General features: G+C 37.4%; 2 protein-coding genes across 2 annotated transcripts; one reads left to right on the top strand and one right to left on the bottom strand.

Moving 5' to 3' along the window:
• Positions 1 to 22,203: 22,203 nt before the first annotated feature.
• On the bottom strand, positions 22,204 to 23,043 carry LOC149178657 (uncharacterized). The gene has a single exon (XM_089422188.1). The coding sequence runs from the start codon at positions 23,041 to 23,043 to the stop codon at positions 22,204 to 22,206; it is 840 nt and encodes a 279-aa protein (XP_089278314.1).
• Positions 23,044 to 47,330: 24,287 nt separating this feature from the next.
• Positions 47,331 to 52,184, top strand: LOC149178656 (uncharacterized). Its single transcript, XM_089422187.1, has 5 exons — positions 47,331 to 47,401; positions 48,297 to 49,605; positions 49,884 to 50,903; positions 51,068 to 51,553; positions 52,029 to 52,184. The coding sequence occupies exons 1-5, from the start codon at positions 47,331 to 47,333 to the stop codon at positions 52,182 to 52,184; spliced, it is 3,042 nt and encodes a 1,013-aa protein (XP_089278313.1).
• Positions 52,185 to 72,089: the final 19,905 nt, after the last annotated feature.

Here is a 72,089-nt window from a genome sequence, read left to right as displayed (position 1 = left end):
TACTTGTAGGTAACATATTGCATGTGTAATTTCCTAGTTGGTTTTGACATGTATGGCTTTGCATGTTGTTAAATGGTTCTCTTACTATTGATTGCATGGTTTTTTCGGGTTATGACAGTGGTTTTTGGCCTTTCCTTGCCTTTTCCAAATAGTCATGGTTTGATGGGATTGTTTTCTCGGTTTTGAGCTTTGGAATTTCCGGATGGTTTTGAGATTTGAGGCAGAGGTGGTCTCAGGAAAATTCCCAAAGGCCTAGGAATCCCTTGACTAGTTTTGGTGGGATACATGTAAAGTTTGAGGATGGAGTCTCGGTTTAGGACCTAGTGATCTGGTGTGGATTGCGGTAAAGCCTGAGAGACTGGTGTCTCGGTTTAGGGCCTAGTGATCCGATGTGGATCATATTAAAGCCTGAGATACAAGGAGATAGAAAATTCCGATGTGGATCATGTTAAAGCCTGAGATACAAGGAGATAGAAAATTCCTCAAGGATAGTGATAAAGTCCGGAGGCATTCCTAGCTCAATTTTTTTTGTGATCTCGGTGCCGGTTTAGGTGAGATCACAGTTTGGTGAGGGTGGATGTGGTTTAACCTCTGGATTTCCTTGGTTTTTTTTGGATTGGTTTATCCATGAGATCCTAAATTCTTTTGGGCATTGACCTAGATCATGGGCTTGAAAAGTGGCACAAATATCGGAGTCGCAAGTACAGGTCTGATGAGAAAAGTCCTCAGATGCATGCATATCCATGTTGTGTGTGTGTCTGGAGGTTTTTAGATGCACCCTTTTCCATATCAAGGGAGTGTCTGGGGGTTTAGTGGTCTAAAATATCAATGGGACCCAGGGGCTGATTAAGGGAATGACTAGAATGTATTCTGGGAGTCATGTAATAGGTGTAGAAGGTATGGTATGTTGTGTTTCCGTCGGTTCCACTTCCTTAAGGTCACTTAGGAGGTTGAATCATATCATTGTAACTTCTCATCACATGTTTCCCCCAGTTGGTCGGTTAATTGGGTAGATGTTGGAGGAGGGGTGTTACAGAGTGGTATCAAAGCATGGTTAACCCCTCAGTCTAGATGGGATGTGAGTTGGTCATGCATTCATGTCAGTTACATATGTGTTTATTGTGTTGTAAGACCATGTTCTTTTTGCATTTGCATAGTGTTGATCATGGTTGTAGTGAGGTCGCCATGGGAAGTTGATGGTGTTGTTGTGGAGTGTGTCATCATGAGTGTATGGTTAATTATGCATTGTTATGCATGTTAGTATTCACATGTGGTCAAGTGTACAATGATGTGGTGGTTGTTGTCATGCAAGAGGTCATGGTATGTGTAGTTGATATGGTAATGCATTAATGACTGGACTCTAGCTAGAATGACGATTTTATGGTTATATGATTATGTATTATATTTCTATATGTTGTCATGATTATGTTATACATGTATTACGTTGATTTCTTGACCTTGAAGATGAGGTATCCTCCCCAAATTATGCTAAGGTACATTGTTTTTTTGTGATTTGGTTTAGCTGACATGATACACCTTGCAGGGAGCATATCAAAGATGACTATCAATATCGTAGACTACAGTTCCTGAGACTTTCCCTATGGATCAGATGAGCAGAGTGGTGTTGGGAACTCTTCTGATTTGGAAGACACACTAAGAAGTTTAAACGAAGAAATAAGGAGTCATAAGGTAGACAATGAAAGAATCATACAGGCACAAGAGAAACAACCAGAGGTAAATGTAGTGATACTTCAGAGTTTGTCATAATTGCAGTGACAAGGACAACTTCAGATCAGCCATGAGCAGGAGGACATGACTAATGGGGCATATGGAAACAAGTCTCATGGTGAGTACAGTTCAGATAGAGAGGACACAATCATAGATGGAAGGTCCTATGATACTTTGGATAGGAGAGGTGATAGACACAGGTACTATTCTAGTTTTGGTTCAGACAGGCACTGTGATCAACATCGTTATCATCCTTACAGGATGAGTGATAGGGGATATTTTTTGGATGAGTTTAAGAAAGAAAAGATACCTACATTCGATGGAGATATGAAGAAATCACAGGATGCAGAGGCATGGTTGCATGGTATGAGGAAGTTCTTCAGATTACACAATTATTTAGAGAACATGAAAGCAAAGATAGCCACTGTCAGCCTTAAACAGAAAAAATATATCTAGTGGGGGGATTTGAAGAATGTTAAAGGTATTTGGGAGGACGACTTGACTTGGAATAAGTTTGAGAGGCTCTTCAAGAAGAAGTGTTTATCAGAAAGGTACTATGATAACAAAGCTAAGGAGTTTAATGAGTTACAGATGGGTTCCATGATAGATGATGAGTATACTAGTAGCTTCTTGGAGATGTTGAGTTATGTGCCTTACCTCAGGGAGGAGAAGGCCAAGGTTTATAGGTTCATCATTGAAATGCCAGTAGCATACAGAGACTGGATTGGGTTCAATGATCGTATATCGTTGGAGGAGGCCATGCGAAAGTTGAAACATTGTTATGTGTAGTCGAAGCGTAAAGTTGAGCCTAAGCGTGACTTGAAAGGAAATGAGAAATTTAAAGGAAAATGGCCACCAAAATGGGGAAGACCTCAAGATGCAGGTGAGAAAGAAAATTCAATCCCTTACAATAAGTTCAATATAGTTGAGACGGGACATGGAGAGCAGAATACTAGAGATGATGGTAGAGCACCATTACAGTGTTAGATATGTGGCAAGGATCATTGTAAGATGGATTGTTCGCAGTATCAGGGTGGTAGACCCCAGAGCTATAGTGCTCATGAGGTGCATACAGTTGGGGATATTGTTCACAGCATTCCTCGAATTTATGCAGTTGTGGACAACAAGCAAGCAGATCATTAGGAATCTATCATTGAGATGGACAGTAAGATTTGTGATCAAGTTGTTTCTATTTTGATTGATCCTGGATCTAATTATAGTTATATTAATCCTGACCTAGTGGATAAGTGTGGTTTGAGAAAAGAAGTGTATGCAGAATATTGGTTGGTATAGTCGGCTACAGGTACAAAGAAGAGAGTTTACCATTGTGTAAGAGCTTGTGCATTTGAGTTAAATGGTATGCCTACAGTAGCACATTTGAATGTATTTCCATTGGGATCATATAACATGCTTTTGGGTATGTATTGGTTGTACCTTCACAGGACCAAAGTGGATTGCTTCGATAAGGCCATTGAGTGCCTAGATGATAATGGAGAAAATTTAATTTTGTGGGGAAAGAAGAATCCTACATCGGTGAGGATGGTTACCGCTATGCAGGATATGCATAGTTGCAGAAAAGGTAGTGTGATGTTTGCAGTGCATATATCTAGTGATAAGGGTAAAGACGTTGAGGATACATAAATGTTCAAGAGGTACCCTGTATTGCAACAGTGCATGATGTGTTTCCATTAGAGATTCTAGAGTTACCTCCTCATAGGGAAGTATATTTCTCTATTGAGTTGGTTCCAGGGGCAGCACCAGCATCGAAAGCACCTTACAGGATGAGTACCCCAGAGCTAGTAGAGTTGAAATTTCAGTTAAATGATATGCTTGACAAGGGATACATTAGGCCAATTGTATCACCTTGAGGTGCACCTATGTTGTTTGTAAAGAATAAATATGGTACTCTCATATTATGCATTGATTACAGGCAGTTGAACAAGGTGACGATTAAGAAAACGTACCCATTTCCAAGGATTGATTATTTGTTTGATCAGTTGAAGGGAGAAGTAGTGTTCTCTAAGATCGACTTGAGATCAGGATACCGTCAGGTGCACATCAAGGAAGAGGATATCTACAAGATTTCCTTTAGGACCAGGAATGGGCATTATGAGTTTTTTATAGTTCCATTCAGTTTGACTAATGCCCCAACTACATTTATATGTTTTATGAATAGTGTGTTGCGTCCTTATTTGGATAAGTTTGTTATTGTGTTCATTGATGACATCTTGATATACTCCAAGAATGGAGAAGAGCATGTTGAGCATTTAGCAGTAGTGTTGAGATTGCTAAGATAGCATCAGTTGTATGTCAAGATTAGCAAGTGTAGCTTCTTTCAGATAGCGGTGCATTACTTGGGACATGTTGTTTCCAAGGAAGGAATAGTGGTATATCCATAAAAGATAAAGGTCATCATGGAGTGGGAAGTTCCTAAGAATGTGGATGAGGTGATATCATTCATGGGATTCACATGTTACTATAGTAGGTTCATCTGGAACTTCTCACGCATTGCATATCCTATGACATGCTTATAGAGGAAAGGTAAGAAGTTTGAATGCACGGAGGAACGTGCAGCTAGTTTTGAGAAGTTGAAGAAGTTGCTGAGAAATGCTCCAGTCCTTAAGATTTCAGATCCAGATAAAGAGTTTGTAGTGTGTACAGATGCATATAAAAGAGGACTTGGTGGAGTCCTTATGCGGGAGGGACAAGTGGTGTTTTATGAGTCCAGGAAGTTCAATGAGCACAAGCACAACTACATGACTCACAATCTTGAGTTGGAAGCTATTATTCACGCCTTGAAGATGTGGAGGCATTATCTTCTTGGCAGGAGATTAGTACTGATGAGAAGTCAAAGTGGGTTGAGATACTTGTTTGACCAGCCAAATCTAAATGCCAAGAAATCTATATGGTTGGCCACCCTTAGTGCATTTGACTTCGAGATCAGATATATTAAGGGCAAGGGAATTGGGTTATACATTCTCTTAGCAGGAAGGTACAAGTGAATCAAATAGCATCTATCAGCTCTTATGGGACAGATTTACATGATAGGATCTTGCAATCAGAACAGTGGGATCAAAAGTACATGTAGATTATGCATAGGTTACAAAATAGTACAGGTACAGGTACAAGTGTAAGTACATGTACAAGTACAAGTGTCATTATAGGTATAGGTATAGGTACAAGTACATGTATCGGTAAATTTACAGGTATAGGTGATTGCCTCACGACAGATTGTTTGGTGAGATTCAAGGACAGGATCTATGTGTCAGATTGTAGTGAGCTAAAGAAGCTTATCTTGAGGGAGTTTCATGTCAAGCCATACTCGAGTCAGCCAAGATATCAAAAGATGTTGAAGGCGATGAAGAAGTTCTACTATTGGTTGAATCTAAAGAATGAAGTGGCAGAGCTCGTGACTAGATGTTTGGATTTTCAGCAAGTAAAGGCAGAATGTAAGAATCTAGGTGGTCTACTACATCCTATTATGATTCTGGAATGGAAATGGGAGTTCATTTCGATGGATTTCATTAGGTGTTCCAAGGACAGTTAAAAAGAATGCTTCTATTATGGTCCTGGTCGACAGGTTGAGCAAGGAATCTCACTTCATTCCAATAAAGACTACATATTCAACTAGTGAAGTGGCATAGGTTTTCATCAAGGAGATCGTAATATTACATGGTGTTCTGAAGAATATCGTGTCGGACATGGATGAAAAGTTCACTTCCATGTTTTGGAAGCAACTATTTGCAGGTTTGGGTACATAGTTGGCCTTCAGTACAACCTATCATCCACAAACAGATGGATAGATAGAGACGGTCAATAGGATCTTGGAGGATATGTTGAGGATGTATGTGATGCACCAGCAAAGATTATGGGAGGAGTATATTCCATTGGTTGATTTTGCATACAACAATGTTTATCAGGAGTCGTTGAGGACGAGTCCTTTCGAGGTAGTGTATTGGCAGAGTTGTAATAGTCCCATCAGCTGGATTGATCCAGTGAACAAGGTACTTATTGGACCAGATATGTTGGCAAGCATGGAACTGGAAATGTAGGTTATAAAGAAGAATTTAAAGGTAGCACAGGATAGACAGAAGAGTTATGCGAACCAGCACAGGGAATTCAAGGAGTTTCAAGTTGGGGAGCATGTGTATTTGTGCATCAAGCCCAAGAATATCTCTTTGAAGATTGGATCATGTGCCAAGTTGGCACCACGGTATCGTGGGCCTTTTGAGATACTTAAGAGGATTGGACCTGTGGCCTATCGACTTGCACTTCCTGCAATAGTGAAATTCCATGATTTTTTCCATGTTTCATTGCTTAAAAGGTATATAAATGATGTTGATCATGTTATTGATTGGTCTATATTGCAAGTGGAGCAAGAAGGAGAATTCCAGTTGGAGCCTTAATGCATATTGTAGAGGAAGCATCTCATGCTCAAGAACAGAGCCATAGAGCAAGTTAAAGTGTAGTGGAAGCACTTTGGGCCCAAAGAAGCTAAATGGGAGATAGCAAATGAGATGCAAGCCATGTATCCTCCTTTGTTTGTCGGTGGAGGCAAAGAAGTTTTGGTATGATGTTTGGTATATGTTTGGTGATGTTTTGGTATATGTACATATGTATATGGATGTAAATATCACCACAAGTTGAGTTATAAGTCTCCAGTAAGTGGTATGATTGTTATCTTATGACGTTGTCATGATTTTTTTCTTTTGAGTGGGTCATTTATTGTAAGTACTGCAATGAGCTAAGTCATAAAGCTCCATGGGAAGTATGTTTGCTTTTCAGAGGTTTTACTGAGGTCTTGGTGTGGTTTAACATCGAGGGTGGTGTTCCCCAAGGGAGAGGGTTCTATAACAACCCCTAGTTAAAGGTTCATGTAATAAAAGTTAATAAAGGAAAAATAAGACCACCAATATGAATGTTGGGCAAAGATACTCTAATGGGCATATTGGTGTAACACTTTCCTCCCACATCTACCCAAGCAATCGGCCAGCCGGGGTAAACATGCACTGAGAGGCCACTATGATATGATTCAACCTCCTAAGTCACATTAAGGAAGTGGAACCAATGGAAACACACCATACAGACATCCAACATCATCAACAGAACCCTCAGAGGACAAGTCAGCCACTCAAATAGCATGTCCCTAGGTCCCACTACTATTTTAAGTCTCTTGGGCCATAGTCTCTCTCATGCTATGAGAAAGGGAGCAACTAAAAACCTAAAGTTTCTCTCACAGGCCTACCTACCAGCGACTGTGGACCAGAATTGCCAGTGTTGTGCAAGCAACCCTGGGATTTAAGCCACTTTTCTGGCTCAGATCCCAAGTCACTGCCAAGAATTGATCCATCTCTTTAAACCTGTAAAGTAACATGGAAATGATAGTACTAAATACAATACTTGTTCAAGACCTTGACTGGACCCCTACTATCCATGACAGGCATTTCGTCAAACATATTGCAAATGTGTAATTTAAAGGTGTAATTCACATTTCTGAGCATAGGGGTCTCATACTTAGCTGAGAATCACTAAGAACCATTAATGCCTCAATGCATCAACTTCCATTCCATCCATTAGGTCATAGATACATTGATAATTCAATTATAACTAAAAACATGGTGAGAACCACTCATGGTTGTTGTCATAAAACACATACATAACCAACATAATAGCAACAGAAAATACTCATGAAAGTAAAGTCATATAGACCACATATAATCCATCAAAATTCTCGTATAAATAAAAGGAGAAATAAACTTTCATTAATGATGCAAAATTCAAACCCGGGATGGGACTTCAATGTTCCACTCGACCGTAGAATGGATGAGCCAAATCTCTCTTCATCCATTCACCCACGTGCCATATTCCAAGCATGAATGTGGGATCTCATAGAACACATCAATCAAAACTCATCCAAGTCTTCCAAATGGCATCCACCTCAACCCATCAAACAATGATTCAACCTCACGTTGGACATCACCAAAACCATCACTAGATTAGTCTCCATCCTAGCCATCCAGGGCTCCAAAGTGTTTGCTCCAACCAAGGCTCCAGAACTAGTAACTCAACCCACAGCTACCGTCGGGCTCCAAAGAGTTTGTCCAACCAAGGCTCCAGGACTAGTAACTCAACCCACCAAGGGCTCCAAAGTGTTTTTCCAACCAAGGCTACGGGAGTAGTAACTCAACCCAAGTTTTTAAAGGGCTCCAGTGCGTTTATCCAACCAAGAGGCTATGGGAACTAGTAACTCAACCCAATCTAAGGGGACATGAGAACCAACCAAAAAAACAACAAGGAAATAAAACCACAAACTCCATGGCTATCTAGGAAATGGAAAGGCTAGGCAATCCACTGTCAATCCAGGAAATCCTCCATACCAATGACAGATCATGACCAAAAATCCACATGCATATGCCATGCATGCCAAAACTAGTGAAGAAATCATACATGCAATTTGGTACCTACAAGAAAATATAATGTAGTTGTTGATCTTGATGCCTCCTTGCACCTTCCTACTTTTCCTTTGCTTTCTTGCTTCAAGAATCCAAGTATGCCACACCCTCCAAGAGTGCTCCAAGAAACCTCTAAGTGTCCAAGAGTATGAGAGAGAAAATAATGAGAGAGAACTCCAGCACTAAACTGACAAAAAGGTTACCGACTAATCCTCAGAAGCCTTTTTATGGATGAAACCTCTATTTTCTTCATTTTCCATTATTTTCCTTTGTTTTTCCCCTCACATGTAACCTGTGAAATTTCACCTCCCTTTTCTCTTAATTTCCATTATTTTCATAAATAAATGTGACAAAAATTCCATTTTTCCTTCCCAAAGCCTTAGTCATTTCCTTTGCCAATTTCTTTATCCATAAACAAACAAATGAATGCCTCCTAGGATGTATTGCCCAACATTCAGCTTGGAATAAGTGTCCCATTCATCCATGGTTATTGTTTTTAAATTTTGTTGCATGGAATTTTCACCGGGGTTGTTACAACTAGATGTGTTTATGGCTAAAGGAAATTGTAAAAGGAAATGACTAAGGAATTAAAAAAGGAAAAAAGTATTTTTGGCACATGTATTTATGAAAATAAGGGAAAATAGGAGAAAATGAAGGTGAATGGTCATAGGTTGCATGTGAGGAGGAAATTGAAGGAAAATAATAGAAAATGAAGAAAATAAAGGCCTCATTGATAAAAAGGCTTCTGAGGATCAGTTTGTAACCTTTTGTCAGTTCAGTTTTGGAGCTCTCTCATTATTCTCTCTCTCACAATTTTGGACACTTAGGGTTTTATTAGAGCATTCTAGCTTTGGAGCAGGGAAAGGAAAATCAAACAAAGGAAGGACAAGGAAAAGGAAGGAAAGCAAAGATCATGCAAGGAATAGCAGGATCAAGCAGCTTCGGCAAGAATACTTACAGGTAAAATATTGCATGTGTAATTTCCTAGCTGGTTTTGACATGCATGGATTTGCATGTTGGTATATGGTTCTCGTGTTATCAGTGGCATGGTTTTTCCGGGTTATGATAGTGGTTTTCAACCTTTCCTTTTGTTTTCCGGATAGCCATGGTGTGATGGTATTGTTTTCTTGGTTTTGAGCTTTGGAATTGTGAATGGTTTCTTAATTCGGGGTGGAGGTGGTCTCACAAAAATTCCCAAAGGCATAGGAATCGCTTGACCGGTTTTGGCGGGATACACGATAAAGCCTAAGGGTGGATTCTCGGTTTAGGGCCTAGTGGTCGGTGTGGATTGCGGTAAAGCCTGAGAAACTAGTGTCTCCGTTTAGGACCTAGTGATCTGGTCTGGATTGCGTTAAAACCTAAGAGACAAGGAGGCAGAAAATTCCTTAAAGATAGTGATGGATTCTAGAGGCATTGCTAGCTTGGTTTGGTTTTGTGATCTCAGTGATGATTTAGGTGAGATCACGGTTTGGTGAAGGTGGAGGTGGTTTAACCTCTGGATTCCTTTGGTTGTTTTTGGATTGGTTTATCCATGAGATCCCACATTCATGCTTGGAATATGGCACGTGGGTGACTGGATGAAAGAAATATTTGGTTCAGCCATGTCTATGGTCAGGTGGCACATGGAAGTCTTGAAGCTGGTCGGCCTTGCCTATGTTTAATAAAAGCTAAGTTCTCTTTATTTTGTACTTGTTAATATGTGGTTTTAATGGTTGTTATCTCATTTTTATTTACTTGGTTTAATGTTGTTTATAAGCATGGTTATGTGATTGTTTATTGTCATGGCTATTTCATGAATTTACTTGTAATTAAAAGGATAATGGGTGAAAGACCTAATTGATGTCAAAACAGTTAAAGGAAGAGGGTGGTGATCTTTTGTCATGTCTCATATGAGTTATCAGTCATTTATTCTCTGTCTTGTATTCATTTCCTGTAGATTGCATTGATGAAAAGTGTTTGAAAGAATGTCAGTCCCTGTTGGGGATGGTCAGGCCTAGTCATGGAGTCAGTTTTTGATTTGTAAGTCTTTTCATCATGTAAATCATGGATTTTGAAAGCTACAGGGGTTTCTAGGCAGTGACCTGGATTCTCGACTTGAAAAGTGGCACAAATCCTGAAGTTTCAAGAACAGGTCTGAGGAGAAAATTCCCTAGACGCATGCATACCCATGTTGTGTGTGCAACTGGAGGTTTTCAAACGCACCCTTATCTATATCAAGGGAGCGTTCGGGGGTTTAGTGGTCTAAAATCTCAGTGGGACCCAAGGGCTAGTCAGGGGAATGGTTGGGATGAATTCTGGGAGTCTTGTAGCAGATGCAAAAGGTCTGGTATGGTGTGTTTCCACCAGTTCCACTTCCTTAATGTCACTTAGGAGGTCAAATCATATCACATTAACTTTTCTTCACATGTTTACCCTGGTTGGTCGGTTACTTTGGTAGATGTGGGAGGAGGGGCGTTACACTAACACAAAATGATAAGACAATGAAATAAAATTAATGAAAAGTAAACTAATAGCAATCAAAGAAAATAAAAGAAATCAAATACCAAAGAAATATTAAGGTTGAATCGATCCTGAATCAAGATCAGTAAAGTGTTTATTATGAGTACCATTTATAAGGTATGATAGTAACCTGGCATCATCATCTTTCAACAGGTAAGAATTAATTCCAACCTTAGCAATGATTTCACAAGGGCCAATCCAAAGTTTCTAAAGTTTCGTGTGCTTTCCGTTATCTATGTGTGTAGAATTTCATAGCAAGACTTTTTGGCCTACTTCAAGGGTATTGGCCTTAGCTTTTTTGTCATGATTTTCATTATGATTTTTTTCCTTTTCTCGATTTGATTTAGCATTGCAGTTCTCTATTCATCAAGAGCTAGTAGAGTATGATACATGTTAATTATATCGAATTATTTGAATTCGTTAGCCTGAAAGGCTAACTGAAATGAAGCTAATTATAATTCAACATGCATAACAACTTCTTGACCGTAAACTAATTGAAAAGGTTTCACACCAGTGCTAACCCTTAGTAGTGATCATGTCTGTCCTGACTAATTTGATTACACAATCATGAACATTATCAGCCATGTGCTCTTTGAACTGGGCCTTGAAGGATATTATTGTTTGGTCTATGTAGGCTTTCCCAAAGGAGCAAGGGGTTTTATATACTCTGGGACTAAGCAAGGGGTCGTATTTCTATTTGGAAGATCTAAAGAGTTATCTAAGGGTGTTACAGGTTTTAAAGGAGGTTTGAATATTCCTTTTCCATAGAATCTTGGCAATATGGTCTGTAACACCATGAATGTAAGGGAGGATGATTTTGTTTAAGGGGGGGAGAAGAAGGGTTGGATTTGGGTTTCAGAGGGAGGGCTAGGTGTAATGATTTTTTAATTTGGGAAGAAGAGTAGCCATTTTTTTGGAGGGCCTTGGTTAAGTGGAGACTCTCTTTGTCAAAGTAATGGGGATCATAAATGCAAATAGCACAATTATAAAGGTCTTGAGAATAATAATTTTGTGGGTAGGGTGGTAAGGTCTCACCTCTTCATCACACACTTTTCTCCAGATATCACTTATACACCAAAAATGTATTATACAAATACATTAAATATATCTTATAATATAATTAACCATATATAATATATTAAAAAATAAATTTTCATATATATTTTAATTTTTTTAATTATGTATAAAATATAAATAATATTTATTATACTTAATTAATTATTAGTTAATGAGTATAAAAATATGATTGCAATATAATTTTAATAAAGTAAATTTAAATAAAAATAAAATAAGATAAGGTGGAAAATATATAAATATTTAAAATTTATTAAACATATTAATAACATCAAATTTTTAAGATATAATTACGTTACAAGAGTGATCATATAGCATAGCTTGAAGAGATGCATTACGTATACTATCACAATCTCGATAGGAAAAGTTTTATAGTCATTTCATTTATTTTATCTCAAAAACAAATATTTTCCATTCAATATTTGCAAGTTTTAATTTATTTTACTCTAATTAAATTTAATATTTAAACTAAATTTTTTAAGTATTTAATTTTATAATATTTAATTTTATAAAATATTTAAATGTTATTTGTTTTCAGGTTAAAGTATTTACACTTTTCATATAAAATAAAATAATGTTATTAAAAAAATAAAATAAAAATCATAACCATAATCTTCACAAAAATCTTTGTAAAACAGAAATTTCATAGGATGTATGATTAAAAATATTTTTAAATGTTTTTATTTAATATTAATTAAAAAAAATCAAATTAATATTTTAAATTATAAGAAAATTTAAATTTCCTTTTTACGTTATTTATATTCAAATTTCAATTAACTAATCAAACATAGCTACATAAATACAAATGAAACAAGTGTAATATACCATATTGTTGTAATACTTATAATTAATAATTTTAAATAATAATAATAATTTTATTGATAATTTTAAATTTGTATATATGAAATATGTATTTAAATTAAACATGCTTTCATATAATTTTAAAATAATATAATATAAAAGTGTAGCATAATAAGAGATTAATAAACTTTATATTATGTATCTGTCTCCACACAATCATTTTGTAGCTAAATAGGAAATCTATTTAATGTTTTTGTTTAATCTCAAGATGTGGCGTAGTCCACACATCTGCCTCTGCTAACGACATTATCAACCGAGTCATGTATGCTTATATTATCCACTATCAGGAATATAATACAAATATATAGTTTTTTTTTGTGCTGAAAAAAATAAACTTTATATTACACTGGTTTATACCTTGTTCTTATTTATTTTTATGTAATTACTTCTTTAAATTATGGTGGGAAAGCATAACTACTTGCTTAAATTATGATGTACCATGTATCATGTATATTGTCTAGACTGGAATAACAATCATCATTATTACACTTTGATTAATATCATTTTTATATCTCAAATTTCAATTTAAAACAATCAACTTTTTTTTTTACATTTTAAACAATTAAAAACGAAATGAATGAGAGGGGAAAAATGTTGGCTACTCCATCGATCGGCGGAATATTCACAACGATCTCCCTGCGTTGAAATTAAACATCATTTGCTGATCATAAATTCGACGGTGGAAATAAACTCACAGAGAGAAAAGTATTTGAGAGTTGACAGATAAGCACTCTTCGCAAGATTGGACTGGCCGCAGAAACTGCATGCTTACGTCAAGCGCAGTGTCTGCGAACAGTCGGAGAGAGGTCATTAGTTTAAGTCAAGTGTTTTTGCCCAATGGAAAGAGGACAGGACAGAGAGTTTTTCTCTCAAGATAGTGGGTGAATGTTTTCTTTCAAGGGGTGCAGGAAGAAGAGATACTTCATATATATATATAGACCTTTGCAGAAGTTGTGAGGCACAACCATTCTTTTTCCTTCGATTTTAAGACAACAATAGTGGAAGCCATCTTGGGCACTACTACTCCTATCATCTCCTTCCCATTATTCATATTTCATCCACGGAATGATAATGATAAGGGAAGATGAGAGGATAGGACAAGTATATCTCTAGATGGATTTTTTTGTTTTTTTAAGAAAAAATGAAATAACAATTTACAAGTGGCAACCATATGAATTATATTTTAGAATTTTTTTAATCCTTGAATCATTTCCATTGAACCTTTTTGTTTGAGATTTATCAATTAACTAAAGAAGGTATTGTTATTTGTATCCTCATAATGTGTTATCATTTCCTCCGTAAAAATTTATTAAGTGACAACTAGTATATGAGAACAAAGCCATTGATACCATACAAATTGATTGGTTTCTAAATATAAAGATGAAATGTGTAACTTTTGTGTGTGTTGCACATCTTGGAGATCAAAATATTGCTCCATCTGCAGTATTCATGTTACCAGATCCTTGGCATCAAACTTCCTCATATCAATATTTGGAATGTGGTGACTCTTAAACCCAACATTGGAGTCTCTAAAATCATAATTCATATTCCTTTCATGATTTTCATGGATTGCCATGTCATCACTGGGAAGCTTTTCTTGCAACAATTTTGTCAAACCTTCCATGTCCACTTTTAAACCTTCCATATCCCCTTTTAAACCATCCATGTATCCTTTTATTTTTTTCTTTAAATCATCCGTCTTAACATTCATCACTGCTAATTCATTTTTGGTTTCCCTTGAAATTTTTTGCACTTGGTCCTATAACTTTGGTATATCATGTTGCATTTCATCCTCTTCTTCATGTGTCATATTAGAGATTTCTGGTTGCTTACTGGGTGTGTCCATTTTTTTATTTCGATGCATATTGGAATGAAATAATGATATCTATTCTTGGAGAAATATGATCCGGATTATCCACAGTGTTTTGTTCATTAGATCGACGTTTCGAACCCCAAAGGGGATCCATCATCAGGATAGAAAATGAGTGATAGACTGAGAGAAGAATTTTGCCGACCAGGACAGATAAATAGAAACCTAATGGCTTGATAAGTTAAAGAAGAAGCCGACTAATTCTAAAATATATAACCTATTTAATTTTTATTGTTTTAATTTAATATGAATTATTAGATAATTAATTCATGAATTTATTTCTTCCTTCTAATTTGTTTTAATTTTTATTTTATTTTAATATGAAATCTTATTATATTATGATACTTAATTAAATAAATAGTTTATGTTAATTTTAATTCATATTATTTATAAATAATATTAATTCTTTTAATTGCCTTATTAATAAATTAATACTTTTAATTGCCTCATTAATAAAGTAGTAAATATTAGATCTATTTTATTTCATTTTTAATAATTTATAGAATAGTCTTATTTGAATTTTATTTTATTTTTATTTATTAGTTGTTTAATATCTTAATGTTAATCAAATAGGTAATTATTTAATTTTTTGTATAACTTATTTTTAATTTATATTATTTTAATTAATTATTTTAATAATTAATTAACTAATGGAGAGAGAGTTAAGAAATTATTATATAATATGTTATATTATGTTATATGATATTATGATATATTATGTTATATTAAATAACATAATATATTTGGCAACTTGTCCATTGGGGAGGCATGCCAACATTGGAATTTGTTCAGAACGAACAGCTAGGGTTTACAGGCTTTTGCAGGTGTTGAACTCCATGGAAGGGCGCAAAGGAGGGAGCTCTACTCCCTCCTACAAGCAGGTCGTGGCCAGCCGAGGTAAGAAACCAATAGAAAAGATCAGGGGTCCTTCAGAAGAAGGGAAAAGGAGCATGGAAGAGGAGCAAGAGGGAACCAAATCAAAGGAGAATAATAGCACAAAAGAAAATGAGGAAGAAGACAACGGACAGGGAGCAAAAAACAAAGCACAAAAGGGACTATGTAAACCCAAAGCTGAGGTCACACCCAAAGTAGTTCTGAATGATCCTGTTCTGCAGACGCACAGGGACCACATGCGGACATATGCTATCATTTGTAAATTCATGGGATTATGGCCCATTGAAAAGGCATTACAGACATGGATTAAATAACACTAGAAACCAAAAGGAAACCTAGACCTACATCTTGGGTCAAAGGGGATTCTTTACTATGGTCTTCACAAATATTGAGGATAAAGACAGGGTGTTTGAAGGAGGACCCTACTTCTGTGCAGCAGCAGACCTCTACATGCAGCCATGGATGATTAACTTTGTCCCGGAGCGAGAGACTTTCACTTCGGTCTCGGTTTGGGTAAGCCTCTACTCCCTCCCTCTTGATTACTGGCAAACAAAATCATTAACTGCCATAGGAAATAAATTAGGGCGTTTTTTCAAAGCTTCTGAGGCCACCAGAAGGGGAAAATACACTTCCTTTGCATGAATTTGTGTGGAGATGGATCTCTCTGGAGCTCTACTAGATGAGGTCATCTTGGAAGTTTTTGATGAAGAATGGGTGCAAACAGTAGATTATGAACATATCCCATTCAGATGTCGCAGATGCCATGAGCATGGGCACCTATTCAGGGATTTCCCTCTCAGTAAAATAGAGAACAAGAGTAAAGCTACCACAATGGAAGATACTGAAAGCTTTCAAAAAGTGGGTCATAGAGGAAAAGGGGGCAAAAGGGGACTAAAGCAACATCAAACAGAAGGGCTACAGTCCAGTCGGAACAGGGACCAAGTACTCGAAGAAGAAGAAGAGATAACAAAAGTAGATCAAGTAATGGAGGGAAATCTAGTGGAGAAGGAGAAAGAAGAAGACAATGATCTAACAAAGGATATTAATAAACAGAAAGAGACTATGATGAGCGATGAAGAACTCGATATGGACCAAGAAATGACCTAGAGTGTGATGGAGATGGAGGACCACGAACTATCGGAGATTCTTGATAGAGAACACCTAGATCTGGAAGGGCTCTTGAAACAGGGAACCATGGGAGGGGTAGACTCATTACCTCAAGAAGATTTCAATAGAGTACAACAGCTGTACATATGGAAAACTCGGGCTAAAGGGCTAGACAAGAAAAGACACACTGAAAGGCAGGGTAACAAAGGTGTGAAAATTATGAAAACCACACTAGGATTAACACCTAGAAACCCAGGAAAGAAAAGAGGCAGGAAAAAGCAGAATGAGCTATTGATGGAATGTGGAAAGCTAATGATAGATTCAGGTAAGATGAAAGACCTAACCAGCTACTCCTTTACAAATCTTTAATAATGAAGTTCACATCTTGGAATATCAGGGGTCTAGGTAGTAAAAGAAAACAAAGATTACTTAGTAATAGAATGAAACAAGAAGCTCTAGATATGATCTTCATCCAAGAAACTAAATGTTCCATTCAAAAAATAAAATAAATATATAGCAAATGGCCAAATCGATTTGAGTTTCTAGAAGTCAAAGCAGAGAATACAGTAGGAGGCATACTAACTCTTTGGAACCCCCAAAAGATTGGAATAATAGATGCTGAGGCTTCTAGGAATTATTTATCAGTGGTTATTCAGCCTGTGGGAGATAGGGAGATCTATCTGGTCATGAATGTTTATGGCCCTCAAAGAATGGATGATAAACTCATGTTTCTAGATTCTCTTGTAGATCTCAGAGACAGACATGTAGGAATTCCATGGATCATGGGTGGGGACTTCAACATGATCAAATCACTTTCGGAGAAAAAAGGGGGAACCAGAACTCTAAATAAAGACTCTTTAGCATTTCAAACTTTTATAGTTAATATGAAGCTAGTTGACATTGATACGAGTAATGGTCTCTTTACTTGGAACAATAAAAGAGGAGGAGAGTCTCAAGTAACCTCAAAGTTAGACAGATTCATAATCTCAGAGGACCTTATGCTCATCCACAAGGAAATGGTAGTGAGAATTCTCCCCTTTGGAGGCTCAAATCACTCGCTGGTTCAACTGGAGGTTCAGGGTATTGGTACCCCCAAGAATAGACCTTTTAGATTTGAGAATATTTGGCTCACCCACCCAGATTTCATCAGCAACATTGCCAATTGGTGGTCTGAAGATTTTCATATTCAGGGTACAAGAATGTTCCTTCTTCACAAAAGACTAAAGCACATCAAGCTCAGGCTTAAAGATTGGAACAAGAATGTTTTTGGCAATATTTTTGAAGGAAAAAAATCTGTTGAAGATAAATTGGAGGAACTCAACCAAGCCCTTATCACGGTTGGCTTTGATAAAGTCAAAAATGATCAAGTCACCAAATATCAGCAAGACTGGGAGAATTTATGTAAACAAGAGGAAAAATTTTGGAGACAAAAATCTAGAGTTCAATGGCTAAAAGAAGGAGAGCGAAACACCAAATTTTTCCATAGATCCACCATGTCAAACAGAGCTCATAATAGAATCTCTTCGATCAAGGATGAGGGAGAGCAACTTCTTAATTCCCATGAAGATATAGAAGCTGTGTTAGTTCAACACTTTCGTGGTATAGCAAAGGAAATCATTTCAGATAGAGGGCATTTCATCAAAGACTTTACAAGACATATACCTAGGTTGGTGTCTAGAGAGGATAATTTTAACCTCAATAGGCCAATGACTAAAGAGGAGGTTAGTGAGGTCCTCAAAGAAATGCAGAATGGTAAAGCGTCAGGCCCTGATGGTTTCAAAGTGGATTTCTTTAAAGCTTGTTGGACTATTGTTAAACAGGATATTCTGAATGTAGTGGAAGATTCCAGGATGAATAGAACTATTTTGAAGGTGCTCAACACCTCCTTCATCTCCCTAATCCCTAAACAGGACAATGCTCAAACTGCAGACAGGTTTAGACCCATAGCTTTGTGCAATGTGGTTTACAAGATAATATCCAAGGTTGCTGCCAATAGACTCAAACCTCTTCTTCCTACTCTAGTTTTGGGGGAACAATCTAGTTATGTGGAAGGTGGGAAAATTCTCAATAACATCATTCAAGCGCATGAGGTGGTGCACTCTCTGACTAGCAATAGGAAGGCTGGAAAGATCATGCAATTGGACCTAGCCAAAGCTTATGATAAGTTGAATTGGACCTATATCAGGAGGGTTCTTATTGCTTTTGGGTTTGATCGTAACTGGGTTAGATGGGTCATGGCCCTGGTAACTTCTTCCAGCTTTTCAATATTGGTTAATGGTTCTCCCTCCGAGACTTTTATTCCTTCAAGAGGCATCAGGCAGGGAGATCCACTCTCTCCCTTTCTCTTCATCCTCATGATGGAAGGACTTGGTCGATCTATCAAGCATGCAAAAGAAGTTGGAAAAATCAAGGGTCTCCAACTTGTTGAGAATGGACAGGCCTTGACCCATCAACAATTTGTTGATGATACCATGCTGCAGGGAATCCCCACGGTCAAAGAAGCTCTTGCGTATAAAAAAATCCTGAGTGACTTTGCCAAGGCTACAGGTATGGAAGTTAATCTTTCCAAATCTAAGATTTTTTTCTTTAATACCAATATTGCTATTCAAAGGAATATCTCTAGAATTTTGGGCTTTCAAAGGGATGTCCTCCCTTCAAAATATTTGGGAGTTCCTCTAACTACTAAACCTTTGCACAAGAGCATTTGGGAGCTGGTGATTAATAAGATGCAGGATAAAATCAAGAACTGGACTATTAGATCTTTAAACTTGGCTGGTAGGTTGGTGCTTACAAAGGTTGTTCTTCAATCAATCCCAGTTTTCATGCTATCAGCACTCCCAGCACCAAAAGGAGTCTTGCAACAATTCAAAACCATTCAAAGAGACTTTCTTTGGGGTAAGGGGGAGGAAAGAAATAAATGGGCCTTGGTAGCCTGGGAAAAAATTTGCAAACCTAAAAATCATGGGGGTCTTGGATTGGATGATCCAGAGGTTCTAAGCAAAGCTTTAGGGGCAAAATTATGGTGGTGTTGGGTAAAAGACCCAAAGGCACAATGGGCTAGTATCTGGAAAGAAAAATATGCTAGTACTTGGCAAATTAATGATCACATAAGGATGTCTGGAAGTATAAAGGGCTCACACATCTGGAATAAGGCCTGGGAGAATAGAGGCTTAGTACAAAAAAACAACTTTTGGGAAATCAGAGAGGGAGATCTTGCTTTATTTTGGGAGGATAAATGGCAACAAGAACCTACACTGTTAAAAGAGGATTTTTTGGACCTCAAGAAAGAGACAGACACCAAAGGGTTATTTAAGGTAAAATATTTTTGGGATCAAACCAATAGTGCAGGAAAATGGAGAACCTGGAGGAACATTGTTTACAGGAATGACAGCCCCTTGAAAGCAAAAGCAGAGGCTCTTATGAAAATGTTGGAACAAAGGAAGATTCTAGTGACAGGGGGGCATGACCAACTTAGATGGGGCAACAATAATGAGGGTACCTTTAATCTTAAGGAGGCAAAATGCATACTCCTTGAGCTAGATTCTCATGTTCTGGATAGGATTTGGCAGAATCTATGGAGGCATCAAGGTTGGATGAAGATTAAACTCTTCATGTAGCTGGTTCATCATAAGAAAATTCTGACTTGGGATAACATTTGGAAGAGTGGTGTTCTGGGCCTTCCAGATGCCAGCTCTGTGAGGCCCAAGAGGAAACAATGGAGCACCTTCTCAATAATTGCATCTTCACCTCCAGGTTGTGGGATTTTTTTGCCACCATTTTCCAATAGACCGGCAGGGACAGAGGGAGTATTATCAATACCCTAAACAACTGGAGAAGAAACTTTTCTGATTATGATTTTCTTAGCTCAGTTTGGGCTCTTACGCCAAGCTTCATCATATGGAATGTCTGGAAATAAAGGAGCAACAGAATCTTCAAAAATGAAAAGAGACCCTCCCAACATCTTTTTTAGCAGATCTTAAAACAGCTTAAGGAGACGGTTGGCACTTTAGTGCGAAATCCCCCTAAGAATCCACCTTCAAAGGCTAAAATGCGGATACTCCAATAGTTGGGTCTACAGGGGCTTATTCCTTAGGGCCTGGATAGGAAGGTAATGAAAATGGATACTGAGCAGGATTACTGGTATCCTCCCCCTCAGGGTTTTTTGAAATACAACATTGATGGGGCTTCAAAAGGCAACCCGGGTACTACTGGCTTTGGAGGGGCATTAAGGGATGAAAACAGAAGTATCCTTTTCATCTTCCATTTCCATTTAGGAAGAGCCACTAACAATATGGTGGAATTAATGGCTCTAGAGCAATGTTTAGATTTCCTGGAGCAGGATAATTGCCAAAATGTGATTGTCGAAGCTGATTCTGAGTTAATCACTAACTCGGTCAAGAGTGGCACGGAGCCGGAGAAGGTCTCAAAACACTGGAGGTTGATCCAGGTCTTTCAACGGATCCAGCTCCACCTCCTGAGCCTTCGTACTGTAAGTTTTAACCATGTGCGAAGGACGGCCAACAAACTGGCGGATATTCTAGCCAATCAAGGAGTGTTTTGTACCGATAGCAGGGTCATGATGGATTGGCAAGAGATGCCTCAGAATAGACTAAAGGCGCATTTTCACAAACAGGTGGATGAAGACATGATGGTGTTTCGAAACAGAGCCCTGGAGGTGGGGTCTAGATGATTTGGATTCATTATGAATTGCTATTTTTTCCACAGTCTGGTCTTTGGTGGGATGCAGGCCACTGAAGGCCTCCGCAACCCTGATAAGTTCAATCACAGAAACTTCTGGAGAAAGTTGCTCGGCAGACTCTATTTCTCGGGTGGTTGGCTGGATGGATGGAGCATCATTTTACATGGGTTCATGAACTGGCGCAGAGGGGATGGTGCGAGGGGCCGGAATCCGGGCTTTCTCGGTGGCCTTAATACCCCAGATTTTCTTCCTATGGACACAATACCGCTTGCGGGGTGGTATACGGTTTATCGCAAGCCTTTCAAGCTGGAAGCGGTTTTTCTGAAATGGGAGCGATTCCACTCACCACGCTACACGTGGCCAAGGGGAGGGAATGAATATCGCCCTCATCGCGCGCTAACTATCGGTGCTTTAGACCTATGCGATATGATCCTCAGTCGTCAGATCAAGCACGACGGATCTACGGTCAAGAATAAACAAGCATGTAAGTGGGTCTAGGCAATTAATCACCGTGCTTCTAAGTACTGCGACGTTTTCCTCCGTCGTTGGATCGAGCGAGGAGATTTGACAGTTTAGATTAAGGATGCAAGTCCGGATGAAGAATATATTCTGTTTCATGGCAGGAATTGATGATTTTCGCGTATTCCATATGTTCGAGGGTTATTCCCCCATTCAGACCCGATTTCCTTTTAATTGGTTACCTTTTTCGGATTCCTGTGGGTTGACCATTTGGCCTTAGCATTGTCTGTCTTTTGGTAGGGTTCGGGGTTTTTTCCCTTAGCTAGGTACCCTTGGTTTTTAGAGAATAGTTTTTCCTTGGTCCACAGTTCCTCGTGGACTATTGTATTTTATGTAATTTATTTTCTGATCTAATGACAAAGAAGGTACGACTCTTGCTTCAGCAAAAAAAAAAAACATAAATATTATTTTAATTATAGTATATTATATTAATTAATTAATTAATTAATTAGGGAGAGAGTTTAGAAATTAAGGAGGGGGTAGGGGACAAACCTGATGTACTACTCCTCGAAAGGTCTGGAGGGATTGATATGTCTAATCAGGGGGAGCCAGTTTCCACTAATCTCATTTCCATTGTCCCTATTGAGGTTATGTGGAACCTTCATAATTTCAATAGCCTCTCTGATTTTTCTCATTTGATAATGATCTTCCCTTGCAATAATCCTGGCATTCTCCAGACATACATGATGCTTGGTTTTGGAGGAGTGCTCTGCAAGAGCTGATGTACGAGATCTCCCATTCTTAATATCTGCTCCGTGCTCTTTAAGTCTTGTTTTCAAAGACCGCCCTGTCTCTCCAATATAACTTTTCCCACATGAACAATCAATCTTATACACACCCTTGAGCTGATGATGATCAATGTTATCTTTAACAGACTTCATTTTCTGCCTAATTGTTCCACATGTTGTAAACTGAGTGAGAATGTCCTTCTTTCTTAAAATCTTAGCGATTTTATATGTGACCCCTTGAATGAATGGAAGGTACACCTTTTTGCAACTTTCTTTTTCGTAATCATCTCGGGGACCCTTGGAGAGAACCTTCTCTTGAGCTCTTTTTATGGCTTTCTTGATATTAAACTCCTTATATCCTATATCTTTAAAAACAGAGGTTAAGTGCTTAATTTCTTCGTTAAGGTGTTCAGAGTTGGAGATTCTAAGAGCCCTAACGGCAAGAGTGTTTAAGACACCAAATTTTTGGGCTGGATGATGGTACGAATAAGCATGGAGATAGATTTCTGTATGGGTTTTCTTCCTAAAAACTTGGTGTCCCAAAGTACCATCGTCCTTTCTACAGACTAAGACATCTACAAAAGGAAGCTTACCGTTTTCTTCAAGCTCCATAGTAAACTTGATGCCAGATGATATAGAGTTAAGATGATTAAAAAACTTCTTGAGCTCAGTCTTGCCATGAGTCCATTTTAGGTTGGTGTCATCAAAAAATCTCTTCCACCATGCCGGTTTCAGAGGGTATGATTCAAGGGCTTTTCTTTCAAAGTGTTCCATGTATAAGTTGGCAACAATGGGTGAAAGTGGGGATCCCATGGCGACTCCTGATATTTGCTCATAATAATTGTCTTGAAAACTGAAGAAAGTGGAACGGAAACAAATTTCCGCAAGTTTAGCCGTATCTGGATCAGTGACTTCTTTTATAACATGAACAGCTTCATCAAGGGGAATCTTTGTAAATAAAGAGATAACATCAAAACTAACCAGAATATCATCCTTATCAACCTTTTCATTCTTGATGAGTTCTACAAAGTCATTAGAGTCTTTTATAAAGGAGTCTGTGTTTCCAACTAGAGGTTTCAGGATCCTAGCCACATATTTAGCTAATTCGTAGGTGGGGAACTAATGGTGTTGACTATTGGTCTAAGAGGTACCCCCTATTTATGAATTTTTGGTAATCCATAAATTTGAGCACTGACCTCACTGGATGGAATTAACCTCTTTTTTGTTTTATCATCGAGGTTTGATCCCATGACAACCTTCTTAACCTGTTTAATAACCTTGGAAGTGGGGTTGGAGTATAACCTTCTGTAACTACCACAGTTAAGATGTTCATTCATCTTCTGAATGTAATCATCCTTATCTAAAACAAGAGTCGCTCCTCCTTTTTTAGCCCTAAGCACCACTATCTTGTCATTATTACGAAGTGACCTAAGAGCAATCTATTCTTCTTTATTCCCTTTGAATCACTTCAAACTTATTCTTCAATCAAAAGTTATGAAAAAAAAATATATATATATATATATATACACACACAACTTTTTTCCTTATTTTTTGGAGCTAGATATTGGAACTATTGTATCTCTATAATTTCGGCTCTCCAAGATTTGAAACTTGGTCCTATGGTAGCCCTCTGAGTCTTCTTTCCAATGCTACAAGTCAGACAAAATTTGGAATCTTCAAGATAAAGTTATTCCCAAACTCCCACGATGACCTCATTATGGACTGATTTAGTAGAGCGAACTTGTACGGAGTGCCACGTGTCATTGTTTTGAACTTCATCCCTTTTTGAGACTGAATTTTGGAGCATGCAAAAACCCTAACTTCTTCGGACCATATCTCATAAAATATAGTGAACCAAGGTCTGAAATATTTACAGGATGTTCATCAGGATTTTGGCTCCACATGATCAAAATTTTAGCTTCTAAACCTTTGTAGAAACAAAATTATAGTGAAAATTCCAAGATGACCTGTTTGCAGCAACAAAACCCTAGAATCCAAAAATCTGATACCAAATGTTATGTAACCAGATCACAAAAGGGATGGATCAACGACTTAAAAATTAGCCTCTTCAAGGGGGAAACCTCCTTTACATCACATAAATGAACAATTCTTGAATGACTTAAATAACAATACCTCCTTTCTATATATAGGAGTCTAAGGGGTAACAATATAATCAAAGCCTACATAACAATAATAATGTAAGGGCACAACAATAAAATTAGGGATACATTAACAATAACAATAAGGGACTACACTATTATTATAGGGCCGTAACAAAACAATGTGTGAAGGCATAAGTGCCAGAATTATTTAATGAGAAACCCATCATTTGACTAACTCTTATAATCTTTTGTCCATTTTTGTTTTCCTTTTTCTTTTTATTTGATTTCTAGGTATATGCAAGGTGAATTTGAAAATAGAACTTTGTCATTTTAACAGAGACTTTCTTCTTCTTCATTTTTAAATTAATTCATTGACATAATTCTTACAACGAGGCATTTATTTTCCCTTTTTTCTGTGGAATAGAGTTTTTCGAATAGGCTTTTTGGCATCTCGGAAGTTATAGTGAAGAATTAAAATAATTGAAATAATAGGATAATGAAATGGTGGATAAGGAACTGAATAACAAAGACATGCAATATGATTTCTCCCATGTGGTGTTTCTTTGATAGAAAATGATTGTGCATGTGGAAAGGTTTGATTTTTTTTTGTGAGTCCTTTTCTTTTTTCCTTTTCTTATTTTCTCAAAGCATAAATTCCATGTGGAGTAGGATACAATTATAAGGAATAGATTGCAAAATGCCAAATTGAAATAGGGGTTTGTTGAGATAAAAGAGAATTACATGCAGGGAGGCCTGATAGTTCATGTGGGGTTTTCCCCTTTCTTTATTTTTTTCTTGAGTATAAAAGCTTCAAGGGGTACGGCATAATTTCAAGTAGAGAAAAAATTAAATAGGGTTTAGTTACATGGGGAATTTCATTCTCTGAAAATTGAAACAAAGCGAAGAACCTTTTTCAAAGAAATTTTCCTTTAGAATCAATCAATTACTCAAGCATTGATTAAAACCACATTTTGCAGAGTGCCTTCAAATTGCAAAGATAAATAGTTCAGTGAGGGCCAAGGAAGAAAGGCCACACGGTAAATGGGTGAAAGGTGGAGTTAATAACAAATTACTACAAAATGCACAGAGATTAGCTAGCGGATGAAATGCATCGAAATGTGTAATTAACCATTATAACTCACCTCTAATTTTACTCAAGCACTGATGAAACGACCAACTATCCCATTGAATAGTTCCTGGACCTCAAGTTCAAGTTTAATATCCCTCAGTAATCATGGTAGTTTTATATGTAGTTAAAATCCAATTGAATTCGAACAATGAAAACAAAAAGGTTAAAAGTAAAAGGAGTAAAAACCCTCAGCAACAGCAATTTTTTATCTGAACCAAAATTTATTTTCACCATAGATCAAACACAAGACTAGAGCATTCAAATCGTAGGAAAAAATTTCGGATTTCTAGATAATGCATGTAAGACTAGAAATGACATGGAGCTTGCACAAGTTTAATGACTTAACCAAATGCATACAACTCGGAGGAAGGGTGAGCCTCAAATGAGTGAAACAACACTAAAATGTTACCCCATATGCCAATGCATGGGTTGTGCCACATGATACCCCACGGTGATGGATCAGAATTGGTTGTTGATGTGGGGGTTCAAAAGTATGCACCCAACAGATGTCCAATAACATAACAACATCAACACCCAAAACATTTACAATCTGTTTACCATGCAATAGTAAGGCATAAAGGCCCCAAACGACCACTAATATATATAACCATAATATTGAATGCCACTTCCAAACGCCTACTCTAACAATCAACATCACATAACTATATCAAAAATTCCATAAGGATCACATCATGTAACCATTCAACCAAAACAAATATATAATATAACCACATCAAATGTTTGCCAAACGAATGTATAATATAACTGCACCAAATGTCCACCAACATTTATACCATAGTACTCAATGCGACTTAAATAATCACAATACAATATGTATGGTTATGTTAAGTCTTGGATCATATTATTGAGTTTCAATAATGCATTGGAGACCTTTAAACATAACTCTTTAAAACCATCTCGTGCACTTCAAGCTTTTATAAATATGATTTATGCCTTGGGACATTCACCAATATAGCACCAATGTTTTGACGATGGCATACAAGAACATATATGTAGTTTGGATGTGGCCACTTTATACTCAACCATATATATGTAGTCAGATTCAACCATTATGCTCAGATCAAGAATATATAATCATCAACATACATATCATGAGGAAATAGTGGATGTAGTCTTATGTAAAAAAAAAAAAAATATGGTCCTCCCCCTTTTAGTCATGATAGTAAAACACAAGGTTGTAAGATAATAAAAATAGTATTTTATGGTCATTTAAGCAGTGACCAAGCATGACAGAGGCAAGGATTTTGTAGATTCCTACAAAATTTGGGAATTTCTAAAGAAAATGTCAACATATGGCTACTCCATGGGGAAATATATGTGACTATATTGGTCTCAGGATCTATGGTTTCACAAAATAGAAGGAAAAACAAATTTGAGGAAACCCAATGCCCCCTCCTCCCAACTAAGAGTGGAAGAGATACACTCGCCTATGAATTTGTCACCTCACAAGACTAAAGTTTTTAAGGGAAATATTTTCTTAGAGCATTAGGAGTCATTTGCCATTATCTTGTCGGAGTAAAGATAAATTCATTATTGATACTTATGAATAAGGTCAATATGATACAAGAAACTTAGTTGTAGTGTTATTTATTTTCACTTTTTAAGTAGGCTACAATCAAGTAAAGAAAATCTATTTAATCAAGATGTTAGTGTACCTTGGTGTTAGTGACATTGGTTTTCAAACTTCTCTATCATGACCCTACTAAAAATGTACCCATCACTCAAACAAAATCTTGACTTTACATGCTTCGATTTTTCTGTCTTATGTTAATGCTTAGAGGGTGATAATAATGAAAAAGATCCCAAGAAAGGCAATGATTTTGGTGATATGTAGGTATTTGTTGTAGCATGATTTTTTTTGGATGCTAGAGGCCATCTAGAGCCTATTTGTTGATGTATTTTTGGTTCAAATATGGATTGCACTAGATGTTATTTTGGTTTAATGCACCCTTACATGCTATATAAATGAGAAGTTGTAATTTGTGGACTTGTGGTTGATGAACATTATAACTACTAGATGAATGATGCTATATGGTTTAATCCATGTTTTTATGTTTTTTATCATCATTCTACATACTTTTGTTGGCACAAACACACACACACACATATATTCACTCCCAAAATTGCTCCCAACCTAGGAGATTTCGAAAATGTCACTCTTCGCTCCTACTTCCCACTTCTACTCCTAGTTCTCGCTTCCGCTCCCACTCCCAAGCATCCTTGCTCTAGAACAAGCACATGCATCACATTACTATTAACTCTATGATCTATTTCTAATGTGTGTGTTAATATTTTTTACATGTTGCTCAACTAGTGATCCTCCTAATGATGGGCCAGTAGAAGAGACAACAAATATTTCACCTTCACCCTTTCCTTACATTAGTGATGATAAGGTTGAATGAAAGTGAAGGAAACAGTAATACTGACTATTTCTTGGTAGAGGGCACATGCATGCCACAAGAGATAGTGAAATAGACTATTGTTTGGAAGAGGGTTCATGCATGCTAAGGGCACACATGTCACACCTTCAGTTAATTACAGTTTAGATGCTGTTTCAAATTTAGAAATTTCAGTTTTGGATAGAGTTTTTCAATTATTAGAGCTTTTCTTTTGTTATTTTTATCATGCATGATATATTCTTACTAAGAGGGTCCAGATCCTTAGTCAATTAGAATACTTAGGCTTGAGAAATTCCCATCCTAGGTAGAGGACACAAATCTCAAGGAAGGGATGCATGCTCGCATGCTCCATTTCATCTTTTGATGGAGACACACTTACTTGGCACTCTTACCATGCAACTATGGTGCACTAAGTGATCAAATTAGGGCTATGATTTGAAACATTCCAACCATATAAGATTTTGCATGTGTCTGTATTCATTGTACTTTCTTTCCTCTTCCTATTCTATAAGCGAGATGAAAGGTGTGTCATAGTGTTGGTTATAGAGGTTTTTTTTTGAATTGTTGTGGTGTATATTTTTCAGTATTCAATAGAAGAAAGATGCAATTGAGAGTTCAAATCTATGAATTTTCCATTCAAATTTTCCACAATATGTATTTTTAAATCAACCAACTTATATCTGCCTATTTTTTATTGAAATTTTCAAGTTTTCAACTACCTAGTATTTAGGTTATTATTTCTAGGTGAAAAATATGCTTACCATTATTAATGAAAGTAAAGGGATATAAATATAAAGGGGTATAAAAAAATGTTAATGAAAAAATGGATACTTACAATATGTAGTGAAAGTAGGGGATTTTTAAATTGGGAAGGTGTATTGGGTTTGTATTGATAAGGGGTTAAATAAATTGATTTTTACAGATATTATCCAATATGTAGTCAAATTAAGGGTGTTTTTTAGTATGCCATGAATGCACGTGCTATGTTAGTGGTTAATTGAGTGAAGCCCCCGTGGTATCAATACAAGAAAATAATTTTGTCCAAAAATTTCGAGTGAAAATGGGATCTTTGTCACTTACAATAATCTTTGGGTTTCCATGTAGCTTTTGAATTGTTTACATAAATGCAGCAGTAACTATATTGGCTTTAAAAGGATGAGATAATGCACAAAATTGTGCATACCTAGTAATTATATCAACTACCACCATGATGACACTCTTTCCTTCAGACTTGGGTAAACCTGTGATAAAATCCATTGATACCTCCTCTCGACGCTGACTTGGAATGGCTTAAGGTTGTAACAGGCCCGGGGTATTAATTGTCTCAACTTTGTTTTTTTGGCAAACCAAAAATTATGCCACAAACTTTTGAATATCATATTTAAGGCCCTCCCAAAAAAATTCCTTCTTGATCCTGTGATAAGTTTTCAAAAAGCCTAAGTGCCCTCCTAAAGGGGAGATGTGCAATTCCACAAGAATATTTTGTTTGAGTTGGGAATTCTTACAAATATATAAGTGATCTTTGTACCTTATTGAATCATTTTCCTAGCTAAATGTATCAGATGTATTGGGGTCTTGCTGCAACTTTTGAATAAATGTCCACACCTCTTCATTATTCTTCCATTCATCCCTTGCTTTGGTTATCCAATCAGGTTGGATAATAGAAATGGCACAAAGCAATGCTTCCACATCATCATCATTTCTTGAGAGTGCATCTGCAACAACATTTTGCTTCCCTTTTTTGTAGATGATTTCAAAGTCATAACCCAATATCTTTGTGACCCATTTTTCCTACTCTTCTGAAGATAATATTTCTTCCAAAAAGTATTTAAGACTGTCATGATATTTGTTTACCATGAAGTGTCTTCCCATTACGTAAGGTCGCCATTTCTTTAGTGCATGTAGTATTGCCAACATTTCCTTCTCATAAATAGGTTTGTATAAATACTTTCTTTTTATTTGACAATTTACAAAAGCAATGGGTCTTCCTTCTTGCATTAAAACAACGCCAATTCCATTACCTGAGGCATCACATTCCACAATAAAAGTTTTTGTGAAGTCTGGTGTAGCTAAGACCGGTGCTTGGCACATTGCCTCTTTAATATGTTCAAAGGCCTTAGTTGGTTATGGGGTCCAAGAAAATGCATCTTTCTTCAGTAATGTTGTTAGAGGTGCTGTTATTCTCCCATAATTCTAAACAAACTTGCAATAATATCATGTTAACCTGAGAAATCCTCAAAGATGCTTTATCGTTGTGGGGATTTTATATTCCTTAATGGCTTTAATTTTGTTAAGGTATAACTTAACACCCTCATGAAATACAATATGATCCAAATATTCCACCTCTTGTACTCCAAAGAAACATTTGGAGGTTTTTTAATATAATTGTTTCTCCTCCAATAGTTTTAGCACCTTATCAACATTTTGAACATGATCCTTCCAAGACTTGCTATAGATTAGTATATCATTAAAAATTACTAACACAAATTTTTTACAGAAGGGTTTGAATATGAAATTCATCAAACCTTGAAATGTGGAAGGTGCATTAGTAAGGCCAAAAGGCATGACCAAAAATTTATAATGACCCTCATGGGTTAGGAATGTTTTTTTCGAAATGTCTTCAGTCTTCATTCTAATTTGATGATATCTTGGACGAAGATCTAGCTTGGTGAAGTAAATTATGCCATGTAATTAATCCAACAATTCATTAATGACAAGAATGGGAAATTTATCTTTAATAGTGATCTTGTTGATTTCTATATAATCCAGACACATACACCATGATCCATCATTTTTGTGAACCAATACTACTAGAGTAGAGAAAGAACTTTGACTAGGTTGAATTATACGAACCTCTAGCATTTCTGCAACCATACGTTCAATTTCACTCTTTTGGAAATAGTGATATCTATAAGGCCTGATGTTTGAAGGAACACTTCTTGGAATCAAATGAATAGCATGATCATGATCATGAATAGGTGGGAGGCCTTTGGGAGTCTCAAATACCTTGAAATGGTTGTCCATGACTTTTTGGAGATCTGGAGAAATAGATGATTTCGATGTTTGAATTTCCAGTGAGCATAATTGTGCAACTGCGCCCCATTGTTATTTATTTAGAAGCTTTTTCATGCCATTAGAGATTATTATATGTAATGTTTTCCCTATGATACCCATTAATTCAACTTCCTTTCCTTCCCAAAAAAAATTCAAGAAAAGATCTTGAAAATTAAAATCTATCGTCCCCAAATATTATAACCATTGGACTCCTAATACAACATGTTCACCACCCATTGGAATGGAAAGAATTGGACTATTCAATACATATTCCCCCATGTTTATCTTGATATTATGGCACTTTCCAGAGAAATTTATAGTTCCTCCATTTGCAACCATCACTTGACACTTTGGTGTTGGATATAGCAAAAAATTAAATTCCTTGGCTATCTTATAATGAATAAGATTATGGGTACTACCCGAATCAATCAACACTATTACTGTTTTCTTCTTGATATGTCCTTCTATATTGAGAGTTTGAGGATTGGTAATTCCTACCAATGCATTACAAGATATGGTTGGATTCATTTCTTCTTTATCTGGGGTTGGTTCCTCGTGTATATCCTCCTCTTTTGATGTTTCTAGTTCCTTTTCTTCCTCCTCTTCACAATCTATGTAAAAAAAATTATTCTCAGCAAACTTATGACCTTTAGTGTATTTTCTATCACAATTGTAACAAAGTCCTTTTTCTCTTTTTTCTTCCAATTTTTGTGGTGTCAACCTTGTAGGTCATGGAACACTAGGAGAAACAACACTTCCATCTTATAGTTGTGAGTGGTAGACTTCCTTGTTGGCATAATTTTTCTTTCAAATCTTCTTGCCACCCTAAATTCCTTCTCCAATTAATCAAGTTCCCAAAGGTGAACCTCATGTTGGATTTTATCCTTTAAATTCCCTATGAAGATATCAGTATTATGCTCCTCTGGAATATCGGTTACCCAAATATTCAATTTTTGGAAGTCCTCAATGTGCTCCGCCATTGAACCCTTTTGTTTGATATTTATCAATTCTTCCGTAAAATTTGACTAAGTTACAAGTGGTAAATGAGAACAAAGCCATCGATACCATATAAATTGATTGGTTTCTAAACATAAAGATGAAATGTGTACCTTTTGTATGTGTTGCACATCCTCGAGATCAAATAATTGCTCCATCTATAGTATCCATGTTACTGGATCCTTGCCATCAAAGTTCTTCATATCAATCTTTGGAATGTGGTGAATCTTAAACCCAACATTGGAGTCTCTAAAATCATAATTCATATTCCTTTTATCGTCATCGTGATTTTCATGGATTACCTCTCACCATTGGGAATTTTTTCTTGCAACAACTTTTTCAAACCTTCCTTCAAACCTTCTGTGTTTGCTTTTAAGCCTTCCATATCCCCTTTTAAACCATCCATGTCTCCTTTTATTTTTTTCTCGAATCTTCCATCTTAACCTTCATCACTCCTAATTCATTTTAGGTTTCTCTTGAATTTTTTTGCACTTGGTCCTATAACTTTGGTATATCATGTTGCATTTCTTCCTCTTCTTCATGCATCATATTAGATCTTTCTGGTTGCTTACTAGGTGTGTCCATTTTTTGTTTCAATGCATTTGGAATGAAAAATGATATCTATGTTTCTCTATTCCCTTTGAATCACTTCAAACTGATTCTTCAAGCAAAAGTTATGCAAATTAAAAATATATATATACACACCCTTTTTCCTTATTTTTTGGAGCTAGATATTGGAACTATTATATCTCTATAATTTTGGCTCCAGGATCTGAAATTCGGTCTTGTGGTAGCCCTATGAGTCTTCTTTCCAATGCTCCAAGTCAGACAAAATTTGGATTATTCAAGGTAAAGTTATGCCCAAACTCCCACAATGACCTCATTATGGACTGGTTTAGTAGAGTGAACTTGTACAGAGTGACACGGGTCACTATTTCAACCTTCGGCCCTATCTAAGACTGAATTATGGAGCATGAAAAACCCTACATTATTAGGACAATATCTCAAAAAATATAGTGAACCAAGGTCTGAAATTTTTACAAGAAGTTCATCAAGATTTCGGCTCCTCGTGGTCAAAATTTTAGCTTCTCAACCTTAGTAGAAAAACATTTATAGCAAAAATGCCAAGGTGACCTGTTTGCAGTAGAGAAACCCTAGAATCCAAAGCTATGATACCAAATTTTATGTAACCGAATCACAAAATAGATAGGTTAACAACCCAAAAATTATCCACTTCGATGGGGCAACCTCCTTTACATCACATAAATGAATAATTCTTGAATGATTCAAATGACAATACCTTATTTCTATATATAGGAGTCTAAGGGGTCACAATATAATCAAAGCCTACATAACAATACCTTATTTCTATATATAGGAGTCTAAGGGGTCACAATATATAGGAGTCTACATAATCAAAGCCTACATAACAATACCTTATTTCTATATATAGGAGTCTAAGGGGTCACAATATAATCAAAGCCTACATAACAATAATAATGTAAGGGCACAAAGATAACAATAGTGTATTCTATGGGGCACAACAATAAAAATATGGGGGATACATTAACAATAACAATAAGGGAACTACACTACTATTATAGGTACCTAACCAAACAATGTGTGAAGGTATAAGTGCCAGAATTATTTAATGAGAAACCCATCATTTGACTAACTATTTTAATCTTTTGTCCATTTGTGTTTTCCTTTTTCTTTTTATTTTATTTCTAGGTATATGAGGGGTGAATTCGAACATAGAACTCTTTCATTTTGACAAAGATTGTCTTCTTTTTTTACAAAAATTCAATTCCTTACATCAATGCCAGAGTTCTTCAAATGGGGCATTTATTTTTCCCCTCTTTTTTTTAGAATAAAGTTTTTCGAATAGGGTTTTTGGCATCTCAGAAGTTACAGTGAGGAACTAAAATAATTGAAATAATAGGATAATGAAATGGTGGATAAGGAACTGAATAACAGAGACATGCAATATAATTTCTCCCATGTGGGGTTGCTTAAGGTAAAATAGGATTGTGCATGTGGAAAGGTTTGAATTTTTTTTGCGAGCCCTTTTCTTTTTTTCCTTTTCTTATTTGCTCAAAGCATAAATTCCCTGGGGAGTAGGATACAATTATAAGGAATAGATGGCAGAATGCCAAATTGAAATAGGGGTTTATTGAGATAAAAGAGGATTTCATGTAGGGAGATCTGATAGTTCATGTGGGGTTTTCCCCTTTCTTTATTTTTTTCTTAAAGTATAAAAGCTTCAAGGGGTAGGGCATAATTGCAAGCAGAGAAAATTTGAAATAGGGTTTAGTTACATGGGGAATTCCATTCTTTCAAAATTGAAACATAGCGAAGACCCTTTTTCAAAGAAATTTGCCTTTAGAATCAATCAATTACTCAAGCTTTGATTAAAAACCCATTTTGCAAAGTACCTTAAAATTGCAAAGATAATGATCTGAACTTAAACAAGAATGCAACAACTTATAGATATAATCATAAACACAGAGATGCAATAGAAAAACACTTCACTTTATTAATAAAAAAAATTGAACAATGCTTACAAACAGAGTGGAAATAAGATAGCTCGGGCGATGGTAGCTTATCTCTGAGAAGAGATGTGGCGGCTACATGCCTCTGAACTGTGTTACAATGAGGCTCAAGGGCCTATTTATTATTGGAAAACATGAGAAAACCCTAAACAGCCAAAACCCTAACCCCGGGAGATGTAACACCAAGAGTTTGTAGGCCTTGTTGGGGTTAGTTGGGCAGCCAACTTCCCAAGGTCGTAACTTGGTGATATTATCTCTGTTTGGCACACACGATGCCTTGTTGGAAAGGTCTTGTCAAGTACTACATGTTTCATCACAAGCCCCTACCGACAACAATTGGCCTGTTGCGGACCCCAAAAAAACATCGTTTAGGGGGTCAAAACTGCTTTGGAAGTTTAGGAACCGAAAAACTACTAAAAATAGTAAATGTTGAAATGAACAAGGAAACGAATGAAACTGACTAGGGTATCTAGGTGGAATAGGCAGGTGGCCACCAATATTCACCTAGATCATTCCTCCCCCCTTAGGAATAATGGTCCCCATTGTGTGCAGAGCCTCCATGAGGTGAGGAAATTTCTGTTGAACCTGGTCCCTGGTGAACCACTTTCCCTGGTGAAGGAGTTGGCCTGCTTTGACAACTCTATATAGCTTTATCCTCTATTGGCGATTGTTCTTGATTTTTGTGTCCATGATCTGATCAGTTGTGGCTTGTTTCATGCAGTCTAGGTTGAGCTCTGTTTGTGTGAGTTGTTCTGCAATGTCAGATGTGTCCAACAATGGTGGAAAGTATGGTCAAAGGTGATCTACGTTGAACATTGGGTACAAACCAAGGAACGGTGGGATGTTGAGCTCGAAGGAATTGTCACCAATAGCCTTGGTGATGGTGTATGGCTCATATCATAGTGGGTGAAGCTTGCGGTGGAGTCCAGCAAGGCGCTCTTGCAAATGTATCCAAACTTTGTCGCCCACCTGGAACTTGTTCAGCACTCGAAGATGATCATGGCGTTGCTTTTACTTAGCATTGGCTATCTCCAATATATCATGGACCTACTGGCGGATGTGTTGAATTTGATCAATGAAGTTGTTATCCCTTTCAGCTTCGAACTGAACGTGAGCTAAATCTACCTGAGTGGTTGCAAATGGTATGGCCACATCAATGAGGCATAATGGCTTATTCCTAGCCCTACCTGAAATGGGTTGTGGCCCGTTGAGTTGTGGAGAGTTCTGTTGTAGTTGTGGGTGACATAGGGGGGACTTCCATCCCACGTGCATGGATGCTTCAAGTTGTACATGTGAAGAATTAGTACGATCATCGTGTTGACAACCTCTGTTTGGCCATTCGTTTGGGGATGGAAAGTTGTGAACTTAGTAAGTTTTGTATCCAGCATCGACCAGCGACTTGACCAAAATGCAGTTGGGAATTTTATGTCTTGATCTGAGACAATGGACTGTGGGATCCTAAAGTTTACCCACACTCGCTCAAAGAAGAGTTTAGCAGTGGTCTCTACCATGATACTCTTCTTGCAGGCCTCCATGATGGCCCTCTTAGAGAATTTGTCAACGACCACAAAAACGTAATCCTTTCCGTTCTTAGTAGAAGGAAGGCCCAACATGTAATCTATGGAGATAGATTCCCAATGCTAGCTAGGAGTAGGTAGAGGAGTATATAGGCCAATATTCTTGATGGTTGGTTTGGAAATGCCACAGGCAGTGCAGGATCTAATGTACTTCCCAACATCCTAACGAAATTTGGGCCACTAAAAATTCTTCTGTAGTACCGCCATTATTTTCTCTACTCTGAAATGTCCATTGACCTAATTGTAGTGTGCCTCCCAAATCATCTTGGCACGCTTACTTGAAGGAACACAAATGTGTCCGAGATCCTGAAGGTGAAAATTTGGAACTTGCTCCCCTTCCAAGAGTTTTTGGTATATGTTGTCAATTTTTGGATCGCTCTTGTAAAGATGCGGCCACCTCGATGTCTCATGCCCACAGGAGTCGAGCACAGTGATCAGTGTCATGACCGGTGTTCGGCTGAGGCAATCAGCGATGTTATTGGTGATTCCCTTCTTATACTTAATGTTCAAATGGAACTGTTGCAGATAGGTGGACCATTTCTGATGGCGATCGTTCTGCAACTTCCCTTGTGTTTGTATGAATTGTAGAGGTCGGTGGTCTATGTGGATGACTATTTCCTTCCCCATAATGTAATGCTTCCATGGACGAAGAGCCTGAACAATGGAATAAATATATTTTTCATAAGTGAGGTACTTTCAGACTGTGTCTGAAAGTGTCTCACTCTAGTAAGCCATTGGATGCCCATACTGAGTAAGAACTGCACCAATAGCATAGTCAGAGGCATTTGTCTCAATCTCAAATGGTTGTTGTAGGTCTGGTAATGTGAGTACTAGTGTAGAACAGAGGTGATTCTTCAACTTGGAGAACGCTTTTTGTTGGGATTCCGACCAAAAAAACTTTGCTTTTGCTCCACCCATGGTGACTTGACTTAAATGCCAAGTGATATGAGAGAACCCCAACATGAACCTACAGTAGAAATTAGCAAGACCAAAAAATTTGTGGAGCTCTGTTAGAGTGGTTGGAACTAGCCAATCCCGAATGACTTGTATCTTGGATGGTTCCACATGTACACCCTTCTCATCAATGTTGTATCCCAGATATTGAACCTGGGTCAGGCCAAAGGTGCATTTCTCCAATTTAGCACACAGCTTGTGTTGTTGTAGGGTTTGAAGGACCTGTCGAATATGGTGGAAGTGCTCTTCCCAACTCTGGATGAAGATCAAGATGTCATCTAAATACACCACCATGAATCCATTGGTGAAGGGTCGTAAGATGTCATCCATCAGTCTCATGAAGTTTGCAGGGGCGTTCGTCAATCTGAACGGCATGACCAACCATTTAAAAATGCCCTCCTTGGATTTGAAGGCAGTCTTCCACACATCGAAGGGTTCGATAGGCACCTCGTGATAACATGACTTCAAGTCAATCTTACTGAAATATTTGGCCCCTTTGAGCTAGTCCAGAAGGTCATCAATATACGGGATTGGGTACCTTTTCCATATTGTAGTGATCTTGTTCAACGCCCGATAGTCAATACAAAGCCTCCATATCCCATCCTTCTTTTGTACCAAAACAATCAGGCTCCCACAAGGTGATGAGCTTGGCCTGATGTGCCCTTTTAGCAATAGTTCCTTGATCTACCTCTTGATCTCATCGTTCTCTAGAACAGAGCGTCGATAGATTGGTCTATTGGGCAGTGGCGTGCCCAGGGTCAGATCGATGGAGTGCTTGACCTGACAGTGCAGAGGTACCCCTGTAGGTTAGGTGAAAATATCCCTGTACTCCTCCACGGCCTTTTCCATCTATTGTTGTTGTGCAAAGGAGCCCTATTTAGAAGTCGTGACCACAACCTTATTCTTTCCCTGGGGTGAATCATAAGGAAAAAAAATCTCATGGTCTGGGAAATGATCTTACTGCATTTCTTTGCAGCGATCAAAGAGATGGTGGTAGGCGGGGCTACCTTCGGTATCCTGTACAACTTATTATCCAAATTAATAATCACATAGCGATGTCTAGATTCATATACAGCATGTCGCTTCCACAAGTATGGTTGTCCTGACAATACATCACAAAATTCAAGAGGAGCAACGTCACACAATACCTCATCCGTGAAGGGCTTGATGTTGTGTGGAAGGCGGCACTACTGGCTCACACGAAGATCTTGTCTTTGGTGAAGCCACCTGATGGTGTATGGATTTGGATGTGTTGCAGTCTTTAGGCCCAGCCGCTTCATCACCTCTGCTAAAATGAGGTTCTTTTGGCTCTCGTTGTTGACAATGAACTGCAACAGAGAACCCTTCACCCACATCTGTGAGTGGAAGAGGCGTTCCCCCTCCTCTGGATCTTCAGGCTCAATCTACTAGATGTTGGTGAAACTAGGCTCCGCATCAATGATCTGCTTCCATTTTTCAGTTCCCTTATCTGGTTTTGATTCAGAGTCGGAACCTTTGTCTAATTTGGAAGCCTTCAGCTTGGCCACCAATGACTGCTTTTCCCGACACTCACTTGTATTGTAACTAGAGCTCTTATGGAACTCACACCATCTTCCTATGTCCTTCTTCATATTTGCGGTGTTGTTCTTTGCTTGTGGCTTCGGCAGGTTGTCCTAAGTAGCCCTGCCTTGGCTTGGTCCTTTCTTCTGTGGTTTGAAGGCGCCTTTTCCTTGCTTTGGATTTGCAAATCCAAAGTCCTGCTTCTTTTGTTTAAACTTATGCTCAATATTGACAGCGTACCAATACGTCGTGCCGAGCGAGGAAATGTCCAAGAACTCCATTCGTCTTGGATGTACTTTTGTAGACAACCATGGTACTTCAACACCAAATTCCACTCAGTACCCTTGATACCCAGCTTCATGCAAAGGGTATGGAAAATATTTGTGAACTCTAGAACATCTTGGTCCCTTCCATGTCGTAGCATGGTCCACTTTATGTTTTTGTCTTCATAGCACCTGACAGGGTAATATTGTTCCTTCATGGTGTCTCGGAAACAATTCCAAGTGGATGCAGCTAAAAACAACAAGGGTTCAGTCTCGTCCTTTTGTTCACAGTAGGTTTCCAACTAGTCCTTAACGTGTGGGGTGGCTTTGAGAAGTGCAAAAGTAATATTTTCCCGATTAGAGAAGTCATGAACTAAAAAATATACTTTCAACAAATTTAACCATTTATCTATAGCTTCTGCATCTATCAAGCCCTTGAATATGGGAATATCGAATTTAACTTATACCTTAAAAGGAGCGGCACCTCCAGAGTGGCTGTTGGATGAAGATTCATCGCTTGTGGGTAATTGTTGAAGGATCTAGGAAAATTTATCCATCATCACGTCCCTCTGTCGTTCGAGGGATTCCTCAAGAAACATTTTGAAAGGATCTCCTGCCCCCTCGTCTTTATTTTCTTCCACCATGGGAGGTCATCGGGTTTTGTGAGGTTGATCTTGCAATGGTTCAACTAGATCAAGCCCTAACTCCTTATACCCTGACCTTGTTGGGGACATGCAAAGAAAAACAAAGAAAGAGAAGACCGCTCTGATACCACTAATCTGAACTTAAACAGGAATACAACAAATTACATATATATTCATAAAGACATATATGCAGCGGAAAAACACTTCATTTAAGTAATAGAAAAATATTGAACTGTGCTTATAAACAGAATGGAAATAAGATAGCTCGGGTGATGGTAGCTTATCTCTGAGAAGAGATGTGGCGGCTACATGGCTCTAAATTGTGTTACAATGAGGTTCAAGGGCCTATTTATTATTGGAAAACATGAGAAAACCCTAAACAACCAAAACCCTAACCCCAAGAGATGTAACACCGAGAGTTTGTGGGCCCCGTTGGGGTTAGTTGGGCATCCAACTTCCTGGGGTTGTAACTTGTTCATATTATCTTTGTTTGGCATGTACGATACCTTATTGGAAAGGTCTCGCCAAGTACTACAAGTTTCGCTGCAGACCCCAAAAAAACGACGTTTAGGGGGTCAAAACTTCTCCGGAAGTTCAAGACCCGAAAAAATGCTAAAAATAGTTAATGTTGAAATGAACAAGAAAATTGAGGAAACTGACTAGGGGGTCTAGGTGGAATAGGCGGGTGGCCACCAATATCCACCTAGATCAGATAAAGAGTTCAGTGAGGCACAAGGAAGAAATGACATAGGGTAAATGGGAGAAAGGTGGAGTTAATAATAATTGCAAAAGGAACAGAGATTAGCTAGCCGATGAAATGCATTGAAATGTGTAATTAACCATTATAACTCACCTCTAATTCAACTCAAGCACTGATGAAATGACCAATTATCTCATTGAATAGTTCTCGGAGCTCAAGTTCAAGTTTAATATCCGTCAGTAATCACATTGGTTTTATACGTAGTAAAAATCTAAAATGAATTTGAACAATGAAAACCAAAAGGTTAAATGTAAAAGGAGTAAAAACCCTCATCAAGAACAATAGTTAATCTGAACCGAAATCTATTCTCACCATAGATCAAACACAGGACTGGTGCATTAAAATCGCAGGACAGAGTTCAAATTTCTAGATAATGTATTTAAGACTAGAAATGACATGGAGCTCACATAGGTTTAATGAATTAAACAAATGCATACAACTCAGAGGAAGGGTGAGCCTCAAATGAGCGAAACAACACTAAAATGTTACCCCATATGTCAATGCATGGGTTGTGCCAAATGATACCCCGGGTGATGGATCACAATTGGCTGTCGATGTGGGGGTTCAAAAGTATGCACCCAACAAATGTCCAATAGCATAACAATATCAACACTCAAAACATTTACAATATGTTTACCGCACAATAGTAAGGCAGGAAGGCCCCAAATGACCAGTAATATATATATAATCGAATTCCACTTCCAAACGTCTGTCATAACAATCAACATCACATAACTATATCAAAAACGCCATAAGGATCACATCATGTAACCATTAAAATGAACCAAAACAAATATATAATATAACCACATCAAATGTCTACCAAACTAATGTATAATATAACTACACAAAATTTCCACCAACAATTATACCATAGCGCTCAATGTGACTTAAATAATCACAATACAATATGTATGGTTATGTTAAGTCTTGGATCATATTATTGAGTTTCAATAATGCATTGGAGACCTTTAAACATAACTCTTTAAAACAATCTCGTGCACTTCAAGCTTTTATAAATATGATTTATGCCTTGGACCATTCACCAATATAGCACCAATGTTTTGAGGATGGCATACAAGAACATATATGTAGTTAGGATGTGGCCACTTTAGAATTCAACCATATATATGTTGTCGGATTCAAACATTATGCTCAGATCAAGAATATATAATCATCAACATACATATCATGAGGAAATATTGGGTGTAGTATTATGTAAAAAAAAAACTTTGTGGTCCCCCTTTTAGTCATGATAGTAAGACACAAGGTTGTAATATAGTAAAAACAGTATTTTATCGTCATTTAAGGAGTGACCAAGCATGACAAAGGCAAGGATTCTGTAGTTTATTACAAAATTTGGGAATTTCTAAGGCAAATGTCAACATCTTGCTACTCCACGGGGAAATAGATGTGACTATATTGGTCTCAGGATCTGTGGTTTCATAAAATAGAAGGAAAAATAAATTTGAGGAAACCCAATGCCCCCTCCCCCCCACTAAGAGTGGAAGAGATACACTCACCTATCAATTTGTCACCTCACAAGACTAAAGTGTTTAAGGGAAATATTTTCTTAGGGAACTAGGAGTCATTTGTCATTATCTTGTCAGAGTAAAGATAAATTCATTATTGATACTTATGAATAAGGTCAATATGATACGAGACACTTAGTTGTAGCATTATTTATTTTGCTTTTTAAGTAGGCTGCAAACAAGCAAAGAAAATATATTGTTCAGTATAAACATTTTCAGTAGATGTATATCTGAAATTCTATAAATAATTAACAAAGGATGTAACACACAATGATAAGAAAATAAAATAAAATTAAGGAAAAGTAAAATGATAGCAATCAAAGAAAAGAATAGAAAACAAAAGAACTCAAAGACGAAAGAAATATTAAGGTTGAACCGATCCTAAAGCAGGATCAGTAAATTGTTTAATGTGAGTACCATTTATAGGGTATGATAGTAACCTAGCATCATCATCTTTCAACAGGTAAGAATTAATTCCAACCTTAGCAGTGATTTCACAAGGGCCAATCCAAAGTTTTTGAATTTTGTGTGCTTTCCCTTATCTGTGTGTGCAAAATCCCATAGCAAGACCTTTTCCCCTACTTCTAAGGTAGCGGCCTTAGCCTTTTTGTCATGATTTTTTTTATGATTTTTTTTTGTTTTCTTGATTTGATTTAGAACTACAGTTCTTTGTTCATCAAGAGCTAGTAGAGTATGATACATGTTAATTATATTGGATTCGTTGAATTATTCAGCCTAAAAGGCTAACTGAAATGAAGCTAATTATAATTCAACATGCATAACAACTTCTTGACTATAAACTAGCTAGAAAGGTTTCACACCAGTGCTAACCTTAGTAGTGGTCTTGTTTATCCTAGATGATTTGATTACACAGTTATGAACATTATCAGCCATGTGCTCTTTGAATTGGGCCATGAAGGATCTTCTTGTTTGGCCTGTGTAGGCTTTCCCACAGGAGAAATGGATTTCATATATTATAGGACTAAGCATGGGGTTGGATTTGTCTTTGGCATATATAAAGTGTTATCTAAGGGTGGTACAGGGTTTAAAGGAGGTTTGAACGTTCCTTTTCCATAGAATCTTGGCAATATGATCTGTAACACCATGAATGTAAGGGAGGGTAATTTTGGTTAAGGGGGGGAAAAGAAGGGTTGGATTTGGGTTTTGGATGGAGGGCTAGGTGTAAGAATTTTTTTAATTTGGGAAAAAAAGTATTCATTTGTTTGGAGGGCCTTGGTTAAGTGGAGACGCTCTTTGTCAAAGTGATGGGGATCAGAAATATGAATACCACAAGTAAAAGGGTCTTGAGCAAGGAAAATTTTAAGGATGGAAATTTATTTTAAATTTTAGAACAACATCATCCAACTTTAAATTACTAGATCGAGAGATAGAGTTACTAATGGCCATAATTAAACCATTCCAACTTTCTAGCAATGAGCATAGAAATAACATAGCCATAACTTCATCATCAAAATTTACCCCTATAGAACTTAATTGATAGGTAACCATGTTAAATTCATTTAAATGATCAGCAATAGATCCACCTTCTGAAATCTTCATATTTTTTTTATTTTATTTTTTTAGTTGTGGTTCACGGACACCCTGGTCATTGGGTGGTCACTACATCCACGGAAAAATCTGGGATGATCAACCCCGAAGGGAATCTAGCCCCACGGCCAACAACATGGCCTAACCCCAAGGGCTTTGGGGAGAATGGACCCTGTGACCTCCCGAATGGCAAGGCACTGATTTGACCAACTGAGCTAACCCTTGGGGCTTTGAAATCTTCATATTAAATAGACACTTCAAAAGAAATATCTTATTTGAGGCCAAGGGTTTTTCATATATTTTGGCTAGCATCGTCATTAAACCATATGTTGACATTTCCTTTGAAATGTTGAATGCAACCAATGCTTCTAGACACAGTTGTATTGTTCCTAGTGCCTTTCTGTCGAGAAGATCCCATTCTTCATTTGTCATACTCCTCAGCTTCTTTGATTTTCCGCTTAGTGGTAGGTACATATCTTTCTAATACAGATTATCTTCCATCTCCATCTTCCACAGCTAGTAGTTTTGGTCGTTGAATTTCTCAACTCTAAATCTACCATCTTCCACCATTGCTCACACTCGAACAAGGAACCCTTTTTTTCTTGGGAGTTTATCGACCAAATATACCTTTGGTTGTGATACCAGTTGTTAGAAAAATATTATATATTACAAAGCAATGGAACACATAAAATATTGTGGAAACACAAACACAGAAAATGCATAAAACAAGAGAGACATAGATATACATGGTTCACCCAATTTGGGCTACGTCCACGAAGAAATAGCCAGTCCTTCCTTTTATATTATCCAGCGAAATGAATAGATACAACATATAGCAGATTTGTTGTAATTTCCTCTTCACTCTCACACAGATCCCTCTTTCTTTCTCACTCAGAATCATTATACACAGCCGCAATACAATTCCCTCATATAAACCAAGGTTTTACTTCTAGGGGAAAAAACCCTAAATTAACATAACTTCTACTGTGATATCATTTGTCTAATGAATGACCCAGATTGACTACGAAATTACAATATTTTACAAGGCAATTTTTCCTCTGGTTTTTTGCTTCGAGGGCACTGCCCCCAAACCCCCGTGGGGGAGAAAAGTCCCACACCTTGCATGGAGGGGTGCACAGTTTTTCTAGGGTATACATATGGTTCAAACAAGACCTCTGAATTAGGAAGATAATTAGGCTCCATGCCCAACACTTTTTTTATACATCTTATGTTATGTTTTTACTAAGTGATCTTAACTAGCATAAAATAATAATTGTAAAAGAAATATTGATTGACCCCCCCTCTCAATATTTACAACAATTGGTATTATAGCCAGTACCTTCAAGCACAGCCTAACCGTTGGAAGGTATATCTCATGAACACAAATGGAAATGTCAAGAAGGAAAGGCTCCAAACCTTCTGAAAATATCTCCTCCCAAGTTATGAAAATAGATGTAAATCAAGTTGGAAAATCACCATTGTTTGATGGAACGAATTATGTACTATGGAGTACAAGAATGGAATTCTTTTTTATGGCCCTTGGTAGTGAAGTATGGGAATCAGTTATTAATAAAAACACTACTATAGATGAGTCAAAATAATACAATACGAAATAAATGGAAGCAATCTTGACTGGCCTGTCAGATCCTATAAAAGTCAAAATGGAGAAATGTTCATCAGCAAAACAGCTTTCGGAGAATCTTCAAGATATTCACTCAAAAAAACTTTTTCTCATGACCTTAGATCTAGGATATGGTGGCAAAGAGCACAAAGATTATCTAGAACCAAATAAGATAGTTGAAAACAAAATTGAAGACACCAAGAGAAAGGAAGAAGTAGAAGATGAAGAAAAATAAGAAAACATCAAAGGATATATTGTAGTTTCCCTTAAAGAAATATCAAAACTCAAAGAGTAAAATGATTTTTGTCCTTTTAAGGCATCAAGTACAAGAAAGAAATGAGAATCTCAACAAGCTTAAGGAAGAATTCCATCAGAATGAGAAGAGACATTATGAAGAAGTCATCTCCATGACAACTCAATTATAAGAAGCATGGAGAAGGGAAGGCATTATGATAATTAATCTCAAATAAAGATCTGATGAATTGAATAAATTTGAAGCAAAAAATTATCAACATGAAGAATAATTCAACTTCTTAAATGTTCAGCTAAAGGAAGCAAAGAAAGCAGAACAAGTGATGAAGATCCAACTGAAAAAGAAAGAAGAAGATTGTGAAAGGCTTGAAGAAGAGATTATTTCCTTGAGAAATGAAGTTGACAAGCTATCTAAGAGTCTGAAGAGTTCTCAAGCCTTTGATGACATCCTAAGCCATCAAAGATACCAACTTTAAAAATTTGGTCTTGGATATGCAGGTCAGGCTTCTAGCAAAAGTGATGCAAACCCTAAAGTATCAAAGAATAAGAATGTGGAGAAGCTTGAAAGTTGTACCCCCATCTCTGGAAGAAGAAAGGAAACGAGTGAAAATAACATTGGAAAAACCTATGCTCCAAGAAGATATGTTGATGCCATCAAAAATACAATTAGTAATGAAGGAACCTCAAGGGGAAACAACTTAAAAAATGCACCAAGACAATCCTTAGCTTCCAGGTATCAAACTATATTTTTTGGTCATTGTTACTCTTATACAAATTTTGGGCACATGGAAAAATATTTTATTTCTTACTGCAAAAGCTCTCAAGACCCTAGAAGGAAATTTGCAAGTAGACAAGAAAAAACTCCAAATAGACCTTACAATTCAGTTTCCCCATCATTCAAGTTCAATTAGGAATGTTATCAATGTCACAACATTGGTCACATACAATGGGACTCCAAAAGTAATACGAGGTGAATTCCTAAACAAACAAAAAAATGTTCTAAAAAACCCAATCAAGTTGGAGAAGAAAACATGAGGAACCAAGAAAACAAGAACAGGGCTTTTTCCTAAATTGTTAATATATCTTCAAGATTGAATATTCTGAAGAGAAGGTGTTATAGGGGATAACCTTGCAATTACCTTCATTCAAAGTTTGTTTTTGACAGTGTTGGTAGGTGGTCTAGTAAAGGCAGAGAAAGGACAAAGGACTCAATCAATCATGTTGATCCTCAAATCTTACCATAAGGGAATCAATTTCATGAGGCAAGGAGAAGGAGACAGGGTCCATGGAAATTTGGAACTAGCGAATATGAAAAACATGATGTGATGAAATTCCCTATGTTGGATGATAGTCAAAGTATGCATGAAGTCAATTAAAGCATAATTATATATCCTTGTGTCATCATTAATCTTATGTTGGATGAGTTGCATCCAATGGACAAGGATAGTCATGTTGTAACACTACATAATTCTCTTGATAATTCATCCTTGTACTCAATATTAGGAGAAAACCATGAAGAATTCTAAGACATGAAATAAGATGCTCACAATTTTACAAGAGGGAAAATTTCCTACTATATGAAATTGATATGGTTTACAATAAGATGGAAGGCATGTGGCTCAACTTCATTGCAAAAATAACATATGTGGCTTTCAACTCTCATCTGGTCACCATATATGTTGGATCATCCCACTTGTCATGGAACACAAGAATGAAGAATCTAGGGATCTCAATATCAAACTTTGGTTTCCCTATATAGATGATAGTCATGTACATGCAGAATTTCACTATATTGTAAAGTTATACTTATGTATTGTGATTTTAGACAAGGAATAATCTCATCCTTGAAGACAAAAATTGAGCTACCTATGGATACATTTTTTTCTTCCTTCCAGACTATTGTATGGTCATAATAAGGATGCATAATAAAAAATGGAAGATGTTGTTATGGTAACTATGGACAAACATAGAGAAGATGATCTCACTCCTCGTCCTCTTGTTTATGGATTGGAGGTCACTGATGAAAAGTCACATGATAAATTTTATGAAGAAGCTTTTGAATGTTCTAACAACAAATTTTGTCTTTTAGCAATACAAAGGATGCTTTGTTTTTCCTTGTTCGCAATGTGATATTCCATATATGTGAAGAACAGGTGGAATTTTTTTTCCAGTGACCATTTCAAATTTTGGAAAGATGAGGAGGTAAAGAGGAGTCTTTAGCATTACAGTGGTATGAAAACCTAACATATATTAGAGAAAAATATACTATATGGTCATCAATCCTCTGATGGCTTGCCATCTACGCATGAATATTTATTAGGGTATTAAATTTCTAATAGATATCCATCCCACTGGAAATTATGTTCACCATATAAAGACTATTATCCATTGTTTAATATAACACCTCAATCTTATTTTCTAGGATTGTGTTTCAGCGTAATTCTATTTCAAAGCAATATTAAATGAGAGACTTCCTGATGTGATTGATGAGGATTGACTTGATAATGCACTAGAAGATGTAGAATTGGGATGTTGGTGGGGATACATCAAACTTGTATTGAAAATCAAAGTTCCTTTAGAAAGCAGAGCTATAATTGCAGGTCTACAACTTGAGTATTTTCATCAAATGAAAATAAGTGAATTAAAAGAGGAAGCACATATTCAGGGGGGAGCAGTTCTCAGTGACATATCATAAGGAGAAGTTGATGACATGGGAAGAAAATGACAAGAGGAACAGTCTAGAGAAGGATCATATTGATAGGGGTAGTAGCATATGAGGAAATTGTTGCCATTAATTTCAAAGGGGGAGAGAATACTAAAAGGGAGAAGGAGAGAGTGTTGCCATCAATGAAAAAAGGGGAGATTATTAGATAAGGTTGTCATTGATTTCGGAACTCTTCGCTCTGCGCGCGTGTTCTGCAGCCCACGGCTGAACCCTGAGGCCCGCACGCTGCGCATCCTGCAAGCTGCGAGCTTGCCCGCTCTCGGTCGATCTGAACCCTACGGTCCTCTGCATGCAGTGGTTGGGCCGCTTCATGGACCGATCTGCCGGATTTTGACACTCCCGCTCCTGGGGATTGAAACTATGGAGGGGTTGGGCTCTCCTCAGGCGGCTCCCCCGCCTCCCCCGTCGAGTTCGCCTGCTGAGGCCTTCTCCCAGCTCTTGGCTGGTCTCCCAAAGAAGAAAACAGCAGAAGCTGCGAAGTTTGTTAAAAAACTAGATGATCTTCCAGTGATCTCTCTTCCTCCAAAAACCCCGATCCAAGTTGCTCTATCGTTAGCTGAACGGGCTCTCATCAGCCAGTTCACAGGGCTATGGCCGTCTCCAAAATCCACCGAGAGTTGGGTCATCAGAAACTGGGCGCCGCTAATCAAAGAAAATGTCACCTCATACTTTCTGGGGAGAGGATACTTCCTCTTCAAATTCACATCAAAGGAAGACAAAGACCTGATCTTCCAAAATGGCCCCTACTTCATGGGCCCTCAAGGTTTGTATCTGAACAACTGGACCCCAAACTTCGATCCGACAGTTGATGTACCCAAAGCAGTCCCGGTGTGGGTCAGACTTCCAAATCTTCCAGTGCACTGTTGGAATTGGGACTCACTGAGACACATTGGAAATGCCCTGGGGAAATTCATAGACCGAGCAAATAATAAAGATCAATATGATTGTGCCAGGATCTGCGTAGAGGTTGATCTGGAGGTGGGATTACCAGAGGCCATCACAATAAAGGTCGGAAGTTGGACGCATTTACAGAAACTGGATTATGAACAGCTGCCCTTCAAATGCCGGAAATGTCATGTTTATGGACACTTCGCCAGAGATTGCCCGACCAACAATGAGCCTGCGCAAGGGAAGGAGGATGGATGGAACCAAGTCAAGAGATCCAAATCACATCCTAAGAATCAGAAACCGGGAGGCCCTAACGGCAAAGGGCCTCATCAGACTACTGCTCACCAGATCCCGACCAAGACTGCGCCAGAAAACAAGTTCGACCCTCTGAGCTCACAAACAGAGGGCACCCAGGAGATCGAGGTACAAAAGGAGACAGAAATGACTCAGGAGACCGAGGTCCATAAAACAGCTCCTTTAGGAAAAGGTACCGCCTCAGCCTCCCTCAAAGGAGCCAACACTGAAGGTCCCAAAGATAAGATTTTAGAAGAGGAGGAAGAAGATCAGGAATCTGAAGAATCGGAAGAGGAAGGGAAAATAGGAGAGTCCCAAACCTCGGTAAGAAGATCTACAAGAGTCCGGAAAACGGACAGGGAAAAAAGGGAGCAGGAGACCTACAAAGAAAAACTTCAGGGCATCCAACCAACCTTGGAAAAACTGCTAGCTCCAAAGTCAAAGATGCTGAAAAACCAGATCCAAGGCTCCAAGGGAGCCCACCAGAAACACAAATAATGAAGATCATCTCCTGGAATTGTAGAGGTATGGGGAGTAAAGCTAAGGAAGAAGCCATCAGAAACTTAATCAGAACAGAGACTCCAGACATACTTCTCGTCCAGGAGACAAAGCTGGAAGACATAGTCTTCCTTCAAACAAGCAAGAAACTCTGGTTCAAAAGTGAAGCAAGAGCAATCTCTGCCCGGGGAGCCTCGGGAGGAATCGGCACTTTATGGAACATGAGCAAATTTGCAGTCCTATTTGAGGCTAGAAATACCCACTGGTTGCTGCTGAAAATGCAGAACCTAGACACTAAGGAAATTTTTTGTCTTTTTAATGTTTACTCTCCAATCAATGTTGGGGAAAAAAAGAACTGTTGGGACTCCATAAGACAACAAGCAGATTTGACAAACATGGAGAATATTATTATAGTCGGGGACCTCAATCTCATTCTCCATTCATCCGAAAAAAGGGGAGGCAACATAGTACATGATCCAGCAAGGGAATGGGTGGAGGACATTTTGCAGGACTGGGACATGCTGGATATCAAACCCTCTTCCGGTAAGTACTCTTGGTCTAATAAAAGAATGGGCCCTGGCCATATTGCTGCCAGGCTAGATAGATTCTTTATTCAAAGCTCCTTCTTGCTGCTAGGCCTAGAACCAAGAATGCATATTCTTCCTAATAGCATCTCGGACCATAAGCCCATTAAACTAGAGCTTCTAGCTCATCTTGATTTGGGTCCTATCCCATTTCGTTTTAGCCCGCTCTGGATAAAGGAGCCAGACTTCATGCAAATTGTCAAGGATTGTTGGAATCAGTCGGTCAAAGGTTCGCCTTTCTATATCTGGGAAGAAAAGCTCAGAAGGGTAAAAGGAGCTCTCAAAAGATGGGCTAAAACTCTGTCTAATCCGGCTACAGACAGAAAATCCATGAAAGCCTCGCTTGCCTCCCACCAAAAGAGTATGGAGAATGATACAATCACTAAGGAGGTGCTAGAACAGGAATCTCATCTGCAGCAGTGCTACCACAAGGCTTGCTTAGCTGAAGAAGAATATTGGAGATTAAAATCCTGCAATCTCTGGCTCAAAGCAGGGGATAGGAATACTGCCTTTTTCACAAACAAGCCCAGGCAAGGAAATGTTTTAACACTATCTCGGAGATCAAAGAGGATAATGACATTCATAAGGATTTTGAGTATATAAAGAAAGCAGCCTTTTTACACTTTCAAAGCTTGTATAGTGAGGACAAGGATCCGAATCAATATTCAGATCTGTTAGATGTTATACCTTCTGTAATATCTCAGCAAACAAAGGAAACTCTTGAGGCCAAAATCACTAAAGAGGAAGTGAAAAAAGCCCTCTTTGATATGGATCCGGATAAGGCCCCTGGGCCGGATGGCTTCTCGGCTAGATTTCTCCAAGCTTGCTGGCCGATTATAGAAAAGGATCTGCTCAAAATGGTGCAAAAATCTCAGAACACTCAGAAAATAGGAGGCAGCACAAATTCTGCCTTCTTAGCCCTTATTCCCAAGGAGAAAGGCACCAACATCTTCAGCAGATTTCGCCTGATCTCCCTATGTAATACTGGATACAAATTAATCACCAAAATAATTACAAACAGATTGAAGCTCATTCTACCCAAAATAATCCCTGAGAAACAAGGAGGCTTCATCCAAGGAAGGCAGATCGTGGACAACTTCATTCTCGTCCAAGAGGCAATTCACTCAAGTCTTCTCCGAAAAGAGCAAGGTATGGCAATTAAACTTGATTTAGCCAATGCATTTGATCGAGTAAATCATAGCTTTCTTTTAAATGTTATGAGCAAATTTGGGTTTGGAGAAAATTTCATTAAATGGATCTGGGCATGCATCTCGGAGCCATGGATCGCCCCTCTAGTGAATGGAAGAGCCACTGACTTTTTCAAAGCTTCGAGAGGACTTAGACAGGGGTGTCCTCTATCCCCTCTGCTATTTGTCATCCAAGCTTCTGTCCTCAGCTTCCTGTTAAACAAAAAGATGCAAGATCAAGACATCAATGGATTGTGTATTGCAAGAGGGGTAAAAAACATAAATCATGCCTTGTTTGCGGACGACACTTTGTTACTGGGACCTGCCACACTCACCTCTGCATCAAAATTCAAAGTGGTTTTGGATGACTTCAGTAAGGCCTCAGGCAGTGCTGTAAATAAGAGCAAATGCCACATATACAGCTGGAATATTACCCCCAGGGTGTTATCTGATATTTCTAGATGTTTGGGCTTCACAGCCTCTTCCTCCTGGTCTTCTTTCAAATACTTGGGACTACCTGTACACCATAAGAGACCTACAAGCAAAGACTGGCTCCCACAGCTGGAAAAATTCAAGTCAAAAATACAAGCCTGGGGCTACTCTTGGCTCAATACTGCTGGAAAATCAGTTTTAATTAAATCAGTGCTTATCAGTCTCCCTTTATTCCAATTCACTGGGCTCCTTGCTCCGGCAACCATCATCAAAAAAATGGAAGAATATATTCGGAGGTTCTTCTGGAAGGGAGGAAAACAAAACGAAAATAAGATTCCTCTTATCAGCTGGGAAACCATTACCAAGCCTTTGTGGGAGGGTGGCTTAAATTTTAAAAATCTCTGCCAGCAGAATGTGGCAATGGCAGCAAAGATCATATGGAAAATCATTGCACCCAATCCGGGTTGGGCTCAAGTGGCTCTCTGGAAAAAATATTTCAGGGGATCCCGCACCAGATGTTTGGATAATGTTATTCAAAGGCCTAACTCGGCATTCCTGAAGCTGTATGCTAAAGCTGCCCCTCTAATTACAGCGCACTCCTATTGGATTCCAGGTAATGGTAAAAAGGTCAGCATTTGGACTGACAGAACCATGAATAAAGAACCAGTTGAAAACAGAGCCTCCATTAACACGCTGCGTAGCTGGATGGACAGAGAGGGACTGCGCACGTTGTGGGATATTTCACTATGGAACAATGATATTTGGGCAGGTTGGAAACGCATCGAGGTGCCAGAGCAATTGACAAATGAATGGGCCACGTTACTTGATTGCTTGCACGGAATGGCGCCCACGCATATGAGGAAAAGAGATCAGAAAGGATGGGGAACGAGCATCAGAGGTTACGCAGTCTCCCTGGGGTATATCAAATTGAATGAGCGACCATATGTTCCCCCCAATCCAGCTCCATGGCGAGGTGTATGGCGCACTCCTTCATGGCCCAAAATTGACTTCTTTGCCTGGCAGCTCTGCCACAGCAAAATCTTAACCTATGACATTCTACAGAAGAAAGGTTTCTACGGTCCCTCCATCTGCTCATTGTGCAGTGAGAACGCAGAGTCAGCAGTTCATTTGATTCTTGAGTGTAACTTCTCCAAGCAGGTATGGATTTCACTTATTCAAAATTTGGATCCAAATTTCAAGCTCCCTTGCACCATGGCGGATCTCTTTTCAAACTGGGCAACCAGATACCCTGGCCCAGCTCCTAAAAATCAGACCATTAAAACAGCGTGGGCAGTCCTCCCAAAGATCATAAGCTGGCAGATATGGCTTGAACGCAACAGAAGAATCTTCAGAAATACAAAGCAGAATCACAAGATTTTAGAAAACAAAATCAAATGCCAAATCAAGGAGTGCTTGGCTGATATAAAAGATGACTCCAACCTCAGTCAACAGGACATCATTTGGGGATCGATTCTAGGCCTTCAATTCCAACCAGCAGTCAGAAACGCCCCTATCATTAAAGACTGGCAGATAAGGAAGTCTGAAAGTGATTTTCAAGACTGGATCAAAATGCAAGCAAGACACTCCCTCTTTTTTGACGGGGCAGCAAAGGGTAATCCGAGCAAAGTTGGAGCAGGAGGTGTTGTTTTAAACCCAATAGGAGAAAAATTCCACTCCTATGCTTGGGGTCTCGGATATTCTTCCAGCATTCAAGCGGAGGCCTTAGCCCTCCTTCAAGGTCTCAAGATCCTCAAAGAATTAAACATAAAAGAAGCCAATGTTATAGGCGACTCCCAGATCATCATAAACGCAATGGCTTCCAAATCCCCAGCTCTGGATCTTAAACTAGCAAGACTGATAACCAGAATCAAAGGCTTGGAAAGCTACTTTCAGGATTTGAATTATTATCATGTGCTGAGAACCCATAATAAAGAGGCGGACATAGAAGCCAACAAAGTTGTCCTCCTCTCTGCCGGAACCAAGATGAAAGACGGAAAAGAATCATGGGAACCCATTCCATAATCTGATCGCTGCCATGTTCTACTGCTTGATATTAAATAAATTTGTCTGCATCTTCAAGTGGGGGAAAATCTCTGAAATTGATTCCATGGACTCTTTAGCAAGAAAGAATTCTGCAAGCTCCAGCTGCATACTTAGTCACTGCAGTGAGCGGCAACAGGGCAAAGAGATCTCCAATGTAATCAGATTTTCGGCATTCAGGCCAAGTTGAATACAAACACTCCATAACTGTTTCTGTTAAAAAAAAAATGTCATTGATTTCAATAGGGTGTCTAGCCCTAGAATTTTTGAAGCAAACCCTAATATTCCCTAGATGAAAAAGTATATATTGATACCCTAAGTGCATGGATGAAGCCCTAGAAGTATATGCCATGGAGCATAGAGTTTGAATATGCCAAAGTCTGGTTGTGCTCTGAGCATGTTGACAGTGTATTTTTATGATATTTATTTTAATTGAAAATTGAAATACATTGTGCACTTTATTTTTCAAACTAGGGTCAGTAAGCTTACGAGGCACTTTGTGCAGTATACAGAAGAAAGAGGAAGGAAATCTTAGTTGTAAAACACACTTGCATAAAACAAACATGCTTGCATGAAATCAAAAGTAAATTAATCTAGGAAAATAGGAAACTATTACGCTTTTGATTAAGCACTAAGTGAGGGCTAAGACAAAGTTAGGGCCTTTTCCACTAAGAGAGAGAGTGGACTCTTGGTCCTTTATTTAGCTTATTAATCAGCTTGTATTCAAAATCAACAACTATTCTATGATATTTTGTTCATCAACAACACACACAAGTATAAAAAAATAATATGCAAAAAGTAAAATTACATAAAAGAAAGTATGTAATGGAATAAAATGCTACCATGAACCATTTCCACTGAGAACAAAGTAACAAGTTATCCCATAATACTAAACTACAGCACTCTACATCTAAACTAGAGAATGAAAATATGAAAAAAGAAACTTGATACTATTCCATCGTAATTTGGACAATTTCTTTAAGAGTCCTCCCTTTTTGGAGTGGAGGAGGAACTCTTATTTATATAAAAACTTTCTTGAGCTAACAACCCACTTGAGGATAAGATATTCCCAAGTGGTTGCAACAATCCGCTAAACATATGCATGGTTATTCTAAATATGAAAATTCATTATAACGTATATGGCATATGATTAAAACATATATGGGCGGCGTTTGAAATATAAATAATAATAGGAATGGTTGGAACTATATCCGACGGCATTACCAAACTATATAACAAATTTATTTAATGAACCAACCACCGTCGTATGCCAATACGCCAACTCTACATTCGTTTTCACTGTGGCATGGCAGTCCTAACAAATATAACTGTGATCATATAATGTGATGCCATCATAAACCAATTCTGATTGTGCTTGAACACCTTGGACCACATACTATAGTATGTTTCCATGTACGATCATTTGTTGGGCAAATCTCCAAATATAGTGAATTTGTTAATTTGTTTGGTGAAACATATGATGCAGATCCAATTTTGCAACAAGTTGATACTAATTTCGCAACAAGTTGTATAGGTCTAATTTTGTAGCAGAGTTCTGATTTCGCAGCAACTGCTACAAGTCTGATTTTACAACAATTTCTACAGGTCTAATTCTGAAGTAGAATTCTGATTTTACAGCAATTGTTTTGAACACATGAAAACCATGTAGTTGTAGTAACCAACAAATGACTTCAATCTATGGAAAACGATGTGCAACAACTATGATTTTTGGCGAACATGATTTTGTAGCATGTGAAGCAAAACCCTATATCTTTTCCACACTTGAGTTGTCGCTTCAAAAGTAAATGCATAATATACTAATTATTTCTAACGTTAATCAGAAATCACATGAATACTAATAAATGTATTTGAAAACATATTGAGCCTAAATCCTACATGTGAACATAAAAAAGGGATAATACATGGATAAAAGTAAATGAAAAATGGATAAAAGGAAGGAATGGAAGGTGTCAAATGATGGTAATTTGATGACTCTTCATTTCCTCTATCATCAATTGTTGCATGTCCTCATGCAAACATGTACCTTTATATCAACCAAGACCTAGAGATATATCCCTAATGAAGCTCCATACATACCACTTAATGTGATACTCCACCTCGAAGCATAGGTCAAGTCATGAAGTCTTCTTTTGTTGTCAATTAGGTTGCTTGTTTATCTCACACCCCATGATTTATGTTATATGTCTATGCTCGGTATGAGTATTTATGCTTGATATAAGTTGCCATGAACCACCCTACAGGACGAGATATGGAAGGCTTGGATTGAACGAGGATGGGGATGATATAAATAGAATAAGGTGTGGTCATGAATAGTAAAGGTGAAGATGTCCTCTCCTCTCCGCCAAACTCAAGATTTTTTCTGTCCTCAAAAAGAGATAAAATGGTATGGAACTAGAAGAGGAAAAAGGCTTAAGTGATTTTCAGATACAAATATAAAGTATTCAATGAATCTGATAAACAAAAGGAAAGAAGAAACATATGTGTACCTACCTATGCATTTTACATCATGTGTATAATATTTTGTAGAAGGTCCCACGTAGGCGCTCCACAGGTTCTCAAGGCATAGAGCAAGCGTTCCTGGAAATTTGTACAAAGGACGATCCTTATGCAGTTGATAGGTATTGGTTCTTGTGTAACAACACCAATGTAATCCTCAAAACTTGTTATTTTTTTTGCTTCTGTAGCAATGGTAGAACTGTGAAGTATTACTAAGAGATAAACATACTGCAATATTTGGAGCACAGTGAAGGAACAAGATTAATAGCAGGAAATTATGATGGGTTGGTAGCAACAAGCTCTCCTTATTCAAAAACTAACGAAATTGAAAGGGTAACTTAGCATTGTAAGTGAACCAAGATATTTTAATGGGTGGATTAGGAGTGGGTGAAGTAGGAAGTTATGGACATCTTATGGGGGAAAGAAGTATGCTAAAGTTGTGTCATGATAGTATTGGTTACAGAAATGATATTATAAGGCTTTTAGAGCTAACCACGTAGGAAAATAATACTTCAGTAGTAATTTGAATTGGGAATATGTATGGGCATACCATGGTACTTCAGATTGTTTTGAAAGGGATTTTGCATCAATGTATCAATTGATGTAGGAATGGAGCTCAATTTTTCAACACTATTATTTAATCAAATCTCCATTTTTCTTGTACTCTCTCCATCCAAAACTTTATTCAAGATCCTTGGAGGTCGATAGCTAGAACAATTATGCAACTTATACATAGGAAATTGATCTTCCAACATGGTTCATTCGAGGAATCAACTGAGCATGTTAGAATGCCTTGTTTCATGAAGTTTTGTCCTTCAAAATCACTTGTTCTTAGATTGACATCCATGGTCCTTTAACCTACAAAACTGGCATTTTTTCTTGCAACACATGGTGATATTATGAAGGAAAAAAGCTATGAGGACTTTCTTTCTCCACCTAACAAAGGAACCCCTTAGCATAGATTTGTGGCCTATTGTTGGTCCTAGTTCAAATGAGGAAGAAGCCATTTCCAAATTGCAATAGTTTGACCTCACATACACTCAGTTTGACTACTTGTACATAAACATCAAAATGCTTACAAGTAATCCATATAACATAAATTTCTTGAAGGACTTATTGAAAAAAGAAAAAAATCATTATTACCTGCGAGGGAGTGGTGGCCACCTAGACTACTTGGAGGCAATTTGATGATAAATTTTCCATCTGTTGTTTGATTAGAGTGATTCCAAAGCCAAATTGAAGTATATTCATAGGGTTATTTCTACGGGCTATGTCTCATGGTTTAATTTTATCAAGAAAATAATGATCATTACATCAACTCCAAAATCCAATCTGCATAAAACTCATCCTCAATTTTATACAAACATTTGAATACAAACCCAATTTTTAAATATCAAATCGATTATTTTCAAGGAGTTGTCAATGTAATTATGGTATCAATTTAAATGAGTCAACTAATCCAAAATTATTATAGATTTAAGGTGAATGTTGTCTCAGATGTATAATGATTGCTCGAAGAGTGTACATAGGTTGGGTTGCCTTTGATCTTCTTAGGTCACAAGCCAAAAACACATGCCACAAACTTGTTTTACATCATTATATAAATCATATAAGCTTTCAAATATGCATAAAATAATCAAAATATACCACCTAAGGAAAATCAGTATCATCCCTTTGTATCCATGCTTCCTAATGGGTCCAATCTGTCCTCAAATTATGGGGTACATGTCACCATACAAGGTCAGCTAATTAGGCGGAAAAAGAGCTCATTTATCACTGGAAAATGGAGATGGTCAAATCGATGGTGATAGAGGGATAGAAAGGTTATGTCAAGGGTAAATGTTTTCCATTTGTGGATTATCATGAACGGGTTTCCGAGTTGGGACAAGGGTGCCATTTGGTCCTTTCTTTTCTTTCTTTTTTCATGCTAGAGTACTTAGATTAAACTAGGTACGCTACCATGGGCTCTTATCCATGAATATTTCCAAGTATATTTTAGCATGGGTCTTTTACAAGATAAGGCGTGCCAGTAAGACCCTAAGGAGGGCCCTTATGACGATCGGAACCCAACTGATATGTTGTTCCAATGAGACCCTAAGGAGGACTCTCACAACAAACCTTACTCAGACATGTCCTCCCAGCTTAGCTCCATTTTCTCTACATGTTAGATTCTTTTGTTCTTTTATTTTTACAACATCTCTTTCATCATAGATTTTCCCTTCTGTACAGTGAAAATAAAACAAGGGTCAAAGACACTCGAAAATGAGATGGATATAACGAAGGCACAGTTTTTAAGAGCACTTATCCATGCGGATGCTAAAACATGTCATTAGATCACAGATAGAGAGAGGTGTGGAAAAATTCTAAAGCACGAGGTGAGAAATCAAGTACACCAAGTCACTTTCCAGGACTGTCAAGCAAAACTAGGCCATTCTAATCCAATAACCCTGATTAGAAAACGTGTCAAAATGGGGTGAGAAGTTCATGAATTGTCTCAAGTGCCATAGAAAGCAAGGAATGATAATGACGAGTCCTCTGTTTGGTGCCTAACAACATATATGCATAAAGGAAAGCATAAAACATGATATATATAAAATAAAACCACCCATGGCATGATTGTGGCTATAGACTAAAACATATATGCATAAAGGATTTTTTTTACCAACCTAATTCCCTCTCAAATTTTAACAATAGGGGTTTCTTTGCACAATTATATTATTCCCACATTCTTCTTTCTTCTAATATGTCATAAAAGATGAATTGGATTCAATAAGTTGATTTATAGTTAATATATGAAAGAGGAAGCTATAGATTTTGATTTAAGTGTGGTATGAGATTATGAGGTCCTGACATAACCATAATGGAAATCATAGAGATTCCATGGAGTGCTTCATCATTTGAGTATTGAATTGACATAACAAGACCCTAACATAACCACCATGGGAATTTTGAAGAGTCCCTGGAGTGTCTCATTATGCATGAAAATTTTCTACACTATATTCCAAAAATATAGAGGATTTGGAAATAGATAGTCTTCAATTCATGCAAAGAAAAGAAGGCTTAACAATTTTTATAAAACATACGTTCTTGAAGTAACCTCTCCTTGATTTCTCCTCGGGTAGAATCCTCATTCATTAATACTTCCTTCTTGTTCCAATCTTCCTGCTAAGAAATTAGTACTATGGGTGGCTCTTACTGTGCCACAAAAAATAAGTCTATTTTAACTTAATTCATGCATTTATATGACCTAATGCAGGATAGCAAGGATGTAGGTTACTGAAAGGGGTAGTCGAAATTCCCTTTGTTCACTTCCACACCTGTATCTTCTCTAAAAGGCAAAGAATCCCTATTCTTTGAGTGCCTCTCCAACAATGGTGCCAAAAATGACGGTGTATTTTTATGATATTTATTTTAATTGAAATTTGAAATACAGTGTGCACTTTATTTGTCAAACCACGGTCAATGATCTTGCAAGGTAGTATGCGCAGTATACACAAGAAAGAGGATCTTAACTAAATTTCTAAATGACCTATGTTGCAAAAATGAAATCCTAGTACTAAAACACACTTGCATGAAATCAAAAGCAAATTAATCTAGGAAAACATGAAACTATGATGATTTTGATTCAACACTAAGTGAGAGCTAAGACAGAGTTAGGGCCTTTTCCACCAAGAGAGAGAGTGGATGGTACTCTTGGTCCTTTATTTAGCTTATCAATCAACTTGTCTTCAAAAGAAGCAACTATTCTATGATAATTAGTTCATGAACAGCATACATAAGTACAAAAAATAACATGCAAAAAGTAAAATTGCATAAAAGAAAATATGCAATGGAGTAGAATGCTACCATGAACCATTTCCCCTGAGAACAAAGTAACAAGCTATCTCATGATACTAAGCTAAAGCACTCTACATCTAAAGTAGAGAATGAAAATATGAAAAAAGAAATTTTATATTATTCCATCATAAATTGGACAATTGCTCTAAGATTCCTCTCTTTTTGGAGTGGAGAAGACACTCTTATTTATACAAAAACTTTATGGAACTAACAACCCACTTGAGGATAAGATATTCCCAAGTGGTTGAAACAATTTGCTAAACATACGCATGGTTATTTTAAATATGAAATTTTGTTATAATGTATATGGAATATGGTTAAAACATATATTAACGACGTTTGAAATATAAATAATAATAGGAATTGTTGGAACTATATCCGGTGGTGTTACCAAACTATTTATTTAGTGAATGACCCAGCATCGTATGCCAATATGCCAACTTGACATTCTTTTTAACTGTGGCATGGTGGTCCTAACAAATATAATCACGGTCGAATAATGTGATGCCATAACCAATTATGATGTGCTCGAACACCTTGGCCCACGTGCTATAGTATGTTGCCACGTACGATTTTTTGTTGGGCGGATCTCCAAATATAGTGAATTTGTTAATGTGTTTGGCGGAACATATGATGTAGATCTGATTTCACGGAAAGTTGCTACTGATTTTCTAGCAAACTATATAGGATCTGATTTTGCAGCAGAGTTATGATTAGCAGCAACTGCTTCAGGTCTGATTTTGCAACAGAGCTCTGATTTTGCAACAACCGCTACAAATCTGATTCTGCAGCAAAATTCCGATTTCGCAGCAACTATTTTAAACACATGTGAACCTTGTAGTTGTAGTAACCAGCAAAATGACTTCAATCTATGGCAAACAATGTGCAATAACCGTGATTGGTGGCAAACATGATTTTGTAGCATGTGAAGCAAAACCCTGTAGCTTGTCCACACATGAGTTGTCGCTTCAAAAGTAAATACATCAAATATACTAATTCTTCCTAATGTTAATCAGAAATCACATGAATACTAATAAATGTATTGGAAAACATCTTGAGCCAATCACATGAATACTAATAAATGTATTGGAAAACATCTTGAGCCTAAATCTGCATGTGAGCATAAAAAAGAGATAATACATGGTTAAAAGTAAATGAAAACTGGATAAAGGAAGGAAAGGAAGGTATCAAACGATGGTAATTTATGACTCATCACATGCAGAAGGTCTTGGATCAACTATTGTTATTGTCATGGATAAGTCAATTGATGTAGTAGATGCAATAGCTCATCTTTCGTTTGTTTTCGTAAGTTGTGCAGAGAAGGGATGGGTTTGTTTTCATAAGTTGTGCAGAGAAGGGATAGGATGGATTTGCAAGATCACGGATAAAAGGAAGGTATCAAATGATGGTAATTTATGACTCATCACATGCAAAAGGTCTTGGATCAACTATTGTTATGGTCATGGATAAGTCAACTGATGTAGTAGATGCAATAGCTCATCTTTCCTTTGTTTTCATAAGTTGTGCAGAGAAGGGATGGGATGGATTTGCAAGATCATGGAAAAACTGAAGGTATACAATACTAAACTTAAAGAGATAGACGTGAAAAATCATATTGAAGGTCATATAAATTGTGCATTGGTTGATGCTGCAACGTGACCTATCCAAGGTTCATTTCAGGCATGCGTTGAAAAAAAATAATCGTGAACAAGCTATGATGGAATTCATGGAAACTGTGTGTTAAGCAGGCATAGTCACTCTCTTATACAAGTCGGCTTCAACATCAATTATAGGTTGGCCTACAAGTTGTCCTTCATGTCGACTCCCTCCTTAACCAAAAGACACATTCTTTCACATGTTTGAAAAAGTATAAATATAAAGTCGGGTTCCTCATTCCAACTACTAAACTCAACGAAGATAAGACATAACCAAGGAGAATCAGATCTAAGGAAGAGTTATAAGGTGTTTTTCGTTGTGATTTTTGTGGTTCATTGGAAGAAAAAATTTGAGCCTAACATAACACATTTTTGACATGTGGCTAAGTTCATATCTGTTCATAGATTCTCATACCTGTGACTTGGATCAAACCTGTGCCTAAAATTTCATAATTGTGCCTAAAATTTCAGACATGTAACATTTGTTGTGCTCGGGCTTGTGGAAGAGGATTTGTGACCTATAAACTCTTGGACATGAGGCATATGTCTTGTGTGCAAAAACGCCTAGCAGCTCGAACTCATGACAGTATCTCAGACCTATGTACAATGAAGACTTGTAACTGAAGCAAGAGTTTTTGAACTGTGACATATCTTTGTGACATTAAGTACTTTTGCATAGATTTTTGACCTAAGGCAAAGGATCTACAACAATCTCGGACCTGTGAGAAGACAAGTTTAAAACAGTATGTGGACAGCAGTTCGGCCTACTTATTTTTTAGAAGACATAAGGTTTTTTTAGGAAACCTTGAAAAGACTAAGAGCATGTTGGTGTAGAACGATTAAGGCCAACATACTTTGAAAATCACCTTGGATCACCCTTGCTAAAAAAAATTGAAGACATCTTTTGGAGAAGGAAATTTTGAAGTGGTTTTTTTTTAAGAAACTTGTGCAGATATGTTGAAGGACATCCTCTAGAGCAAACTTTGAAGAGTACCTTGGAGCATACTTGAAGATTTTTTTTGTATTCCTTGAAACGGGAATGAAGATCTTGAAGACATTATTGAAGCCCTAATTAAGTAACTATGTAGAAGATTGTTTGTGAAACATGAAGAGTCTTGGTGATATTTCCCATGAACTATGAAGCTTTGCAAGAGTTGACCTCCATCTTTGGAGCAGAATTGGAGAGGATGTAGAAGACCCTTTGAAGAAACAAGCATATTTGAAATATTGTTGAAGCAGTTGTTAAAGCAAATCTTGGATTTATTTTCAAGACTTTTTGAAGAATATATTGGAAGTCCTGAAGCAGAACTAAAATCCGTTTTGAAGTATTGAAGTAGAGGGTTGGGACCCCAGAGGATTCGAGTCCTCACACATGGTTGGAGTCTTGTGGATAACTTGGTTGGAACCTGAATTTTTGAGAGGACTGGAGTCCTCAAATAAACCAAGTTGGAGCTTGGTGTAATATAGGTTGGAGCCTCGTTTGAAATTGAAGATTGGAGTCCTCGTCTAGGGTGTTATTGTACTTGAATCGTTGTAAAAAAGAATTGGAATCCTCGTTATTCTCAATAATAAAATTATTACAAGGTGTGTTCTGTTTTTACTAAATGATCTTAATTGGCATAAAATAAAAATTGTAAAAAAAACATTGATTCACCCCTTCGCATTATTAGTAATATCATTAATATTAATATTAGTATGATAGAAATTTTGTAGTAATTTTAATATCTATATTGGTAATAATACTATTAGTTAATTGATATTAGTAATATTATTAATATAAATATTAAATGGAATAGAAACTTATTTATTTGAGAAAACAAAATTTTTGTTTTTATATTAATTAATTAATAATTTTGATATTATTAATTAGCTTAAATTTGTTAATATAATTAATATCATTATTAAATGTTTAGTTAATAAAAATGATAATAATATCATTAATATTATTGATAATATTATTAACTTAAAATCAATATTATTATTGTTAATTAATATTTATTAATAATATTATTAACTTAATTTAAAATTATTATTAATATTTATTAATATTATTATTAACTCAAAATATTAATCTTAATGATGTGATTAATCCGAAAGACATTTATCTACACATTATGGATCACAAAAGGCTTAGATTTAACAATTTAAAATATTTTTAATATTGTTAATTAATATTTATTAATTTTTGCCAAAAACAAATAGTTAGGTTTTTTGACATTCAATTTAAAACTTTAAATATTTACTATTGGCCTAATTTTTCCAATATCAAACCAATCATGATAATATAAATTACATAATAATAATAGTATTTTTATATTTATTTGGCTTAAAAAAAATAATTTAATCTAATCGAGCATTTTAATCTTTGGTTTATAAACTACCATCATAGATCTATCTTAATTCCGGATCTACCAAGTGCTCAAAGGAATCAAGTTTATGAGATTTGATTTTTTGGTAGAGGAATCAAGTTAAAGAGATTTTATTCTTCTTGGCTATTGATAGATCTAGATGTTTTGAGCAACACACTAATAAAATGTTTTAACTAAAATATTTTACTTATAATTCACATTCTCCACATTAGTATTTGTAAATATATAGGGAGGGTAAGATCTGGATCTCTAGGGTCCATTAGCATCATTTTTGCAGGGATCATATCAAAATTTTGCAGTCCAAGGGTTTAAATTTATTTATTTTCAGATCTGGAAATTTCATGAGGGTTTCATTAAGAAATCTGAAGTACTGTTTATGACAGAGGAAAAATGGAGAAGGAACGTGCGGAGGAATACAGGTAGGGTCTCGTGTCTGCAGTACGAGACTCTGCAGCTGGCAGAGAATAACAGAAACACGTAGGCCGCTCGACAACGATGGACGCCCCTCTTACCCTCGTCTTTGCTACCATAACAATTTTGTACCAAAGTTATTGTGCCCGTAACCCTATTACTCTCGTGCCCGGTGTTTAGGCCTCCATTCTCACTATCACCTACCCTACTCGTTGCTCCCTCGACGGTTACCCTCAGGCAGCTGGCAACCTGTGTTCCCTGACAGCTATGGACCTCGATCTCGTTGACTACTCGGAAGAACCGCTGGTGGAAGGCTCTATTTGGACGACCCCGCATGTTACTGAGGACGGTATGACTTCGTTTAGCTGTATGTTGACAGAAACCATCGTCGGTTTCCCTTCGTTCTCGAGCCCTTCAAATCCTTCGGTGATACTGTCGAACGACCCCCCGACCTAGCAGGCCCTTTCCACCCCTTCGTCGTCACCATCCTCACTAGGGTGTGTCTTAGGGTGTCTTAACCCTAACCCTGTGGATATTTTTGTTGCCCTACCCTCCCATCCATCATCCTTCGGCTTTAACAATTCCTTACCCATCTCATCCACTGTCGTCGTCTTTGAACCCCTAATCATGCCGCATTCATCTACCCCCCCATCCGGCAGTTTCTCAAACGTCCCTCCTTTATTAGACGCCCTTCCTTCCGACCCTCCCCCTCCTCCTGAGGACACACCCATCTCTAGGGATAACTCGGATCAACGGGGATACAGCAGCTGAAACGCGGCCTCGCAAGAAATCCAGATGCTTTAGATCTAAAGTTGAGGACATCATTCTTAGACTCGAGGACGATATACAGTTAGGGAAACAACGGATTTCGCGAACAGAGTATTGGTTGGAAGAATATGAGGTCAGAACTACTTTGTGACCCGTTTAAAGTTATGGGCCTCCGAGGTTTGGGGACATCACCTAGCCAACATACCTACTGTGCAGACCTTCATGAGAGGCTAGTTTGCATTAAGGTTCGCCAGGCCTGATCACACGAACTGGGTATTATCTTCATACTGGCACTTTGAGCATGCGCCTATCCTTCTGAAGAGATGGACACCACTTTTTGACCCGGAAACAGAGCAAATAGGGGTTGGCCCAATATGGATTAGACTGTCGGGGCTCCCGCTACAGTTTTGGTCCAAAGACATCTTCTGCCGCATTGGGAATTCTCTAGGAACGTATATGGAGTATGACAAGTCTTACCAATCCACAGGCAAGATGGCCTATGCCAGGATACTGGTGCATATGGATACCAGAGGGGGTTTACAAGAACACATCACCATTCAATGGAGGTCATACTCTAGGAAACAGCTTCTGGACTACGAAGGAGTACCTTATAGATGTCGAAGATGCCATAAGGTGGGCCATATATACAAGGATTTCCCCTTGATCAACAAGGCGGGTCAGAGGTCAAATGAAAATTAATCAGGTTCATCAAACCCTCAGATCCAGTCACAGTCTGCAATGGAAGCAGAAGAGCATCCACAACAAGCAACAACAGAAGCAGGCAAGGTTTACGAGAAAGAGACAAAGAAGAAGCATGGGAAAGCTCCACTCTGGCCACCCTCTCCACCTGTGACGAGAGCCCGAGCAGCTATAGGGGATGCATTTTCCACGGGTATGTCAACTCCTATACTCTCCAATGCTTTTATTTCATCTGAATCTCCAAGTTATTCTTCTACACACTCTCATGCCAAAGCCTCTGCTTTTAATTCGGATGCTTCCCTTTGTACTGAACGAGTTTTTGACCCTCATCATTCCCCCAGCTCCATCCAGATGTCCTCTATCAATCAGCGTTGTCCTATCACAACCCCTCCCCCTGTTTACACTACCTCTCATCCATCCATCCCTGAGGCCCCCTCGCATCCTCTTCCCGACCATCCTATTAGCACTGAACCTCGATACCCCCTGCGCTCGAGATTTCGCTCACAAGGTCTTGACACTATATGATTTGGTATTGACTCAACCCCCTTGCTACCTAAACCACCTCGGGGCGCCCCTCCTCACTATCCAAAGCTAAACATCTGGCAGGGGAGGAGATCGCCACTGGTAAACAAAAAAAAATAGATTGGGTTCTTAGAGCAGAGCAAACCCTCGACCTCCCTCCTCCATGAAGATGCTCTCCTTTAACTTCCGAGGGTTGGCTAGCCCTGGGAAAAAATTAGCCATGAGACGACTGATTGCCTCGGAAGCTATAGATATCCTTTTTCTCCAAGAAACCCTTGGCCCTATTAGCACTATCACTCCCCTACTTGAATCATGGTTACCAGGATGGTCATTTCATTCGCTAAATGCCACGGGAAGATCTGGAGGGGTAGCCTTGGGCCATGGAAAAATTTAGGGGCGAATTTTCGCCCTTAGGTGAAATTAAGGGGTTTTAAATTTTTAGTGGGCAAATATTTTGTATCATAGTACATTTTTACAAATCGCCTCAAATTTATTTTATAAAAAAATTAGGTATGGAGGTTAGCCCACCTTATTTTAAGGGAGAGGGTAAAAAAGGTAAATTTAGCCCTTGAAATTAGGAGTTACAACCTTCCATTCACCTAATTTTCAAGAATAGGTTTTATTTTGTGAATCCTATTGGCCAAATACCATATTTATAAAAGAGGTATGGTAAATTAATAAAAATAATAAAAATATAAATAATGAGAGTATGGTAAATAAATAAAACATTTTTTATATTTACTCCATAAGTCACCTTATATACATGCAAGGGTGTAAACAAATAAAATGGAGGTATGGTAAATAAATAAAACCTCTTTTTATACTTACTCGAAAGGTATGGTAAATAAATACAAATATAAATAAACTAGAGGTATAGTAAATAAATAAAACCCTTTTTTATATTCAGTCCATAACCCTCTTTCTATTTATGAAGGCTCAAAAGAGAGGTTTTATTTAAGTGAATCCTATGGGCCAAATACCATATTTGTAAAAGAGGTATGATAAATTAATAAAAATATAAATAAACGAGAGGTATGGTAAATAAATAGAACATTTTTTTATATTTACAAACACTCAAAAAATGCGTTATATTTAGGTGAAACCTATGGGCAAAATACTATGGGCCAAATACCATGGGCTAGATTATCATTAATACCATGCAAAAAACATTATTAACCCTAATATTAGTATTAATAAAAATAAAAATGACACGTGATATTGTCCCATGGTATTCACGTGGAATGTAACCTATTTAAAGGGGGGGAATTAAACCAACATAGATCCATATTTACTCTGGATCTTCTAAGCCCTGAGAGGGATCAAATATCGTGATATGCAAACTAGCATAGAGTGAAAAAATATTTGATCCCTCTCGGGGCTTGGTGGATCAAGAGTAAAAATGGATGTTGTAATTTAATATATGTTAAACATTTTAACTTGGTTAAAATAAAAATAAAATAAAAATCAATTATTAATTTTTTTAATTTTTATAAATTACTAATAGTAATTTTTAAGCTCCAGGTTTATGATAACCCATGGTAATACCATGGTATTCATGTGAGCATAGACTATTTAAAGGGGAAATTCTATCATCTTAGATCCATTTTAATTTTGGGTCTACCTAGTGCTCAGAGGGATAAATAGATTTCTATCCCTCTAAGAGTGGTAGATGTGGAGTTTAAGATGGATATATGTTGGTTTTTATGATAATGAAGATATTAAATAGACTTAGGAAATTATATTGTAAAAACATCTTAAGGTGAATGGTTAAAGCTACATTTAGTCACTTCACAAAATTTATTAAAAAATACCAATATCTCCATTAATATTCGTTTTTCTGATTTAACAAAAAAAATTCAAAACAGTGAAACCTTATCACTCTTTCCACATCACCCTCGTAGAAGATTTCCCACCATTTTTCAAACATTCTCAATATGATATCTTCATGAAAAACTTTAGGCACTGATGTTGGATTAGTTGTTTGAAAAATAAGTTGGTTTGTACAACCTTTCATCTTCTGTGCTATTCTTAGTTTGTTCTAATGATCTATAGGGGTTGGAGCCACTGCACCATAGTTCACCAAAAAGGAAATTAATCTACATGTTACAAGGCTGTTAAAAAATGCGAGACGTATGAGGGTAGTAAATTATGCTAATAAGCAATTTAGATTGGGAGAGATGTAATTAAATTTTATTATTTAATTGAAGATTTCCAATTAAAATAATAATAAATCTACTTTTATATATTCATATATTGATTGGAAGGCTTCTCACAATGGTCACTTCTTTCAATTAGATCCACTTCAAGCCTTTGGTATACCTAATACTTTCTTATATAATATAGTTGGGGCTTGCTACTTGTTGGCGTGTCAGGGTAAACAAACTTGATGTGTTTTTTTTTATCTCGCAGTTGGAGTCTATGGAATAAGAAATAATCTTGATAACTTGAAAAAAGTGGTAGCTTGACAAAAGTTGTAGAGAAAAGATTAATCTCTCCTACCTTGACAAAACTCGTGGCCAATATCAACACCTACAAGAACTTTGTTGTGGAATATTATCAAAACTAATATAAGGATATGAAAGAGTGTATTGTAAAAACCTTGACAAACACGGCCACTGAAACTTGGAACATTGTTTGTAGGAAGAGAAAATTATGTTTCTTTTTTCCAAACATGTATGTTAGTATATTACAGTTTAATGAATATGTTTTCTTATTATCATATATGGTTTCATACTTTAACAAAACATTCGTCAAGACTTCATAATGTTTTATTATTCAGTAAAAGATTTGTCAATATCTTACAAGATTTTATAATTCAGTGAAAGATTCTCCATCATTGTACAAGATAAGATAATCTGGTGAGAGATTCACCAAAAAAATTATATATACATATTATATTATTGATAAAATCACCTCCCATTTTTCCTATGTATCATGGAGATTAGCCCATTTATTATACATATAAATTTAGGGTGGTTCTTAAAATTTTCCCTACCTTGGGCGTTAACAACCGTTTTATTAAGATGAATAGTGTATGGGGGGGATATGGTTTCCTGGGAGCTGATATATACTCATCCACCCTTGAAGCTGCCTACAGAATCATCAATGTATATGGCCCTTGTCATGATAGGGCCGAATACTAGAGGAAACTGCTAAACTCATTAATACTCCAGCAAGACAACAGGGGGATTTGAATTTTTCCATAGGGTATGCGGAGTCTTGGGGCCATCAAGCACAAGTGGACATGCTGTCGGCGTTTTTTGAGAACCTCCTGGAGGACCACAACCTTATTGACATCCCCACTGCCAAGATCCAGCCCACATGGAGGAATAATAGAACTGGTGAGGCTAGCCTTGCCAAAAGGCTGGACAGATTCCTGATCAAAGAAGCTCTGTTAATAGAGGTACCCGTATCAGACAATGGGTTGGATCTGGGGGTCTATCTGATCATAGACCTATCTATCTGGAAATGCAGGATGCCATTGATAAGCCAAAGGCTCCATTCAAATTTAACTCCACTTGGCTATGGGATGTTCATTATATGAGGATGGTGGCCGACTACTGGAAGGCTCACCCACCAGGAACTGGAGGGAACATTGTGGACGACTTTGTCCATAATCTGAAGGAGTTGAAATCCCTTTCCAAAGCCTGGGATCACAGGGAAATAAAACTGGAAGACCACTTGCTTAGGACAGTTGAGGAGGAAATCTATAGTTTCGAGGAGAACGCTGGAGGGATAATCTCCTCCCAAGAACAAAAATATAAGATCGCCTCACTGATGCATAAGAGAACTCAAATCCTGAAGGACATAGAAGAGAGCTAGAGGCTACGAAGTCGGGCAATTTGGCTTAAGGATGGGGACGACAATACCAAATTCTACCACAAATATGCCAACGGGAGGAAGGCGATCAACACAATATGGGAGTTAAAAAATGAGCATGGACAAGTTATACAAACCTTTCGAGAGCTAGCATCACTGGCTAACTCACATTTTAAGGACATTTATAAGGCTCCCCCTATCGCCACCCTAGTTGAAGTAATGTGCATTACCCAGCTCTTTCCCAGATTTGTAGATCAAGAGGCAGATCTGGAACTTACAAGAGAAGTCACTCTAGATGAGCTTGAAGGAACCTTAAAATGGCTCAAGAAGGACAAGATCCCAAGGCCGGATGGCTGGATAGTGGAATTTTACATTGCTTTTTTTGACATCATAGGGGCAGACCTGTTAAGGATCATAGAAGACTATCGAAGGCACGGGAGGATGTCGAAAGGCCTTAACTCCACTTTCATAGCTCTCATCCCCAAAGCTGATAAACCCTCTACCTTTGATGATTTCAATTCTATTTCTTTGTGTAATTATATCTACAAAATCAATGCTAAGATCATTGCCAACAGTCTAAGGCCAATCCTGTCCTCGCATATCTCTCCAGAACAATTTGCCTTTCTACAAAACAGAGAGATTCACGAGGCGATCGGCACACCTCAGGAACTACTCCACACTATTCAGCTCAAAAAATTGAAAGATATGATAATGAAGGTAGACTTATCAAAAGCATTTGACAGAGTTAATTGGCTCTATATCCGTATTTTGCTAACAACCTTGGGTTTCCCCTATACCTTCATTAAATGGATTATGAGTTGTATAACCAACGTCTCTTATAGCGTACTTATCAATGGTTCGGCATCTCCCTTTTTTCATGCAGAACGAGGGCTCAAGCAGGGATGCCCTCTATCCCCTCTCCTATTTCTCCTCATAATGGAGGGTCTTAGTAGAATTATTGGAGAAGACCACAGGCAAGGGCAGATTGCAAGAATTAAGATCACTGATACCTGCATACTGACACACCTGCCCTTTGTCGATGATGTACTCATTTTCCTCAACGGAGGCATTAGTGACTTAACATCTCTACACAATGCTTTTGGAATATTTCAAAAAGCCACGGAATGGTGTTGAACGAAGCAAAGTCTACTATCACAGCTACAGGATGCTCTCAACACGAAATACAGTATGCGCTTAGGAGATTCTCTTTTACTCTCCTTCCCTTGGATGGCGGTATGAGGTACCTCAGCTATCGATTAAAGCCTCATGGATATAAAATCGCTAATTGGACCTGGCTTATTACCAAGGTAGAAAAACGCCTCAATGTCTGGTACGATAAATACTTGTCAAGAGCAGGTAGATTGATCCTGATCAATGTTGTTCTGGAAGCAGCGCCCATATACTAGATGACGTTGGCTTGGATTCCTAGAGGGATATTGGCCAGATTACAAAACATTTGTTGTCGATTCT

This window comes from Pinus tabuliformis, chromosome 4_1 (genome assembly GCF_031772625.1).
Source record: "Pinus tabuliformis cultivar Carrire ecotype Pingquan chromosome 4_1, CPIR1, whole genome shotgun sequence".
NCBI lineage: Eukaryota > Viridiplantae > Streptophyta > Pinopsida > Pinales > Pinaceae > Pinus > Pinus tabuliformis.
Note: the sequence above shows the minus strand (reverse complement) of the source record. Positions and strands in the feature narration are given on the sequence as shown.

What these genes read in the sequence shown, in the direction of transcription:
- LOC149178657 (XM_089422188.1), bottom strand. Translation starts at nt 23,043, where the DNA reads ATGGAGCTTGAAGAAAACGGTAAGCTTCCTTTTGTAGATGTCTTAGTC.
- LOC149178656 (XM_089422187.1), top strand. Translation starts at nt 47,331, where the DNA reads ATGGACAAACATAGAGAAGATGATCTCACTCCTCGTCCTCTTGTTTAT. An exon ending in TAGGAGAGTCCCAAACCTCG is followed by an intron (nt 49,606 to 49,883) that starts GTAAGAAGATCT and finishes CTTCTCGTCCAG; the next exon opens with GAGACAAAGCTGGAAGACAT. An exon ending in TAGCCAATGCATTTGATCGA is followed by an intron (nt 51,554 to 52,028) that starts GTAAATCATAGC and finishes TGGGCTTCACAG; the next exon opens with CCTCTTCCTCCTGGTCTTCT.